We start from the raw sequence: 72,089 nt of genomic DNA, 5'->3' as shown, positions 1-72,089 counted from the left end.
AAACTCTTTACAAACTGAGATGTGAGAGGTGAAGAACTCACAGAACGGATGTTGAAATTAATATAAGTTTCCAAGCGCAGAGCTTTTAGTGTTTCACAATCTTGCACTAAATCAAAGCTCCTCATACATCTGCTTGTCTGGTCCTTCAGAAAACCTGTAAAACATCAGGATAATCTATGTTTGGCAATAGACTAGAACATCTAGTCTAGTGCAAGTGGTTCAATGCCAACAGGCAAGGAGCACTAAAACTCTAACCCTACTTAACACACTGCTGCAGATATAAATGTAACCTCAAACCATGAAGCATTGCGGCGACAACTGTTTGGACATGCAGCACTAACATTTTCTTCAGAATAACTTCTGTCTTACCAGCAGGGTTTGCGTCTAAGCAGTGAGCTGTTCCTGCGGAGGCAGGAAAGGTGAAGAATTCCTGCTCTTCAGTCTCATTCACTGTTTGAATGACTTCTCCATACTGAAGACAGAACACAGACAGAAACATTGCTAAACCATATGAAACCTACTGTATCATATTTTGACCTCTAAATTATCAACTTGATAAAAGGTTTACCTGATTATCCATACATCATTTTTTTTTAGAAAAATCATGTTGAAATGTGAGTATCAAATATGATCCATTAGGAAATCTGAGAAAGTTTTTTTTTTTGTTCACATACACAGTTTTGATAATAAAACAGATCATTCAAACATCATATAAATATAAACATCAGCAACTGTATGAAATTGATAATTTTTACACATTTTTAGGCCTCTGAATAAAACTAGGATGTTTTTTCACCTCAAGTTTGAGCTCCATATTCTCATTATAAGCCATAAAAGCCTGAAAACTATTTTTAGATTATGTCTTCAATAAACTGTTCCATGAAAAAAAGTCCATTTTTGGACTACTGTTTCATATGTCATATGTTTCATATGCTTTCGAGGGTTAAACAGTGGTAACAGGGGTGATTCACATAGCGTTTTCAGGGGAAAATGAATACAATACATTGATACAAATGTGATGTTAAATGGGAAATGGATGTACAGTAATCTAATTCTTCGAAAATTAAAAATATGCTTTCCTCTTCTGCAGAAAAACATCCATCCTGACATCTTAGAAATCAATATGTTCTCTGATAAAAGGAAAACATTGACAGAGAGAGCAAAATATTAAATCAGTACAAGCATTGAGGGGTTACAATCACATTAAATCCAACTCAGCGCTGTTTCCTATGAAACCAGATGCTAACATAAGTGTCAGAACAAACTCATCTGGATTATAATTGGACACGGTATGCTATGCCGCAGAAGAAAGAAAGTCACACATCATTTTCATTAACTATCAAATATTCAAAAACTTTACCTGGTATCCTGATGAATTTCCCACATCGGGGCTTTGACGTGCACTGGTCACACTCGAACGCCCAAAGAATCCCAAAAATGGACCAAAAAGGGAGTCAAAATTCTCCTCAGTGGGAACTTTGGGTGTAGCAAATGACAAACCTTGTTCATCTAAAAAGGAACCAATGATGAACTGAAAACATTTGCTTGTAAATACAGCCTGTCTGAATAAGAGTTCACAGCTTGATCATGAATTAATATATATCATAAATGCAGTTTAAAATAAAGAATAAAGGGTGTATAAGAGCTTAATAAGGAAATTAAAAACTCTGCAGTTTTTAGTCTTAACTCTAAAGACTTCAAAAGGCCATAAAAGGATTCCCGTACAGGTAGAAGTCTGAATACAGGAGACATCCGGGTTGACGTCTCCAGATAAACCCTCTTGTGTAGAGCTCAGGGTATACACAGCTGGATCCTGGTTGCACAGTCTGGGTTCATTACTGAATAGACAATGAAAAACAGTAACACATCTGGATTTCATCTGAATCACAATCAGTAGTAGTAGTATACTTTTATTGAATGCCATATCAGCATCTAAGGCCATCACTGTCAGTTACCAAATACAAAATCAAACCAGAGAATGTCCCATCATTAATATTTTAATACAATATCACAAATATTTTGTCTCAAATGATCAGATAATGCAACACTTGAACACTGAATTCAAATTCTGAGACTCAAACTATGTTTTCAATCCATATTAAAATACCAGAAAAAAAGGTTATTTTTAAATGTATACTTATAGATATGCTAACTGGTATATATGAGAGTAAATATCAGGTAAATACTTAAATTATTTTATTTTTTTTATAATATATACTTTATATAAGAAACTATACATAATAATTTCCAAAAAACACCAAAAAAACATCACAAAAAAAATTTCCCATATTCAGCAAAATCACATTTCTAAAAGTAAAATCAAAACTGTGGTTCATATAATGCTGAATAATCGTCAGAACAAAATTTAACAGTGCAAACTTCAAGTATTGAAAAGCACCGAATGTAAACAAAACAATGAAGAGCAAATAATGTTAATATAATCCTTATGTTTTTAATAGAACATGCAACAGGAATAAATTCCATGGATCATATTAAATAAATAGTTAATCCAGAATTTAAATCACATTTTGTCTTCCACCGATGAAAGAAAATAATATAATTATGGAATGAAAATAAATGATGACAGAATTGTCGTTTTTGAGTGAAATATTCTATTGAATGTTACTTTTTTGTTATCTTAGATATGTACATTGTATATGTTAAACCTTCCTTCATAGAATATCATCTACTACAGCAGCTTCTCCTCGAAACAAAGCTGACCTGACTCTTTCTGTGCAGTCAGTGAACAGGGCCAGCTCCTCGGAGCAGTCCGCATCACAGCAGCAGTTTGTGTCGCACTGTCCGTTCTGAAGGTTGCACGGACACAGCTCAGAGACTGAGGGACAGAGGACACGAGTAAACAAGCACACTTTGTAAGGCATCACATACAGATGGCTGTGCATTCTCACCTTCGGTAACCGCGGCGGGAAGGACGCTAGACAGCGGCAGCGCGGCTGTAGCAGCTCGCGGGGACTCGGGGCTCGTGGCGGGGATGGAGCTCTCCGAGGACTCGGTCTGATCCGGGAGCGCCGTCACGGATTCTGGAGTCCAGGCCGGAGTCCAGACTCCCAAATCCGTGAAATCAAGCGATTCGTTTCGATCAGCAGACGTGTCGTTCGCGTCTCTGAGTGTGATATTAACGTTTCCCGTAGCGTTCGAGTCTTCAACGCAAAGCGCGCTATCTAAATATATCAAAACAATAAGACAACGCAACACCGCCATGCTTGGATACAGCGCGTTGTCATTGGTATCCAGGAAGTGACGTGCATTGTGGGATTGCGAGTGAAGGCTGCAGATCCTATTAAACTCCAAACAACAGATTATTTCTGTCAGCTGCAGTACGTAGACGCTTTCAACCATTTTTAGGTTTTAAAATGTATTTTCAAACATTTAAGTCGTTATTGTGGAAAATGTGTAAAATATAAATATTAATGAGCTTCTTGAATAAATTGTACTTTGTATTAAATTCGTATATAGATAGATAATATCTATCGCTAATAATGATAGATAGATAGCTAATAGAAATAAGAAGATATATACAAAAAATACACAAAAATAAAGAAGTCTTTTAAATTAATGCAATAAGAAGATATATATCTGAGATATGCTGAAATACCATGAGAGAGAGAGAGAGAGAGAGAGAGAGAGAGAGTGAGAGAGTAAAAATACAATAACAATAAACTAATAGTATAATTTAACAAATTCATAGGTAAAACTGTCTGGTTACAAACGCACACAAAAGCTATAGTGCCTTTTCAGCTTAACAATTGTGTAAAACCTTACAATAAACTTTAAAATCATTTTAAAGTGAGGGAAATGTGGTTTGTACTTTGGAGTAAGACCATTTTATGTTTTCAGTGTGAACATGTCCCATTAAAATGAACTCTGAAGCAACGCTGTAAAGCAAAGTTTCAGTTGAAATGCTCCACAGCAACACAGAATAGTTTAGTACTGCATGCAATGGAAAAATACACGACAATGGTTTCCTTGTCACGAGAGTAATCGATATTTCAGTTTAAAGTGCTCCAGCACGTGTTCTTCCACTACGCTCTGACGTCACCGCAGCCGGCCACGTGACCCCAGGGCCCGTATGCGCTTGTCTCCGGAACACTGCGCTGGAGTGAGTGAGTACACTAGACCGGAGGATGGAGTGCACCGGAGAAACTTTATCCAAGACATAAAACAGCCGTAACTTCATCCAAGACACAAAACAGCCGTATAGCTCACGCGACCGGCGTTCACTGAAGAAGAAAGGGCGTTTGTGTCACTTTTAAAGCGGCTCGCTTCGGCCGGTGTGCTTCCTGTGCGGCGCGCGGAGCCGAATGTCGGTGCTCAGATCCTAGAGACACGGGACACGCGCTTACCGTACACCGCGGGGGATGTTATCGGTACTCTCCTATGGCAGGATCGTGGCCAGGGCTGTCCTGGGCGGACTCTCGCAGACGGACGGCAGAGATTACAGCCTGGTCACGGCCAGCTGCGGCTTCGGGAAGGACTTTCGGAAGGGGATCCTGAAGAAGGGCATGTGCTACGGCGACGACGCCTGCTTCATTGCCCGGCACAAGTCCGCGGATGTCCTCGGTGAGCGCCACCAAAATTCAATGTGTTATAAATCAGTTGTTTTATGAATATGCACGGTGACCAGCTTGTTAGTAGGGACTTTTAACTGTGAAAGTGACCTTCACGGGTTAATGTGAGCAGCACTCGGCTCGCTCGTGATGGAGGGGTGAGAGGCACTCACCTGAAATAACCTAACGCTACCTGCATTTTTAGGATTTTCCTGACCCCGCATGTAGATTTAACACGCGTTCCTTAAATACGTAGCAGCCGGGCAACCGATTATAAATATTATATCATATTATGCATATAAAATCTACATTTATAGCAGAAGAGCTTGGGTAACACAAGTTGACCTTTCACCCAGAAAGATGCCAGACTGAACCCCAGAAGCGCGACTAGCGGCGGAAACTAGAATGATTTCCCCGTTAAACCTTCCCATCGTGGAAACACGGATATAAATGACAAGTTATTAAAGTCAGGCGTGCTTAACATTAATAGATTTCTCCCATCGCGTGTGCTTTGGTTCTATAAATGTAATTTGCACTGCGAATATTAATGTTTTAAGTAATTCGACCTGTTTAAAGAATGTTATGAGCTGTATGCACGAAACATGTCTGGATTATCTGGACTGTATTATGTAGGAGTATCAAGGGCTCGCTTGTAAGTGTTGCAGGAGCTCTTTGTAAAGGTCAGAATGGTTGAGCATGGAGGCGGCCATGTTGTTTAATCACAGCGACACACACAGGCGGCTTCATTGTCCACTCGTTGACCCGCAGAAATGTTCTCCAGCCTTTCTACAACCTGATATAAAAACCTTAAATAATACTGTATAGTCGTCACTGAGAAAACTAACAAAAACCCAAGAAAACTAAGAGTTCCCTGCTACATGCACGTGCAGCACTGAATGTTCGCAGGCTTTTGTTACAGACCCAGCAGCACGTGAGTAGCAGACCAGCTGTTCTGCATAACTTACCTCAAAATACCAGTTACTAACTACTATAAAACCGTTACAAACGACTTGTACCTTTTGTATTTTTGTCTGATCTTCAAATACTTTTTTTGCTTCAGATCAAAGTTATTTTTTTTTTGCCTCATCTCCCATTACTTAATTTCTTTTTAAATGTTTTTATCTCCGTCCTCCGAGTCTAGTGAACTCCTCTTTTTACTATCACGAGTCTTTAAAGGTCAGTAGATGATCTTCACTTTCCACTCCAATTAGCATAATGAGCTGGTCTTAAAAACAGGAAGAGACAGCTCAAGGGTTTATTTGGTGCCCTTGTTAGTGGAGTGGTCTGTTTTTCTCAGTTCTTCGTGTTGAAGTTTCAGGAGGGTGTGAACCTTTGTAATCATATTCTAATTTGGATGCGAGGTGTTCACTGAAACACTTTTCCAGGAGATCTCAGAGATGTGCTCGGTCACTGACGGACACAGACTTTAATCCAGCAGTCATGACTAGCCAGTCAGACACACGATGTTCCATTTAACAGCCAAAAACTATAAGACTAAATAACTGCTTGCTTAGAGGTTTCAGGTTTATTATTCATAGTGGCCTTTGTTGTGCCAACAGGAAATAATGTGTTAATTTCAATCATGTTCAGATAGGGGTTGATGGTACCTCCAGAGTCTTTATATATGGTAACATGTTATATCTCAAAGTATATAATCATGAATCGATAAAGTTAGGGCTGCTTAATTAATCAAAATAAACCCATAATCACTATACAGCTCATCAGTATGATTATCAAATTGTGAAGGCTGCAATTTAAATAAATATATGCGCTGCATGTTTCAGAGTGAAGTGTGACGCTGTGTTCTTACACCCGAGCAGCTCATCATCCACCAGTTTTTCATCAAAACAAATAAAATACATTTTTTGAATGTTTGACATTTGCAATTAAGCAAAATAAGCTGTAAATATTAGTATTGTGATTGTACAGTTATGTAGAAATGTTTTCTTAAATGCAGTAGTTACGATAGTAATATTTCTTTTTTTTTTTTATTTAGTCATTTTTTACTTTTTTAGTAATAATTATTATTTTATAGCCATATTGATATGAAATCACAACATTTTAACCAAATTATACAGCTCTACAAAAAAGCACAGCAAACCTGTATTTCTTTAATTGCATTTTAAAGTATCAGAAAAATCTCAGATTTTTTTGCCCAAATCGTGCAGTGCATGTTTATAATATGTTGAGGTATTAAGTATATTAAAAATAGCAGTGATACCCATTTTAATTCAGTTCATTAAATACAATGGGTTAAAGAATTAAGAACATGGAAAAACATTTTTTTTTAAAAATCTAATTTAAATGCATCATGTTCTTTCAATTCACAATTGTTTAATTTAGTCTTGCAAATGACTATGCCATTTTCAAGAAAAGTTTCAACTGAAAGACTGTAAAAATATTAAAATACAATATTGTATTTTCCTTCACCTTGTTACTTGTGAGTGTGCACTTCCTAATAATTTTTTATATTTGTATATTATTATACATTAGTTTTTTTTTAAATACAGATATCACATAAAAATGTAATTGTTTTAGGTAGTCACGTAACATGACCACTTTATTAAAAGCCAACACATCTGTCATTTGACACACATCTGCTCTCTGGGTGACTGTTTGTCACAAGGAAGTTGCTCCTTGATACATAAAGTGGACTCGTTGTATGGCAGCGCTGGAATCTGCCTTCACGTGTGTGCGGGTGTAAACAGATGGAGAGCAGTTGTCTTTAGCTCTTTTGCTATGGTAAATATGGTCGTCTCAGGTTAATGTTTATGAAACTAAATCATGGACTCACTTATCAGACCTCACGATGTGGCCTGTATGTTGGTCATCTATGTGGAATTATAATAAACGTTTCTTCCTGTGAAGTGTTTCGATACGGTCTCCTCCAAGTCATATTGTCCCATTCTGAAGTATTTTCTCCTACTCTAACACCACCGTGTTTGCAGCCTTGTGATGAACAGTTGGTCTTATTTGCAAAGCTCCATTGAAATGTTAATGGTAGCTTGATTTGTGCTTGAAATCATGTTTAACTCCGATAAGTCGCCGCTCATTCCTTTTGAGCCTGGATCTCCCGTTGAGCCCATGCAATCTCTGAATTCTTGATGTGTGTGTGTGTGTGTTTACAATGATTAGTCAGAGCAAGATGTCACAGTATTGGTGTTAGGAAGGGACTTACTTAAATTAGAGATGCTACTAACAACATTCTCCAGCATTGTGACAGTAGCTTGCTTGTTTTCAAAATAATGAAACTTTACCAGTAATAAGGAAAGTAGTAGTGTATCGTGTCAAAACACAGCGTCATAGTATTCAGTGCTGTATTATATTGCAGCCTTAAGCTGCTTTCAAAATGGAATAATTCTGTATTTTAAAATCAAGTTTCAACATATAATACATCTAAAATATAAAAATATGAAATCTACAGCAAGTTTGCATTCTTTTAATTAAGCCAAGACATCGTGCCAATCTTTTATTCTTCACATCTCCAATAATAATCAATCATGTAGTAATATATAAAGCACAGCTCACACAGAGATCACCGAACCCATTCCGAAATATTCACTCAAAATTCCGACTTGTGTGAATTCCTTGAAATTACTAGATTTGGCTGTCGAAAATTAGCCAAGCAAGGTGATTCAGTCATTCAAAACAGCGGTTTACAGATTTGAGTCCTTGTGTTGTGTTTTTTCGCTACTTTGATTTTATTTATAATCACCATTATACATAATTTTTCTTGTATTAAGTGCAGTTTTTCAAAGATAACTTTAATGCTGTCACTAATGTTGAAACAAACATACATTTGTTTACAATAAAGAACAACGAAAGCATTTCAAAATCTAGTTTAAAAGTGTCAAGTTCTTAGAAATAGACTCATTCATGTTCGTTTCATATGATTTTGCTGAATGTTTATACCATTTTCTATTGTGTAGCCAACAACTAATAAAAAATGGTAGCAATTTTAAATTCAGCTCCCTTTGTGACAAATTGTTAATCGTTGAATTTAAAGGTAGGGTAGGTGATTTCATAGCAAGCTAGCTTTGAAAGCATAAGATCCCACCCTCCCTGCAAATCATTCTCCAAAGCCACGCCTCCTCAAAACACATGAGCGTGCACAAGCTGAGCAGAGCCTAACCAGCGACACGATGAGGTTTGAATGTGACGCGTCAGATTACCTCAAGTCTCGTTCACCGCTGAGAAAACATTACGATACAAAGCGCATAATATTACAATAATAACGCCTTCCTTTCTTGTTTGGTTTGTAATGAATGTTCTGACTTTCAGCCAGCATAACAAAAAATGTGTTTGAACCAAATCACTTACAATGCCTTTAATTTACAGTGTTTTTTGAGGACGTAATTAAATGTCTTCAGTTCGCACCATTTTTTACATGGGAAACAGGGAGTGCTTGAGTTGTCTGGTTAGATTTAGTAAAGAATAACCAGTAGTTACTAGCTACCTGGAGTTCAAGGGGTTCACAAGATATCCATCTAACATCCTCTTTGTTGAACGAAGGCGTCAGACGTGCTTTAGCAGACGGCTGTTTTGCATTACCATCACAATGCGCAGTCAGTCAGGAGGTCAGGAAGGAGGTTTGTGGCAGCTGCCATCTGTATCTGCGGTGTCAGAAACCGCCATCTCTTCCTTCCTTTTCATCTGATTGTCAGAAGTTAGGTGTTAGAGCTATTAGGGTTGAGGAAGTTAACACACATCCAACTGGTTTTACTCTTAATGATGACAGTATCTTTCCCATTCTGTTTTCCTCTCAGGTGTTGCGGATGGAGTCGGGGGGTGGAGGGATTACGGCGTGGACCCCTCGCAGTTCTCTGCCACCCTGATGAGGACGTGTGAACGGCTCGTGAAGGAGGGCCGCTTCACTCCCAGCAGCCCCGTGGGCATCCTGACCTCTGGCTATTATGAACTCCTGCAGAACAAAGTACCGCTGCTGGGTAAGATCTTATCCACACACACACCAAGCATACGGTGAGTCACACACTCGCTGCTGCTTTTAAAGGATAAAGAAATTAAAGAGCTGCAGGATGACTCACAGTCCTTGCGTCGTGATGTACAGTACTGATTCTTGTCCAAGTTTTTTCCAAATGTATTGTCAAGAATTCATGCTTGACTATTATGAGCAGCAAAATGGCAAGTTTTGATGTCATATATCTCATACAGTGTTATTTTAGTATTGTTTGTATTCTGTTGTAGAATTGATTCATTTTTTACTTTTCTTTTACATTTTTGAGTAACTTTTTTTTTTCCCATTTAGATATTTTTTCAGTAATTTTTATTTAGCTTGTTATTTTAGTAATTATTGTACTTCAACTTAGACATTTTATTAGAGTTAGTTTCTTTTATATATGTTTGTTTGTTTACATTTTTCCTCAATTTTTTAATTTTTAATTTTAGCTTTATTTCAGTTAACTAATTGTTAATTTCAGTTAAAGATAACTTACTAGTGACCGGTTTTGAATGCTGTACATAGGCAACAATTAAACTCCAAATTAGCATGTCGCTAAGGTAAATAATAAATTAATAGGTAACACTTCAGAAGGATTTCATTTGTTCACATTTATGCATTAACTAACCAAACAACGAGGAATGTATTTTTACAGCATTTATTAACCTTTGTTAATGTTAGTTAATAAAAATGTTCATGTTAGTTCACACTGCGTTAACTAATGTTAACACATGCAACTTCTGATCTTAAAAATGTATTAGCAAATGTTAACATTAGTAAAAATTAATAAATGCTGTATTGTTAGTTGTTAGTTCATGTTAACTAATGTAGTTAAATGAAACGTTATTGTAAGATGTTAACAATTAATTAATAATTAATATATTTTTATCAGTATTTTTCAGTGGAGAATGGAGTTTATTTATAGATGCAATTTCTGTTGATTTGTCATCAGACATCAGTCTATTAAGCATATTTAGTAGGATTATCTTTTGTTTTTCATATTTTCGAAAAATTTAAATATCTTAAAGTATTGTGACAGTTTGTTCACTGATTATCATTGTATTTTAATCTATGCTAAACAGAGTTTAGCCTAACAAAAGGAAACAATTTTTACTGAGCATTTCTTCATAATCAGCAGATATGTTATTGTTTACTAAGGTTACTTCAAATTTACAAATGGTCCAGGTGCCTTTTTTAACCTCGCAAAGACTGAGAGAGTAAAGTTAGATGCTCAAACAAGGCATTGGTTTACCAAGCACGCAGCCGGTCTTCTTTTTGCTGAAACCTGACATCACGGGCTTTCAGAAATGTCACTCTATGTTCTTCGTCTTGCTGAGTTGTTTGCCGCTTTAAAAAGTGACCTGCTTTTATTTTGGGAAGGCATGTGTAGTGATCAAGACAAGGTCGCATGAACTACAAGGCTTTGGACAGGGACTTTTAAATGTAATTTATTCCTGTGAAGCTGAATTTTCAGTATAATTACTCTTCAGAAATCATTTGAATATGATGATTTGGTATTTTCATAATTGATTTGCTGATTTATTATTATAAATGTTGAAAACAGGTGTGCTGCTTAATGTTTTGTGGAAATTGTGATAGTTTTGTTAGTTCAAAAGTGTAATTTTTAAAATAGAAATATTTTGTAACATTATTAATGTCTTTACTGTCACTTTTTATTTATTTAATGCACCTCGAAGAATAAAAGTATTAATTTACTAAATAAAAATATCTTACGGACCCCAAACATTTGAATGAAAGTATATAATAATAGTAATATTTTTTAACATTTCAAACTGATTAAATTATTGGATATATATGAACAAAATTAAGAATAAACAATGGTATGTTTATATATCAACATTAACCTAGATTGACAAAATCGCTGTAAAAGTATGTTGGCATTAATGTTAACAAACGGAAAATATTACTGATTGTGTTCAACGAAAAGTATGTTACTTTTACGTGACTTTTTGTAAGTAGCTATGTTTCCATCACCTTGTTTTTATGCATATTTCAAAGTATCGCTTCAGAAATTAGTGATGGGAATGCCAAATTTCAGGTTTTAACACTCGCTTGAGGTGGTTTTTGACTTGTGCGAATAATGGGAGATTGAAACGCATTTGCTGAAAAAATTCCCCTATGCACATCAAAAAAAGTCATGTGACTTTGTGCTATGGGATGGCAAAACCTGACTAACAATTGGACCGCTCTTGTTCCACAGCATCTGAAATGTTGATATGGTCACTCTGAAATGCCCGAGCAAAGTCTATCAAAGTATGCGTTCCTGCATTTTGTTTCGTCTGCTCACTCTGAGGTGCAAGTGATTATATGTGAAAATTATTATATTCAGTGGCTTCTTCTATTTTTCTTAGTGATATTTAGTGGCAGTTTATCAGGAAGTGACGATTTTGTTGACTCAAACGGTGCTTATCCGCAAATGTTTTATGCGATTTTCGAATTTTACGATTAAATAAAATTCGCAGCTTTGGATGGAAATCCAGCTACTGTCAGTTATGCTTGCTAACACGTGGTGGTGGTATTTTTTACAATGGACATTGTCCCCCTGACATACTTTACATGCAACAATTTCTCCCTGCATACACGTCATGCCTACTTGCTGTGTAGACAGCTTCTTATATAATAGGAGCCACAATGCATCACGGCACCCGCTTGCTGTGAGGACATGCTGTCATGCACAGTATGTAGGTTACATGACTATGTTATGGGGACAAAGGCTCAACTGTTTTTGTGAGTGAATAAAAAATAAAGTGTAAATTGTTTCATGTGCATATAAAAAGTTCTGCATTATATCTTCAATTAAAAAAAATCTACATGTATATTATTTGTTTAATTTTATTTATTTTTGTCTCTGTCTTTTCTAGGGAGTAGCACAGCCTGCATAGTCGTTCTGGATCGTCGCAGTCACAGGATACACACCTGTAATCTGGGAGACTCGGGCTTCTTGGTGGTTCGGGGTGGAGAGGTGGTTCATCGGTCAGATGAGCAGCAGCACTACTTCAACACACCCTTCCAGCTGTCTATAGCTCCGCCGGGGGCCGAGGGCGTGGTGCTGAGTGACAGGTGGGTCGGTGACACTCGCTGATAGAGGATACACTCACTGCAGTATCACAGATGGTTGTGTTTCACAGATCAGTGTCACAGACGTCTGCACATGGGGCCTTGTAGCTTTTACATCAATTAATAGTGTAAGATGCACTTGTAGGAGGCGACATGTTGATCTGGTGCTTGTGCAGACTATGTGAGTTTGATTTATTACGTTCCCCCCTTACTTCCATCATTCTCTGTCATCTGTTCATTTATAAAAAAAACATTAAATATGCAATTAATACATATATCGACTTAAATACTCCTCGGCTGTAGCAAGTATTTTAACTTTAAAAAGTTTTTGTAGTAAGTTTTTATTGTATTAAAAAAAGCATTAATATTTAATATAGCGTCTAATAGAATTTTTTTTAGTATTTTTAAAACCTATTTAAAGTGGATGTTAATACTTAATCATGGTTACACCATTACACCATACTTTTCTTAAATCGTATGATTTTTCAAAAAACATTTCTGAATTTCTAAGAACATTAAACTTGCATTATTTTTCTTTTTTCTTTATCGTGGACACTTGTATCAAAAGGTTTTCCACTCATTAGATTGAGCAGTATTAGCAGGTATTAGCTGAGATTCTCCTGAACCCTGTAGAAATGAGAACAGCCAAAGAGTTCTGCCTAAAGCACTGTGTTTGAGTGTTGGCCCAATTCTTTAATGTCAAGGCCATGTGATTCTAGTTCCTCACTGCCACGGTCTTGCCAGGGGCACACATCCAAACACGCACACGCAAATACCCACAACCTCCAATCAAAGAGAGAGGGTGGTGAAGCAAACCCACTCCTCTCAGCCAATCAGCATTGTGCTGAACACTTGTTTAATTTTTTTTTTCCTGAGTCCCAGTAGAGGACATGATTATTTTAAGCTCTACATGTCCTGCTAAATTTATGTGGGACCTTTAGTTTATGTTGTCCAGAGTCTGTTATAGCAGACCTCCACTGAAAACTCTCATCTAACTTTCTCATGTGCAGCAGGAAATCTGACCTGAGCTTGACCTGAGTGTTGGGTTCTAAGTGTGCCTCACTGGCACTAAAATATACATTTACAAGTAAAATTACATGCATTTGTCTATTTACTTTGGAGCCTCTCAGGTGCTTTGAATTCTGTGGCAGTGTTTTAGTAAAAAAAATGCAACGGCTTAAATGAATGACTATTAGTCCACTAGAAAAATCTTTAGTCCAGGGTAGCCCTAAAACAAATATGATAGACTGCCATAGAGAGCTGGAAAACACCCAAAGCCATCTAATATAATAGCAGCAAGTTTTGAACCGATAAGCAAATTTCCTCTTTTTTTCTTTCTTAAATGTGACCCATAATCAGAGCACCAATACTTACCCAGTGCACTAAAACAGATTAAACTAAAACTCAAGGGATTTGGAGCTTGAAGAGGCCTGTCTGGTTTCCCAGAAAACAACCTGACTGATTGGATTTGGTCCAGAGGTCATGTTGGGTCTGGACAAGTTCTCTTAATCCCAAGCGTCCATTACCCTCTGTTTAGGTCAGGCTGATCTCTGGCCTGTTACCCTTTTGCGCTACTGCTTGAGTTTCAGCCCTGATCAAGTATCTCAGTCTAATTTATTGGATTAGATCATTGTTTTCCCATTAGCATTTCTACAAAATGATTGGATTTTTGCCTGTAGACATTAATCTGAGAACTGCAGGTCCTTTATGCTTAACATTTTATTTTTTATTTATCTGTGTAATTTATTTTTCAAGACAGTGTTCATAACTTTGCATCAATCATGGGTATGTGGGTGGCATAGTGATTAAAATACACTGGTATTGTAGAGCGTTGGCATATGCTCTACGGAAGTGTAATTCTATATGTTTTTGTTGATCTCTTTCAGTCCTGAGGCAGCAGATAGCTCTTCCTTTGATGTCCAATTAGGGGACATCATTTTGACCGCTACTGACGGCCTCTTTGACAACATGCCAGACTACATGATCCTGCAAGAACTCAAGAAACTCAAGGTACAGACAGTACTTGCATTAAATGTGAGGGTGCTTGTGCGACAGTCAACTGATTTGGTTTTCGGCTTATAGCAATATTATAGAGATTAGTGTGGCTGATATATCACCTATAGAACAATGTTATGATCGCAAATAAGATGCAATTGGACCTGAAGGGACCAGTGTCCAGAATTACACCATCCTGCATCATATTTGCTGAATGAAATCAGCATTCAGCAACAATACTTGTTTCTTACTAATTAAGGGATGCTGATTCCAAAAATAGTGCCTGTTTTGCTCAAGCACGTCACATTTTCTCACAATGGTTTTTGACAATTCTTTGTAAGGTGAAGAAATCTTGTATTATCCCTTCATCACCAAAATACTGCAACAAAGACTTGATTATCTGTCTTCCTCTGGGTTACATCTCTGTTCAATTCTCAGCCAATTTTTGCATATATACATTATTTTATGCCTTATACTTCATTAATTTTTTCCACACCTTTGCAGATTCTAAGTTAAATGATGCATTTGGAGTACTTTTTGTCATTAAAACCAGCTTTTGGTAACTCATCATTATCAAATTTGGTAATATTAGTTTTTTTTTTCCAAGATGCAGGGCTGTATTATCGGTTGATACCGATAAACTTAGAATCAAAATGGCTGATATATCAGTCTAACACTATACTTGGTTATTAGTAGGATTTCCACCTTTTTCAGGTTATCTTCAGGTCATCTTCTTATACCGATAATGTCAAAATAGCCATATAATGGCCGATATATCAGTATAATATCGGTGGGTACTTTCCATGTTTTTATTTTATTTATCTCTAATTTTTATTTTACCTTAGAACACCAACTATGATAGTATCCAGCAGACTGCCCGCAGCATTGCTGAACAGGCCCACGAGTTGGCCTACGACCCCAACTACATGTCCCCTTTCGCCCAGTTTGCCTGTGACAATGGGTTGAATGTAAGAGGTGAGTCTTCAAAAAGAGGTTCTTGACTTCCATTACCTTTCTCATCCCAAAACCTCTTTGAATATCCATAATCAGCGATACTGACCCTGTAATTGGTCTGTTTTCATTTCAGGGGGGAAGCCTGATGACATCACAGTGCTTCTGTCCATCGTGGCAGAATACACAGACTGAGCGCGCTCAGTGAAGCTTGCTCTTCTCTTACACCTGTGTCTTCCACGCCTCCCTTATTGCACTGCTCCCCATCTCACTTCTCCCAGCACCCCTTTCCATTCTTCCACTTCTCGAGTAGATCTCCAGTCAACGCAGGGAGGAGGTTAACATGAACTCGCTGGTGTGGGTGGTGATGCAAGCGGTACAAACAGTCCACAGTTGATGACCTCATTTGTGTCCAAAAGGATTTTGGGAATCTTCGTGTTGAATTTGAGTCATTGCTATTTTTCCAAGGGGCAAAGAGAGCCTTGCATTACCCACAAAAAGTGGGTTCTAATGGGAGAAGCTGTCGTATTAAGTTGTGTGGCTTGTGCAAATGAAAAGCTGTTGTTAAATGGTTGGTTGTCTATGTCTTGAGAGAGAAGTTAAGCATCTCTAAAGCCTCTATGTGCTGGAGTGCCTCTGTGTTTTTTGTGTGTATGTGTATAACTTGTCCCGTTTGGTTAAGCTGTAATGGAATGGTAGGTAAAAGTTCGCAATGAGGCTTGGCTAGATTTAAACCTGTTGGGAATAGCAAGTGCTTTAGGATGTGCTGGTTAGTTCTGTTCAGCCAGCATATCTCGCTCTAGTTAGACAACCTTCATCTACACCATCACTTTGTGAGGTCTTGGATGATGGATTGCAAGTTCAAAGGCTTGAAAGGAGATGGGTTAAATGTACAGTTTGTGTTTGATTATGAAAGATGCACAGACATCGTAGACCTTAGTCAGTGTAGTGCCATAATTAAATTTGAACAGAAATGAAACTGAGGCTGTGAGGGTTAGAAGTACAGTGCGTTCAATGGATTGTACTGTTTAACATAAAACCGATTGTTCAGCTGACAAAACGTCTTTCTGAATAACGTTACGTAGACAAAAACTCAAAACTTTTGAAAGTTGGGAACTTTATACAGTTCGTAAAGACTGTAAGTATATCCCTGGCATCCTTATTTTCAATATGGCATCAAACCTGACTAAGGTCTGTACCAGAGAATGTCACAATCCGCTGATAGACACATACACCCGGTCACGGGGATGGTGGATGTTGACTGTGAATGCGTGTTGGATGTATATTTACATGACTTCACCTCTCGACCCTTGAGTGTGAAAGTCTGCACGCACAAATGGCTAGCATCTGGCAAAGCTTTTCATGAATTGAAAGGTCAGGTATATAAATAAATGTTTTATTTTTATAAATATTTAGCTTTTAGTGGACAAGATTCAACAGAATGCAGAAGTCAGGGAACGCTGGTCTTTACGGATCGACCATAAGGCCTTTCGGCGTTTTCTGTGCTCCCAAGCGAGGCTTGAGTTATTTTTTTAATTGATTGAAGGGTATCTAACTTTTTTTCTTTTTTTTCCTGTGTCGCTCTAGATTGGTTCTAGAGAACTTTCACATTCATGTGCTGCTTTAATTTTGTAAATTATAAATGTGTGAGTGACTACATTGTTTATATGAATGTTTTTACCTGTAAAATAAAAAAATTGGTGCGCTGATGGCGATTTTATTTCACGAAAGCTGAGTGTGATTGGCTTGCAGTCTTTGGATAAAATGGAACACTGATTCTATGAGAAGCATTAACTATACATTATTGTTATATTTTTGTCCAATTTATTGAGATTGGCAAAACAAAGCAATACAGATTTTTAAAATGTCTTTTTAGTTTTGTTTCTCCAGTATCTGTGAAATATTGTACATGCCCAGGATGGCAAACCAGAAGGTCAAAAATTATTGATATATGTATAGCCCATGAGTATTCTTTTAAGCTTTCATATTTGAAATCCTATATAACTAAACATGGAATTCAATGTTTTGTGAGGTTTGCCATCCTGATATGTCCCACAAAGGCATGGCTATTCATCTACAGACAGAGGGCTATAATCAAGTCCTCAGTTGTGCCTGCAACACAATTCGACCAGAACTGTGGTCTCTTATTATGTGTAACGTCTTGTGGGTTGTGGTCATGTTGAAATCAACATCTCAATCTACATTGTGTAATTGGTAAAGAAAACCAAAGCAGGGAAGTCATAAGACCAGCATGACCAAGATATTCTCATCCAATGTCTCACTGTCACCTAAAAGACCACGTTAAATGTTGAGAGTATCTGCCAGAATTAACATAGTGTCCCAAATCTGCTTTTCTTTCTAGATAAATGAAATGGAAATTAACTAAACAGCCAGTCAAATGTAATGGTTATTCAGTTGTGTACTTGTCAATTACAAAATGTGTGATCTAGGTCGAAAATGTTTTAGCTGTCTTCTTATTTTAGTCAAAGGTGATGTGTGTGATATCAGCGCCTCTAGAGGCAGCAAACAGAATTGCCATGTTTTTTTAACAACTCAACCAATGGCATTAGTTTAAGGTGGAGCTAACAGTTTGCTAGAGTAATGACCTTTTTTGGTTTGGTCAGACCATATGGTGTTTTGATATGGTGTTTTTCACCCCTCAACATATGGTGGTTTGAAATCCAATCACACCCAAACATATGGTGGTTTGAAATCCAATTATAGTCATTTTTCCATTTATTAAAAAAAAATGATCTATACAACATATGGTGGTTTGAAATCCAATTATAGTCATTTTTCCATTTGTTGGAATATATCTTAGTGTAACAAAATACAAAAAACAAGTGTTATGTCATATAAATTGCATATTGGTCAGTCTGTGTCCGAATATAGCTTACTAATTTTTGATCACTTTTTCCCCAAGAGGCAAATGTTCAAATTGGTCTTCTCTTTATAGACAGCTATTCTTTATTACTCTTAAAAAAGGTATTTTGGTATTGCAACCTATGTACTGTAACAATGGATATTGACTGTTTGATTTTTTACTTGTTAAATGAAGAAATCAGTCCCAGAGATACAGTTTGAAAAACAAACCAATTAGTGTGCAACTGAAGAAAACGTTATTTTTGCAATTCTGTTTTGTGTCTCTGACGATGCGTAAATGTCACGTTTCGCCATTAGTGAGTGTCATTGCATGAGATGGTGTTGTTACTGAACCTTCTTGTGTCTGGATTTTGGCCACTTTGTTTGCCACACACAACACACATTTTTCCGAATTATGGCTTGCTTTTATCAATTCTTTTCCTACATCATCCTTTCAAAACAGTTACGTTGCCTCCCTGAGTTGGGCTGATAGTGAGTGAGAGGCAGGAGTGGCTCCCATCATAGAAATCAACATGCCATTTGCGCCTTAAAATCTCATACTGTCCCATCCAGAGGCCTTTGTGTGGCAAAGCTTGTGTGTCTCGTCTGAGTGTCGCTTACCGCAGTGTTCTCAGTTCTGGGTGTATCATCTGTACTTCTCTCATTTGATGGTTTCTATGGTGCTTCTGCAGTCAAGATGAGTCTGCCAGTCTCTGAAGCAGACTATGTGTGAATGAGAACTACACTTTTTGTGTACAGTGTAACAATGCAAGAAAAGTTCCTGTAAATATGTTTTCCAAGTTGTAAAATATTTAAATAAAAATATAGTATTTATACTAAAATATGAACACTTAGTAATAAAGTCACACTCCACCAAAAAAATAAAACACCCCAAAAAAAAAATTACCCCCATTCAATAACAAACCACCAAAATGGTCCCAAACCATCAAAAAGCTCTGTTCGTCTTCGGAACACAATTTAAGATATTTTGGAAGAAAACCGGGAGGCCTGTGACTGTCCCATAGACTGCCAAGTAAATAACAGTCTCAAGGTCCAGAAAACTATGAAAGTCATCATCAGAATACTCCATCTGCCATCAGTGATTCAACCGTAACGTTATGAAGCGACGACAATACTTTTTATAAATAAAAATTATTTTATCAATAATTCGTCTCCTCTGTGTCTCTCCACATCACCGTAGAGCCATTTTGGAGAATATCTGCTGGACGCAAGCAGCTTATGCTCTTCTGTGTCAGCCGCGCCGCATGGATGCGCTGTTTTCGTTCAAATCAAAGCGTAAATACACGTAGAAAATTTATCTTTTTGTCACTGCTGACACAGAACAGCTTATGCAGTTTGCTTATGATTTGATTATTCTCCATCGCACATACATCTGCACTTTGTTGATTATGATGAGAGATTTCACAAGAGAGCAGAAGCAGTCAGTGAGCGCATACACTGAACAAACTTCTGGCATTTCATTGATTATTAATCTGAATGCCTCTAACTGGCCTATTTTACACTATTTTTCTTATTATTGTATTGTATAAAGCACTGTATAATTAAAGGTGACTTGACATATCTGCCACAGTAGGAAAATTAGTTTGGCAATCAGTAATGTAATTAAATTTAAGATTTTTATGTTGGTATACTTGTATTAGGTTTCCCAGATCTGGCCCAGACTTTGTTAGTAACCCCAAACCTCAAAACACTGAAACGCTGGCAACATTTGGACTTAAATCAACTGCAGAAAAACAAATCTCTTTACTCAATATTATAAAACAACTTTATATCGAAAAAAAATGTCACTCTCAATAAAGTTCTGAAAATGACTCGGATGAGTGCTGCAACTTACCAGTTAATAAATAAAAGGAACTGGAAAACATGTATTATAACCTCAGAAAAACAACAAAGTCACGCACATATGTCACAAGATCATTTGCTTCACATCTTATGCCCTGCAAATTGTATACTGCTATATAATCTCAACTTATCCATAAAAAGCAGAACTGAAGAGCAGAGCAGTGCAGCCTAAACAAACTACTACATTAATACAGGGTTATAATGTTAGACAGTGAGAGATCAGAGATACCTGAAGCTATTTATAACAATGTAGATCCTGTAAGACGTCTTGATCTGAAGATCACAGAGAAACAGCAGCCACTTCAACACACAGGTACTAACATTATTTATCTGATACATTACAACAGTCAGACAAAACTATTTCAGTATATTTTAAGAATAAAACTAAGTTCTTGACAGTATTGGGGGTGAAGCATTACAAGTAACGCAACTTTTTTTTAACTTGTTAAGTTAACGCATTACTTTTTAATTTACAAGTCATATCGGAGTTACCGTATTACGGAGCCCGGGAAGTGACCTGTAGGAGGAAAAAAAAAAAATCGGTCCCCTCAGTTTATAAACCGTACTCACAAATTCTTAAACTGTTCCTTCGGTTTAACAAATCGTGCCCACGGATTAATAAACCGTACTCACAAATTCATAATCCGTGCGCACGCTTTGGCGATCCACTCCCTCGGGTTTGTAAACTGTACTCACAGATTCATGCAGCAAGCTCCAGGTAGCCTGTTAACGAATCATATTTTATATTGTTTTATTGGATATTATTATGTGGAATAGGCCTACAGCAAAGTGTCTTAAAGGATTCTCTATCAATTGTAACGGGTCCGAGGTGGAATACAACGATTTAATAACAAATCTTGTTTAATTTGTGATCATTTTAGCACTTGATTATTATTGTATAATAAACTTGTCATTGTGACTGACTTTGGAGTCATTTGTTCCTCTTTTAGTAATAGTTATTATTATTATTATTTAAATTTATAAGCTAAATAAATGAGTGCACTTAAGAAAGTAAAATGTTTTTCATAAAATAATTCATGAATGCTTTATTTTTAAATAACCTTTTACAGTTTTGGAAATGTGTTTGCGTACTATTCATTCTTAACATGAAGACTTATTTTTGTGATTTTATTATACTAAGCTTTTTGCCCCAGAGTTAGATGCAAGCTTCACTGTTAATGTTATTATTAAATAACTAGGCCTGTTATAACATTGCATGCAGTTAGAGAGCAAAGGAATGACAACATAACCGGTACATTATTTGTTATGTATTGCTTTTTACCTTCTTCTCTCGAAACACTTTTTTTTTTCTTTTTTTTTTTATAGATAATTCAGGAAATGTTCTATTCTTCTTTTTACGGTTTATTTTAGGCTATAAAACACAGGTGGCGGTGTTTTATCCGATTGGTGATTAATGTAAAATAAACGCTAAAAAGAATACTCATAGGCTTCTATGAAAAATAGTGTTTAATAAACACAATACAATGCATCCCACACCTTAACAGGAGGCGTGGTTGAATCTGCCGGTGGGGCGGGGCCACAAATCCATGAGTTTACAAACCCGAGGGAACAGATTGCGAAAGCGTGCGCACCGTTTTTTAATTGGTGGGTACGGATTCAAAAACCGAAGGTACGGTTTACAAAATCTGAGCACAAGGATTGGAAATTCATGGGTAATAGTTACAGTTTATTCATCTGTGGGCACGATTTGTTAAACCGAGGGAACAGTTTAAGAATTTGTGAGTATGGTTTTATAAACTGAGACGGATTGCAAAAACTCGGGCTCCGTACTACGTCGACATGTCACTCGTATAGTTTTGAATGGGGAAAAATGCAATGCTAAATATGGCTGCTCAATCGCAGGAAGCCCCGCCTTCTGAATGAAGGAGCCAATCGCTAATCAGTAAAGTCAGGGCATCACTGCAGCTGCCGTTATTTTTATAAAGTCTATGCGTTAGAAGCACCCCAGCTGCTATAGAAACAGTCAGCGTTCTGAGACGCTCAGGACTGCGCATGCGCACTACATGATCAAGCCTAAATAATAAGCTTTTTATAATGCTGTTTGAGCAAAATAAACAACATTTATGACACCGATTTCTTTGGTGATTTCAAAGCCTAGTGAACAGTTTTGTACAATTTAACATTCCCCAATAAAATAAATATGACCCACACAAAGATATAATATTTTCACTTTCATTCCCGAGAGGCGTTTCAATCGTTAATAAACATTTAATTTTGTGTCTGTCATCCACAGGAAGTGTCTCGGTGATGAACAGAAAGCACAGAGCAGCTGAAGTGTGTTTGTGTCTGCTGTGTGTTCTTCTGCTGACTGCTGTAATAGTGCTGTGTGTGTGTTTCACCTCCGAGAGAAAGCAGTTTCTAACTCAGATCAGTAACCTGACTGAAGAAAGAGAGAAGATAATGGAATACAACAATAACTTTACTAATGAAAGAGTGCAGATAATGAATGACCAGAGCCGACTGCAAAGATGGCTTTATGCACAAGGTAATTTTCTTTTTAATTACCCTCAAGTATTAAAAAAATACTTAATAACCAGTTGTATTAACAGATCAGCAAGGGGAACCCTTCAAATGGATTTACTACAACTCAAGTTTTTATTATATTTCATCTGAGAATAAGAGCTGGAGTGACAGCAGCAAAGATTGTCAAAAGAGAGGAGCAGATCTGGTGATCATAAAAAAAGACAGTGAAAAAGTAAGCAACAATAAAATTTTGGGTGTTTGTTCATATAATATACAGTGCCGCTTGAAAGTTTGTGAACCCTTTAGAAGTTTCTACTGTATATTTCTGCATAAATAAGGCCCAAAACATAATTTTAATAACCCAAGACATAATGTCCTGAAAGTAGACAAAGAGAATCCATTCAAAAAAGGAGATAAAAAATATATACTTTGTCATTTATTTACTGAGAAAAAATGATCCCGGTGTTAAATATTTGTGAGTGGCAAAAGTATGTGAATCTTTGCTTTCAGTATCTGGTGTGACCCCATTTTGCAGCAATAACTGCATGTAAAGTATCTTGTAACTGCTGATCAGTCCTGCACAAATGTTTGTAGGAGTTTTAGCCCATCCCTCAGAACCACTGCAACTCTGTGATGATGCTGGGTTTCCTGCTATGAAATGCTTGCTTCAGGTCCTTCCACAAAGGTTCGTAATTTGACTCAGTCATTCCAAAACATTAACTTTGTTCTTCTTTAAGCATTCTTTGGTAGAACGTCTTGTGTGCTTGGGGTTGTTGTCTTGCTGCATGACCCACTTTCACTTGAGGTTCAGTTATTGGACACATGTCCAGACATTTTCCTTCAGAATTTGCTGGTATAATTCAGAATTCATTGTTCCATCAATAATGGCAAGCCGTCCTGGACCAGATGCAGCAAAACCGGCCCAAACCATGCTACTACCACCACCACCATGTTTCACAGATGAGATGAGGTTGTTATGCTGGAATGCAGTGTTTTCTTTCTCCAAACGTAACGCAGCTCATTTAAACCAAAATGTTCTATTTCGGTCTCATCCATCCACAAAACATTTCTCCAGTATTCCTCTGGCTTGTCCACATGATCTTTAGCAAACTGCAGATGGGTAGCAATGTTCTTTTTGGAGAGCTGTGGCTTTCTCCTTGCGACTCTGCCATGCACATCATGGTTGTTCAATGTTCTCCTGATGATGGACTCTTGAACATTAACATTAGCCAATGTGAGAAAGGCTTTTAGTTGCCTATAAGTTAGTCTGCAGTCCTTTGAAACCTAGTGGTCTTTTACATGTCTTGCTTTTAGAGTGATCTTTGTTGGTGGAGCACTCCTGGGGAGGGTAACAGTGGTCTTGAATTTCCTCCATTTGTACACAATCTGTCGGACCGTGGATTGGTGGAGTCCAAACTCTTTAGAGATGGCTTTGAAACCTTTTAGCCTAATGAACAACAACAACACTTTTTCTGAGGTCCTCAGAGATCTCCTTTGTTCATGCCAAGATACACTTCCACAAACATGACCAAACTTTGATAGATCCCTGTTCTTTAAATATAACAGGGCACACACTGACACCTGATAGTAATTTTAATGATTGAAAACAACTCTGAAAAACAGATGGACTCCAATTTCACCTTCAAATTAACAGCTAATCCTAGAGATTCACATACTTTTGTAGCTCACAGCTATGTAATATGGGATCATTTTCCAGGATAAATAAATGACAAAGTATATATCTTCATCTCATTTTTTTGATTGGGTTCTCTTTGTCAAGTTTCAGGACTTGTGTGAAATTTTGATTATGTTTTGTGTCATATTTATGCAGAAATATAGAAAATTCTAAAGGGTTCACAAACTTTCAAAGCGGCACTATATATATGTATATATATATATATATACAGTGTGTATATATATATATATGCGTGTGTGTATATATGTATATATATATATATATATATATATATATATATATATATATATATATTTGCTATATAAATATACATATGCATATACTGAACATATTCTGTATAATATGTAAGCCTGTTTCCACCACTGAATAAAAAATTAAAAAGGGCAAATGTGACTTTTTATCTAACAATTCTGACTTTTTTTCACGATTGTGAGTTTACATCTCACAATTCTGACTTTTTTCCTCAGAATTATGAGATATAAACTTGCAATTGTGAGAAAAAGTCAGAATTGCTAGATGCAAACCACAAATTCTGACTTTATAACTCACAATTGTGTTTATATCTTAGAATTCTCAGGAAAAAAAAAAACAGTCAGAATTGTGAGATGTAAATTTAAAGTTTCGAGAAAAAAAGTTGCAATTACCTTTTTATTATTATAATTTTTTATTCAGTGTTGGAAACGGACCTACATAGTATAGACATGAAGCATCATATGCCTTTATTTTGTTATTTCAGGAGTTTCTGCAGAAGGTTGTTATTAAGAACAATTTATTTTGGGTTGAGCTGATGAAAAGGTAAATCTTCAGCAAATTCTCATTTTTCAGTGAAATATTCTTTAACTGATCATTAGCCTGAAATCTACAATTAGTATCATACATATCATAAACCGAGTAAATTATTTAAAATATAAATACTGGTGTAAAAATCAATGTTTTAGCCCTTGGAATGACTACTGTGTTCTAATGGGAGCATCAAAGACTCTGCGTTCTGGTTGTGGTGCTACACACCGATGGATCTGTGAGAGAACTTTGGATAATTATTAAATCACTCATTATGAAACAAATGTGTAAATACAGTAAACTAAATGCATAAAGGATTTTAAGCTGCACTTATGCTTAGTATTTGTTAGTCATTATGAAAATTGTGCTTAAGTAACTTCTCTTTTCATGTTTTACCATCAATTTTAATTTAGCAATTTGGTGTCCTTACCAACATAGTTACTATTGAAAAATGTAAAATATTTCATTTATTTTGATTTTATAAATTGTAAATAAATTTACTGTGAGCACCTTGTGCCAAGTTTCTGAGGCTTCTACAGTTTTTGTCTATTTTTTTTTTTTTTCACACACACAGAGGTGTCATGCCCATTCAAAGTGAGGGGCACGTGCCCCCTAAGATTTTTGAGCCACTGGGATTTTGAATGCAGCTTCCAAAAGACAAAAAAGAAAAAAAAAATTGCTGATTAATATTTTCTATATTTAATACAATCACACCGGCTTGACTATAACGTTCAGTGCGTCATATCATCAGCTGCTAAATTCAAATTTAAAACCTTTTAACACATTAATAGGTGAGTTCTGGGACGTTTTTTTTGTTTTGTTAATTTTTACTCATTCATTGTGTTGATGATTTTGACACAGTAAATGTGTCAGAAAGGTTATCACAAAGATGTGTAAACGTATAATTTAACACATTATGTGTTGTCCTTCACTACAAAATGAATTGAAAAATCATTGGTTGTTTAGCTTATTGTCAAAATATTTATTATGATGAAATCAAGAATTACATTCATAGAACTGCAGAATATATATACAATTTTAAGCAGTCAAAAGGGAAATGTCCAACACAGGCCAAAACAGTTCTTTTCATCTCATTAGATAACATGACACATTACCCCACCTTCGTAATCATTTCACTTTCCAAACTTTGCTGGATTGATGTACACTGGTGGCCGAAAGTATTTTGAAAGAAGTCTCTTTGATGCTCAAAAAACATTTCTTATTATCATTGTCTGTACTCCTCCATCGTTTTCACAGCACAGGAGTAAAAGTCATTATCAAAGTAGCCTTTTAAAAGCCAACACAATGTTTTTGTCCACCTTTGGGAATAAATGAACTTCTCCGAAGACTGGATCCTGCTCAGAACATGACTGACAACATCAGAATGTTCCCTGGTCTGTATGCGTGTCCACAAACACAAATGCACTCAGTCCTTCAGTGGAGATCCCGGGTTCCAACACTATGTTAAAACGGAAAAAAGAGAAAATTCCAAATTAGTGTCAATTTATTTTTTAACCTACATTTTTAAACCTTTTTTCTCTAACATAATAATACATAATTGTAAGTAACAGTTTGTCAATAACATATACAAACATTTCAGCTGAACTGTAAACTAAATTATGCCAGATTTAATTTTAATACTTATCCTAAATTCTGTCCAAAGATGCTGAGATCCATAGAGAGAAAGACTCCAATTGGGGATTTAGCCTTCAGTTTGTAGCTATTTGAGACCAAAACATACAAAGACACATGGGAGAAACCACTATGTGATGATCTTTCTCCATCTTACAGAAGTTAACCCACCTGTGAGCTGATATTAGGTACCTTCCTGGTCATGTGGGACTGCAATGACAGAGAGTCTTCTGCCTAATGAAAGATCAAAATAATGCTAAAATATAAACTAAAGAATGCTTGATTTGGTAATGAATTAATGATTTAGTGTGAGTTTTATTGCAGTGCTTACCTGAATGGTGAACACAGAAGTGGGCGGAGCAAACGTTATCTTACTAAGCATAGCGCCACGTAGTGTTTTGGATCATTTCAAAGTTTTGATCTATGTTGATGTCAAGTCAGCATTTTTTTAATAACGATTTAATCAGATAGTATATAGATTAGGTAGATGATCAAAAACAAGGAGAGATTTATAAGGCTTTTCATAAACCAAAGCTACTAATACAAACAATGTGTTGTCATATTCTTATTCCAGGAGTAACTGAATGATATTCTATTATTTTAAAATGTTCCACAACAACTGGCTGGCTCCATTGACTGCTGGATCTTCATGTTGATGGTGAGGAAAAGGAAGAGAAATTAATGTGTGTGTGTGTGTGTGTGTGTAATGATCAAATATGATCAAAGACTATAATAAGGGACTTTGATATGATGCAGGGCAACAACTCCATAAATGCAGTTATGCCCTGAAATTTAAGATATTGGGGCAAAAAATGCTCCTGTATGAGTTATTTTCTATCTCATATTTATATAAGCGATATCAAACGAGCAGCAAGAGCAATCACATGAGTGCTGTTTGTCCCAAATGTGATTTTACACAAGAGTTCAGTAAATAAGAAGTCAATATTATGTTATATTTTACAATATAACACAATTATATATACAATTATACAAACCCGATTCCAAAAAAGTTGGGACACTGTACAAATTGTGAATAAAAAAGAGAATGCAATGATGTGGAAGTTTCAAATTTCAATATTTTATTCAGAATACAACATAGATGACACATCAAAAGTTTAAACTGAGAAAATGTATCATTTTAAGGAAAAAATAAGTTGATTTAAAATTTCATGGCATCAAAAAAGTTGGGACAAGGCCATGTTTACCACTGTGTGGCATCCTCTCTTCTTTTTATAACAGTCTGCAAATGTCTGGGGACTGAGGAGACAAGTTGCTCAAGTTTAGGAATATGAATGTTGTCCCATTCTTGTCTAATACAGGCTTCTAGTTGCTCAACTGTCTTAGGTCTTATTTGTCGCATCTTCCTCTTTATGATGCACCAAATGTTTTCTATGGGTGAAAGATCTGGACTGCAGGCTGGCTATCTCAGTACCCGGATCCTTCTTCTACGCAGCCATGATGTTGTAATTGATGCAGTATGTGGTCTGGCATTGTCATGTTGGAAAATGCAAGGTCTTCCCTGAAAGAGACGACATCTGGATGGGAGCATATGTTGTTCTAGAACTTGGATATACCTTTCAGCATTGATGGTGCCTTTCCAGATGTGTAAGCTGCCCATGCCACACGCACTCATACAACCCCACACCATCAGAGATGCAGGCTTCTGAACTGAGCGCTGATAACAACTTGGGTTGTCCTTGTCCTCTTTAGTCCGGATGACATGGCGTCCCAGTTTTCCAAAAAGAACTTCAAATTTTGATTCGTCTGACCACAGAACAGTTTTCCACTTTGCCACAGTCCATTTTAAATGAGCCTTGGCCCAGAGAAAAACACCTGCGCTTCTGGATCATGTTTAGATATGGCTTCTTTTTTGACCTATAGAGTTTTAGCCGACAACGGTGAATGGCACGGTGGATTGTGTTCACTGACAATGTTTTCTAGAAGTATTCCTGAGCCCATGTTGTGATTTCCATTACAGTAGCATTCCTGTATGTCATGCAGTGTCGTCTAAGGGCCCGAAGATCATGGGCATCCAGTATGGTTTTCCGCCCTTGACCCTTACGCACAGAGATTGTTCCAGATTCTCTGAATCTTTGGATGAAATTATGCACTGTAAACGATGATAACTTCAAACTCTTTGCAATTTTTCTCTGAGAAACTCCTTTCTGATATTGGTGATCCTCTGCCCATCTTGATTTCTGAGAGACACTGCCACTCTGAGAGGCTCTTTTTATACCCAATCATGTTGCCAATTGACCTAATAAGTAGCAAATTGGTCCTCCAGCTGTTCCTTATATGTACATTTAACTTTTCCGGCCTCTTATTGCTACCTCTCCCAACTTTTTTGGAATGTGTAGCTCTCATGAAATCCAAAATGAGCCAATATTTGGCATGACATTTCAAAATTTGATATGTTATCTATATTCTATTGTGAATAAAATATAAGTTTATTAGATTTGCAAATTATTCCATTCCTTTTTTACTCACAATTTGTACAGTGTCCCAACTTTTTTGGAATCGGGTTTGTATTATTGGGTATTATATATTATATATGACAGTGTGTAATTATATTATTGTGTTATACACAATTTTACACAGTATTGTCTGTTTTTGATCTGTTTTGCCAACAAAAATATTATCTATAAAGCCACAGCAGAATTGTTGTGAATCTCAGAGCAACACAGCCTTGTTTAGTTTTTTGAATGAATCCGCGTTTTGAAAAAAATCAGCTGTTTTAACAAATCAAATTAATGAATGACTCACAAAGACTTTTAACACCACCTGCCAAAATTTAAACTTTCATATATTAAAAAAAAACTCACAAAGACATTTACCTCCACCTGCTGGCAGTTTTAGTTTCTTATTTAGAGTATTATTTCATTTAAAGAAACGGGGAAAAACAACTTTAAAGGGATTGTTAACCCATAACATATAATTATGTCATCATTTACTCAAACCTGAATGACTAACTTTCTTTTGTGAAACACAAAAGAAGGTATTTTGAAGACTGTTGGTAACAAAGCTCTTCTGGTTACCAACGACTTCCATTACATGAATGAAAATACTGAGATGTTTCTCAAATTATCTTCTTTTATGTTGAATAGGACTTTGTAGTCTAAACATGTAATACATTTTATGTTGAATCAAATAAATTATTTCTTTCTTTTTGGAGTATTTTCACAGCCAAATGTAGTTTGTGATTAATTAGATCAAATAGATTATATAACTTCGTTTCCAATAGAATGGATAAACTAAAGTGCTTTCCTTGACCTCTGTATTAAATAGTTTTTTCAGTATTCTCTGTACATGGTCCTTGAGATGCCCTTTGATTTCACAGCTGTAAGCTGTTGTTTAAAAAGATAGTTGAGACCTAATTCAATTTGATGATATATTAATATTTGCTTTTCCTTATTTGCCAGTTTGATTTTCCTCTAATACTAAAATGGTGGTGCCTCATTCTCTTGGAAAATTTTGCTCTTGAAAGGTATCCTTTTCTCGCTAACTTTTTATTCTGTCCAGCAGACTACAAATTACCATAATTTTTTTCACAGGAAACATCTCCTCACTGTGTGCAAGTGCTGGGAGAGCAGGAGACTGAAATCTGCAGCAGGGTATGTTTTTATATCTCAAATAGGGGTACAGAAACAGTCAAAACTTGATAATGCCTGCTACATCCTGACTAAAGCTCACGACTTTTTAGTATTATGTGTTACTGAATGCACAGTATTATTGAAGGTATTTCCAACACCTCATTACATTTGTTTGTACACCTTACATTCAGGAGCCAATGATAAAAAAGATCTCCACACTGCAGTTGGATGGCTGCAGAAAAAACTCTGTGTCTTCAGAGGTTTGGTGAAAGAACTGAGGTTCCTCCAACTGAAAGAGGAAGACCAGAAGCTCTTCTTCAGCTTTCGCAGGCCGAAATGGCTAATGACCAGCAACTGGCCAAATAACATGTTCTTTTTCAATTCTATTATAAGGATAATATGGACATATTTCTTGATGAGTGCATGGACAAAAGGGGCCTCAAAATAAATTGCATGTTTCTCGAGTTTTGATTTTTTTTTTTTTTTTATCAGTTTTGATAATTATTGTTAAATGTGTGCCTGCTTTGCTTTAACATTTGTTTGTTTTATTTTCTTTAGTTATTTTCTGTAGCTACAAAACCTACACATAAAGTGTTAAGCACATTGGTTTACACATACTGTGTTAAATGCTGTGAATACACAAGTTGTGTTGATTTTTAAACTACACATAAATATGTGTAAAAAAAGTTATAAAATACAATACATTTGTGAACAAAAAAAAAATTCAGTTACACAAAGTGTGTAATTTTTTAACACATCTTTTCTAAGAGTGTAAGAATACAATGCAGTTGTGAACATTGACAACATTCATTGTTCTGAAAAAAAAAAAAAAAAAAAAAAAAAAAAAAAATATATATATATATATATATATATATATAGATATATATATATATATATATATATATTTTTATTTGTCTATATATATAATATATGGTTCCATAAAGAACCTTTAACATCGGCAGAACCTTTCTGTTTCACAAAAGGATTTTTTTTTGTGGCAAAAGAAGGTTCTTCAGATTATAAAAAGGTAAGAAAGAGATTGTTCTTTAAATAACCTCTGACTGAATGGTTCTTTGTGGAACCAAAAATGGTTCTTCTATGGCATCGCTGTGAAGAACCTTTTGAAGCACCTTTATTTTAAAGGGTGTAGGGGCTCTGATCCATGCTAAAGCGCGATTGACCCCCAAAGTCCAGTTCATTTCACAAGTGTGACTGCTCTGTACCGTGTCCAGTGCGGTTTGTTTAACCATGCACTGGGCCGCTTGAAGAGGTGGCTCTGGTGTGGTACACATGTAGTGTGACCGCTAACTGTGCCGGAGCATGGAAAAGTTAATTTATTATTTTTTTGTATGCACTATTTGTATGTGCTATGCATTATGACAGCAAAAACTTTATTACTGCTTGGACACTTTCCAATTAATTTAATTTTGAGTACATTTAGATTTATAATCGGTCTGGTTCTCATCTTATTGATGAACAGGTATTGTAGTTTGTGAGTAAAGCTGCAAATTCCACCATTAACCTCAGCTGCCTCTGTAATAAACCTCTGATATCTGTTACCGAAAGGACAATCGCACTTGGGCTTTACTACAAGGCAACTGTGCCTAGTGTGAGTATGCCCCTTTTTGAACTTTATATCTTTATTATTAGCATTATCGTTATCTTTGTCTTGGGATACACACAAAACAGAAAGCTGCTTATTACTCATTTATTTTTTATTGCTCTGATGTGTCAATAGCTCCTGCCCACTAAAAGCGCCACAGATATATTTGCATACCACAATGATATAGAAATGAAAAAGTTCAATTGATTTACACTTTATATCATCGCTGACATATATATTGTCATATCGCCATAGCAAGCAGTAATGAAGAAACATTACTAACAATACTGACTAGTGCTAATGTTCCCCTTGCTAGTGCTCTTTTTTCCCTTCATGCTATTGCTAACTAAATGCAAATCTGAATGGCGTTCCATTTGAACCTTTATCAAAAAGTACAACTGACCATGGCATCCTCACCTTATCTCATGCTGCCTTCACAGGCTCCCCCAGTTTATTTTTATTTATTTATTTATTTATTGTAAATATGACTTTTGGAAATTGGACATGAATGCCTTTGTCATATTTTCTACTTTCTACTATCATTTTTATACCCAAGTTTCTGAGTTGTGCAGACCATAAACTTTAAATATGGAGAAGGGGAAACATTTGCTGCTGGGACAGGATCACCTTGTTTTGATGTTGAAGTCATGCACACAATAACCATTTCATGCATTTTGTTTTATACACAGCAGAACAGCATGTATTTGACTGAAAATCAAGAATCATCAACAAGCTATAAAGATCTGATGATTATATAGTTGTCAATGAATGGGATATTTTATTCAAAATTAAATATCTTAAATATCTATGCAGGATTTTGCAGGAAACCTGGCATCCTCCACGATTCCTATTCTTTTTCCAACAGCAAAGCACTTGACAACTTTTTTCAACTGGCTTACCCAATTTTTTACAGCTGAGCCAGGGGCAGGGGCTCAAATGTAAAATAGGGGCATTTAAAATAGGATTTGATTGAATGTAAAACACTTAATATATATATATATATATATATATTTTATATATATATACTTTAAACTACATTTTATGCAATGCTGATTTATTATCAGTGTTGTTTTTTTTTTCTCGTCATATATACTTAAGATAAAGAGAGGTGCAGAGAGTTCATCAGGGGCATCACATTTTATGCAATGCTGATTTATTATCAGTGTTACGGAAACCTGTGATACTTTTTTTATATAGGATTATTTGATGAAGAAAAAGTTAAAAAAGAAAAGTTAACAGCATTTATTTAACATATAACTTTTGTAACAATACAAAATACCATTCAAAATCCTTATTTTTTTTTATAAATTCATATTTTTTTTATTCAGCAAGGAGTTGTTAAATTGAGAGAAACAGTGATAGCAAAGGTTGATATTGTTAGAAAACATCTCTATTTTGAATAAATGCTGTTCTTTTTAACTTTTAATTTATCAGTGAACCCCAAAAAAGTATCACAGGTTCCAATTTTTTTTTATAATAATACAATTAAAATAAAAATAATAATAATAATAATAAAAAAAATTAAGCAGCAAAAGTGTTTTCAACATTGACAATAAATTAGCATATGATTTCTGATGGATCATGCACTGGAGATTGGATTAATGATGCTGAAAATTCAGCTTTGCATCACAGAAATAAATGATATTTTTAAAGTATATTAAAATATAAAACATTATTTTAAATTGTAATAACGTTTCACAATATTACATTTTTTTCTTTATTATGGATCAAATAAATACAGGCCTAATGAGCATAAGACATTTTCATAATGCTGCATAATTATCAAAACTGATAATACAATAAAGTCCTTTGACGTCACCATTTCGCCAGCCCAGACGTCACATATTAGGCCTGTAGGTGGCACTTGGGCTTCATAAACTAAGATACGCCTGTACTGCGCATAATCAGCCACGCCTCCTTAAAGCTCGCGGCTGCCACTTTAGCACGAGCCAGTCAGTCAGTCACAAACAAACGCTCGTAAACACAGATTATATCAAATAAGATTAAAACGATGGCGTCAGAAACATGACACAAATGCTGACTTTACAACACAGCGAGTCCGAGTTTTATTCGTGAATACGGAGAGCTGTCAAGCTGCGCTTTTCACGTCGGGTTAGCGTGCTAGCTTATAACTCTTCAAACTGTGGTTTGTTTGACAGAATCTGTCAGAAGACAAACAGTAAGTCGAGTTTCATTCACTTTGATCCGTAATAAATTACCAGTCAAGCGCTAACGTTATTTTTTTTTTCCAGATAGAGTGGTATTATTAACGTTACTTGGCTAAGCTAATTTAATGCATTCATTTATATTATGTCTTTATATAAATGTGTCTTCTGTCAAACTGTCGTTTGTAAATGTAACGTTAGCTAGTAAACATCCACAATGGCCTATCAGGGTCATCTAAACCTGAGTTTTACTTCACGTTAATGTCGTTTCCATCAGATATGGCGCATCGTTAGTATGCCTGGAGGCTGCGAGGCTCAAATCTCAGTGTGTTGATAGTTTGAGGCGGTCGGCAGGAGGAAATCCCCCATCTGTGTGTCAAACCACACACTTTATTCTTGCTTGGGCCACAAGCAAGTGAGTTTATCGCGTTTGGGGCTCATGTTCAGCATGTCTAAGCTTCAGTCGGGTAACGGAGTGCAGTGGAAGGACAGCAGGAGTCAGCGGGGCACGGTGGAGAGTCTGGCCGAGCACGAGAGCTCTTCCCTGGGCTCGGACCCTGAGCTCAACGGCGTCACCAACACGGAGATCCAGACCGACAAATACGGATTCATAGGAGGAGCTCAACAAAGCGCAGGAGAAAAGTAAGTGGCAGTTACATTCATGGAGGTAAAATAATGACACCAAACCACTTAAACTGTTTATACTATAGAAACAGGTGATATGGAGTAGATATGAATGTATTAGTAACTCTTTCATTCATAACATTAACAGATATTATTGCATTATATAATACTCATCATGAACAACAGTTATAAATGTGAAACTTTTGCAAACACATTCAAAAGCCCTTGAGCTAGTGATTAAGCATTATATAATGACATACTCATGAAAGTTACTGTGAAGCATACTGTTTTATGCTATGCTTTATTGGAGTTTGTCACATTTTCACACCGTCATGAGTGTTTTCATGGAGTGGACTCTGAATTGTTTTTGAGGACAGTGTCCTGCGGGACTTCGTTCTTGTCCATGTGAGCACAGATGAGTTGACAGGTCTATAACACCACTGAAGTCCCCAGTGTTTGTTCTTGCTGAGTATTTCTAATCTGACTAGCTTTGAGAAGTGCTTGGTCAGCTCTCATTCCTCCATCCACGTAAGACCGAACAGATGTTGTTATATAATATTATTAGCTCTGTCTGTTTGGCATCATTTGCTCTCCTTTTCCTGCCATTTGTTGAAATGCAGTTAAATCAAATTTTAGTAACTCAGAAAAAAATAAGGCCTGAATAAATTAAAAAAAAAAAAGCTAAAGTATACTTCATTATTTCTCCCTACAATTTTTTAACATAATATAATAATAACCTACAATTTTTAAAAAATATTTTAAAATATTTATCTTATTCTAACAAAACCTTCATTATGTTTTTGACAAGATTTCAGGACATGATTTCAATATAGAAAAAAACTGTAATATTGTGAAATAATATTATGAAATAAAGTAATTGTTTTCTAAATAAATATAAATAATACATTAAAGTAATTGTTTTTTATGTGAATATACAGTGCCCTCCATAAGTATTGGAACAAGACAAAATTGCTTTCCCTGCTGTGGAGTTAAGACATTTGCAAATATGATTAAAAGATGAATATGCGACAAAACTACAGAATGTCACATTTTATTATTAGGTCTTTTGACACATACGTGTTTTACCAAATTAAAAGGACAGCACTTTTAGAGTTCATCCCACTATTTGATGTGAGTATAAGTATTGGAACAGTTGAATTTAAGGCAAATGTAAAAGATTAAAAGTTAATATTTAGTTGCAGATCCCTTGCATGCAATCAGAGCAGTGAGTCTGCAACCCATAGACATCACCAGACTCTTAGTCTTATGCTTTAAAATGCTTTTCTCCAGCCTTTAATGCAGCCAATACAAACTGTTGCTTGTTTTGGGGAGTTTTTATCTTTAGTCTCCTCTACAGCTGGTGAAATAAATGTTCAACCGGATTTAAATCTGGAGATTGATATTGGCAATCTAAGATTTTACATTTCTTTGCCCTGATAAAGTCCTTGACTGAACTGGCAGGGTGTTTTGGGTCAATGTCCTGATCCAATATGAAGTGCTTTCTGAGTTTGGTGGCATCTTGAATATTGGTAGCCAAGATGGTTTTGTACCCTTCCAAATTCATTCTGCTACTGCCATCATACATCAAGTCATCATTAAAATGAAAAGGTCCTGTTCTAGAGACAGCCATGCATGCTCATGCCATGACACCACCTCCACCAGGCTTTACAGATGAGGTTGTGTGCTTAGGATCATTTGCAGTTCCCTTTTTTCTCCACACTTTTGCTTTCCAATCACTTAGATAAAGGTAAATCTTTGTCTCATCGGTCCATCAACTCAGTTCCAAAACTCTACTGGCTCACATTTGTGAAGAATCTTGCCTTTCTATTTTTGGTGCTTATCAGAGGTTTGCATCTTGCTGTGTAGCTTCTGTAATTCTGTGTCAAATTCTCTAGTTGAAAAGCATCAGCCCAGCTTTCGGAGGTTGTAGATTTTACAGACGTGTATTTTACCTTTTCACAGCTTTTTCGATGGTCGTCGTTGGTTGCTGATGGCCTGTAGTTTTAAACTCTTGATTTCTCTATGCCCTTTGTTTTTCCTATAGTTCTATTTTCCTCTTTTCTTTTAGCATGAAATTGCTTGCTTTTCTGTCAGAGTCGGCTTCCTCGTCTTCATCCTGGTTTGTGTGTGTCATCATCGAATGCAAGACTTAGAATGCAGAAGCAATGAATATAAATGTCGCCACATTCCCTGCTTTTAATATCTGGAGAATTAATGTAACAGGTCACAGCTGATCACTTAGAAAGACCTTAGAGGCAGCTGTTCCAATACTTATGCTCACATCAGATAGGGAGATGAAACTCTAAAAGTGCTGATCTTCTTAGCTGGTAAAAAAATCTTTGTGTTGAATCCCCAATAATAAAATTGACATTCTGTAGTTTTGTCTCATATTCATCTTTTAAGTTATTTAAATTTCTTGAACAGCAAACAGAACAATTTTGTTTTAATGTTCCAATACTTATGGAGGGCAACAAAATGTAATTGATTTCTGTTTCATTACTCATCTTCAGTGTCACATGATCCTTCATTTTTGTAAAAATACTTTTTTCAGGATTCTTTATAGAAATTTTCTGTTGCATTTTAATAAAGTTGAAAACAGTTGTGCTGCTTAACATTTTTGTAAAAATACTTTTTTCAGGATTCTTTATAGAAATTTTCTGTTGCATTTTAATTAAATAATTTATTAGAAATAGAAGAAATATCTTTTTACGTGATCAATTTCTTGTCACTTTTGAACAATGTAAAGCATCCTTGCTGAATAAAAGTATGAATTTATTTTGGCATGTAGTGTATTAGTCTTATGCCTGCATATATTGTACAAACTAATGTTCATGCCAAATTCTTATTTTTTCGCTAGATGATCCTGTAAATTGCCTGCATCCTCCTCTTCTGCAGCATTTACAAACACATGTCTGTTTTGTGTTGACTTACATGAGTGTCTCTAATGACTCTGGACAATGTGGTTCTGTTTGGCCAAGCAACCAGGCACTGATCAGATTAATCTGCTGTTGAATTAATCGCAGAAAGGAACATCTGTCCTCTATGGTTCACATGAAAAATATCTCTTATTCCCTGTACAACAGTGTGTTTCTTTCCAGTCTCTCATTGAGACTCATGCAGGAGTTCCCCCTCATGCTGTGAACTCCCTTTAGCACTCAGAATTGCTCATTGATTTGTTTTGGCAGAACCTCCCTGCAAGTGTTTTCAGTTTTGAAATGAAACCTCTCAGTGACTCATTCAGTTCATTCAACAAGCAACAGTGTGGCGGGCAGGCATCTAAATAGTTTTAATTGCTGATAAAATAAAAAACAAATCAAATCATCTTTCTAAGCCATGCAGTCTGTTTTAAACTCTGATGAATATTAGCAGGCCCACACAGAAACTCCAAAGCTTATGCACATCTGCTGATCCTTGTGTCTTCACTTATGTAATTTTTTGGCATGTAACACATCTTGTATAATACAATGAAATACTTGCAATTTACATATTACTTGGCAAAAAATATTTTATCAGAATACACATCTACTTAAGAAAGGCTCAGTTATGTTATTTTTTTTTAAATTATTTTTCATTAAAGTCATTTCAGTTCTATTCTTTCTGTTTTGTCTATTCATCCTGAAAAAATTCCTCAGCACAATTGTTTTCAGCGTTGATAATAATCAGAAATATTTCTTTAGCAGCAAATCAGCATATTAGAATGATTTCTGAAGGATCTTGGGACACTGAAGGCTGGAGTAATGATGCTGACATGAAAAACATGAAAAAAAAATCACTTTTTAAACACATTTAAGTGTAGTACTTTTAAAAATTCATTTTTCAGAAATCTGCTGATGCTCCATCTCAGCTATAAGAAATGGATTTCATTAGTTTTGGCTTTGTCTCTTGGAAAAATTCTGTGCATTTTTATTAGAAAATACCATTTTCTTCTCTCTTTTCCATCCGATATTGTATAAAAGAGGTCTTTGAGGATTCTGTGACTACTGTGAACCATCATGACAAAAAATATCATTCATACTTAATGACATTAAAGGCTGCTGGAGAAAGAGGGCTGTGCGCATGCTGCAAGGACAGTTTGTCTGCACAATTGACAATGACAATTCTCTATAGAGAGTTATTGACTTTCTTATGACATTTCACTGTTTGCTTTTGTTTCCCTCCATTTGTTTACTACTGCCATGGAGATGAAACCAAGCGCCAAGCCTCGGGGGAGCGTTTTAGTGCACCAGTTCATGTTTGGAACGCACATAACAGAGTTTTATCTGTGTTTGGATCTTCTGATGTGCTCTGAGAGGAGCTTTTTCTTTCAAACTGACTGGAATCTGTGGCCATAAATTGTTTTCGGATGGTTTTTCGCTCTGTATGTGACTCATCCAATCAGAATATTATAGTCTGGTCTGAACTATCTGTGTAATGTATTAACATTGACAGTTTCAGTTCTTATTTTGCCAATCAGAGTTTGTCTGTCTGGTTAGCCTTAGCTATGTGTTGGTGAGCACCAGGAAGGGAACAGTCAAGGAAAGAGAGCAAAGGGATTTTTTGGCAGTCATGTGCTTCCTGTTTTCCTCTTCTACTAACTGGTCTGAAGAACGTTTCTATAGGGTGAAAGGAAACACTTTTTGAGTACTTATGATACTTGTAGGGTCAAAGGGCCCTCAACCCTTTCTATGAGACAATTCCTCTTGTACTTCATGAGCCCATCCTCCAGTCTCCATTCAACTGTATCTGTGTTTTCAGCATAACATAATTTGCTCACCTTGTGTACACAGGAAAAGTAAACAGGCGAATGGCAGGCCTTGCTTCTGTTCCATAGATCTAAACCACCGCAATCATCTGTAATCTGATCGCTGACGATAATCCAATCTGGACTGCGTAATCTGTGTACACACTGCACGCGTGCGAGTATATTTGCTTTCCATTTCAAGACCGCGTGTCTGCGTGAGCCATCAGGGTTTACGCAGCCTGTCCTGTCACTGACCTTTTGCAAGGGGATTATTGGATCGCTTGGTATCTCAGGGATGGACTTTCATAACATGCTTTTCATCCATAATCATCAAACATTTCCTCCATCACAAGCAACAAGTGTCTGCAATACAGAAAAGGAAAAAGTGTTTCAAAATCTGTTCCACATTCTTAATAAATATAGTCTTTTTTATTTGTTAATTCCATATGATTTTGAAAAACTTCTATACCATTTTTAAGAAAAGTTTAAATTGAATGACTTCAGAAATGTGACCCCGCACCACAAAACCAGTCATAAGGGTTAATTTTTTTGAAATTTAGATATATACAACATCTGAATGCTAAATAAATCAGCTTTCCATTGATGTATGGTTTGTTAGGATAGGACAATATTTGGCCGGGATACAACTATTTGAAAATCTGGAATCTGAGGGTACAAAAAAAAAAAAAAAAAAAAAATCTAAATTTTGAGAAAATCGCCTTTAAAGTTGTCCAAATGAAGTTCTTAGCAATGCATATTACTAATAAAAAATTAAGTTTTAATATATTCACGTTAGGAAATTTACAAAATATCTTCATGGAACATGATCTTTACTTAATATCCTAATGATTTTGGCATAAAAGAAAAATTGATAGTTTTGACCCATACAATGTATTGTTTGCTTGTTACAAATATACCCATACTACTTATGACTGGTTTTGTGGTCCAGCGTCACAAATATCAGTTGGTGTAACCATTAAATAAAAAGTAATAACATATTTCCCTTAAACATTAAATCCATGTGTACACATTTTAAGTATTTTTAAAAACAATTTTTAAGGTAAAAGGTAGTTTTTATAAATATCTTGATTTATTAATTTATAAGCTTTTGGAGAGTTGCACCACATGATGTTTTGTAACTGAACCTTGCCATAAAAAGATCAAATTATCTTGATTAAAAGACAGAATGGCACAGTCATAATGGTCTGCATGGGTCCTCTCTATGATATAATTTTTTTGTGTGTGTGTTTTTTTTTTTTACATATTGCTCACCTTTGATGTGGCTGACAAAAGCATTTTTGTTTAGCCTATATATTAATAAGTAGTTAATGTTTTTCTAAGAAATAACAAAAAGTGCCAAAATACCCTTTATTTTTGAATAAAATAACAGACCCAAGAAAAATTCAGCATCATGCCACTGAGTTGTGTAATCTGTGTTCATTATATTCTTATCTTGTCCCATTTGATGAAGAAAGGGACTGTTCAAATATTCTTCAGTGTGTAATATGTTGTAACTTCTCTGACATGAGTCAGTCCACCTCCCACTGACCACTACAGTTATAAAGCACAGAAGCAGGACCAGAGCCAGTAGAAGTGCTGTTGCTAATGCTCTTTTTGAGATTGAGGTATTTAACAGGCTCCAACCCTATGGCAGGTGATGCATCTCTGTAATCTCTTTTATTTTATTTTTTTAATTTCATTTTTTTTCTCTCTAATCTGATATAAATGCACTCAATTAAATATTAAGGGTGTGTCTGTCAGCTGGATGTAATAAAAAGCCTTTCAGGCCCAGGCGCTGGAGTCACTTAATCAGACAGGACACAAGTTCAGAAAGATTCCCAGAAACACTGCTTACCCCAGTGATCTCCCCCACTGTCCAAAACGGTCATCCCACATTAACATCTCTTCTTATGGTTGTGCAACCAAGTAATAAATTTGAAGGCGCTGTTACTAAGTTGCTGAACATGACGGTAGTAGGCTAGTTGAAAACAGGTGATATTTGTTCTACAGTGGGAAGCAGCTTGTGTTTTGGATTTCCCTCTGAAGAACCTGCTGTGAACATATGATGACACCTACAGTACTCAGATTCAAGTGAGATCATTTGACACCCACGCTATTCTTTTCAAACAGTGCTGTACTGCTGGCGTGGACATATCAGGTCAAGAGCTTCTCCATGAATCGGGATGAGTTTCTAAACATATAGGTTTGAGTTTGTAAATCTATTATTTATATATAATTATATAAGGATTAGGGCTGCAACAACTAATCGATAAAATCATTGACAACGATTCTCATTATTGATTAGTTGGGTCTGCCCACAGTGCACGTCCAACTTCAGCCTGTCGCATCAAATTACAGCACTGAATAACGCATTTCTATGGACAAAAAATGCATCTAAAAATAGTGGAGAAAACAGAATGAGCTCCTGCAGGAAAAGTACATGATCCAGGCTGCCCAAAACATGAGAAATCCAAGCTGATGCATTAGTGTAATGGCTTGGCCTGTCAGTCGCTTTGACAGATACTTTCAGTTAACAGTCATATCCTTATCTGTAAATGTCACAAATTCATGCAAGCCTTTCCATTTTTGCATAAAGGCCCGTCCTGACAGTCATCATTAAGTTGAAATCTTTACTGAAAGAGCACCGGTGTGGCAGGCACACACGTTAAACAGATGGAACACACATTTTGGATGCAAAAGTTTGGATTTTCAGGCCCCCAAAATGGCTTTGTTGTGTAAATGAACAGCCAAAATGCATAAGTTTTCATTTTTAGTTGAAAATGGTGATGCGTAAACACCTTAATAAACCCCCATTTTTGTTAATATGGGGATGAGTTTATACATATATAAGGATGAGCTTCTAAATGTATAGGGATGAGAAGCTAAAGAAAATGACAAGTTTTGATCCAGATTCACTGATTCCCATATTGTTATATTTGAATCTGTTTCCAGGTATTTTCTGTACATCTTTGAGGTATGAATATTTGACTACTACACATAACACGGTAACAGGTTTCTCGTTTCAAATCAAGTGGGGCACGATGAAAGCAACCAAGCCCTCTGGTCAGCTCAGTGAGGTAGTGAGTTATTAAGTAACAGCCATGCTCTGTTGCTGGATTGTGTTCCAGAAAACACTTTCAGAGTATTTTTTTAAAAGTGCAGATGAGCCATTACTGCTAAGAGAACAGAATGTCATGAACATCTGTTCTGAACAAGAACTAGTTCTCGGTTCCCAACCTTATATTTGCTAACGTGTGATTTGTATGCGTGGGTGTGCTTGCATGCATATTATATCAGATAAATGATCTAATCTCTCTCTGTTCTCTCTCAATGCAGTGCTGATATTCCTCCAGACGTGCTCCGGCAGAGAGAAGCCAAATGGCTGGATATGCTCAACAGTTGGGACAAGTGGATGGCCAAAAAACACAAGAAGGTTGGTATCTGACAAACAGACCTGTGTTTATCCACAGGTTTTATTTTTGTTCTTGAATAGTTAAAATTCTTTAGCGAATGCTTTAATGTTCATAAAACGCTCAACAACATGATGTTATCTTAGGAATTTGACTGCACATCTCACATCGTGTGCTTCCAAAGTCACAAACTTTTTAATAGAATCAGATAAAGATATGACCAGACCCACACAAAATATCCACCAACAGAACTCAATATTAAATTATTTATGTTGACCTTTGGCCACCCATGTCATAAATGTTGTCTCTACAAGAATGTTAAATGTCCTTTTACCATTTGCTTTTATGATTCTAGTTTATGATTCTCTTGATTCTGAATTTCTCTCCAATGACAAACCTTGCAGACAAAGCACAGAGTTAGTCATTTCTCAAGTTAACAGCAGCTAGATGCCACATCAGCAGCTCATGCATAATTTCTGTAATTCTGCTCAACACGGCCTGTCATGATTATTTGCGATAGCCATAATTATTCCAGTCACATTTTACCATCCGATTAAGCAAAAATAGAAATGAAATACACTTTTATGCCTTATTTATTGAGAAGTAGTGAATTATGCAAGCACTCTAAATGATCTCTAGAGTCCTTTAGTGTTGGTGGCCGTTTGCGTCTCTCTCACAAAAAAGTATAAACTTGGTTGGTGAATGCAGGTGCTTAGTTTCATTTAATATTTACATTAAGACAAAAGGTCTTAGTTCATCCTAATATGCAAGTGTATGAGCTCAGTGTCTCTCTCTGTCACTCTGAAGTGAAGTTGCGCTGTCAGAAGGGCATCCCTCCATCACTCAGAGGTCGTGCGTGGCTTTATCTCTCTGGTGGGAAAGTGAAGAAAGAACAGAATCAGGGAAAATTTCAGGTTTGTCCATTTGAACCTTGAATAGCACCACTGCTCTGTACCAAAACAATTACGCCACCTTCTAAGACACTGCATTTTTAGTTAAATTTTAAGGCAGTCTGACATGTACACTTTTTCTAAAATTTAGTTTAAAAACCTAAAATTCAATAAAAATGTAATTGTATTGTGTTTATTCAAATTCCTCTTTTAAAGAACACTGCTCTTTTAGACTGTCTTTACATCAATGAAAAAAAATTGCATCATGGTTTCTTCCAAAACATGTAGCAGAATAGCTGTTTTCAACACTAATACTGATAAGAAATGGTTCAAATCAGCATATAAGAATGATTTCTGAAGGATCATGTGACGCTGAAGACTGGAGTAATGATGCTGAAAATTCAGCTTTATAGCAAAGGAATAAATAACATTTTACGATATATTGCAATACAAAACAGTTATTTTAATTTGTAATAATATTTCACAATATTATTGTTTTCATTTTAAAAGTCTTCTTTCATGAACCTTCAAAAAAACAAAACTTTTTTTTGCAGTGATTGAAATCCCATGATGCACTGTGCACAACCACATTGAAAGCATCTATTCAAGATGGTGGACAAAGAATAGAAATGTTTTTATCAATATACATTTAATTCAATATTTAACATTTACAAACTAAAAATCGACACTTACCCAGTATTGTGTGTGCGTTATGTATTTTTATGCCAACTCAGATCCTTTAATCATTTATCATTTTGTTTTAGGGTTTAAAAGGCTATAATATTCAGTACTGTTATTCATTTAACTGCACTGACACAATCTAATGAGAACAACATTTGAACTGAATTGCGCTGAATAATGACACCAACTTTGTAACATTGACATTGTTATTGATCTGAATAGAATCAGCACTGAACTGATATGAGCTGAATAATCACACTGTGGCCTTCTATAGAGCTGCTTTACAGCTGAAATTGAATTAAATGTTTTATTAGCTGCTTTGTAACAGTCTGTATTGTATAAAGTGCTATATAAATAAGCCTGACTTGTCTTTATGTGTCAGGAGTTGGACAGTCAGCCTGGAGATCCTAAATGGCTGGATGTGATAGAGAAAGACCTCCACAGACAGTTTCCATTCCATGAGATGTTCGTAGCTCGAGGAGGCCACGGGTAAGTCGGCCCTCTCTTCACCTGCAGGCCTCTCCATTTGAACCCCATTGCTTCTCTAACATAATTTAGTCATGTGCGTGTGCACTGTGCAGGCAGCAGGATTTGTTCCGGGTGCTGAAGGCCTACACGCTGCACAGACCAGAGGAGGGTTACTGTCAGGCTCAAGCTCCTATAGCCGCAGTGCTGCTCATGCACATGCCTGCTGAGGTCAGCCATTATTGTGCTCGTCTTTTGGCAGATGGTCCTTGTTGTAGTTTTGAATGCATCTCATAAATTATTTATTGATTTATTTGTTGATTTATTATCTATTACACCCTTTTATGTCTCAGAATAAAACACTAGAATTATTGGTAACACTTTATTTGAAGCCTTTATATATAATGCATTGTAAATATATTCATAATGCATGTTGTAATACAATGTTTTCATAAATAATTTCAACCAAAGTTAAAATGCATTACAATATTTGCAGATTATTTGTTGCATCTGAATTTGGTTGTTTTTCATGTGTTTTAATGTAATATATTTAGGGCTGTCAGATTAACGCGTTAACTTAATTAGTTATGAAAAAATAAGGTGATTAAAATATTTTAATGGCCCCGCCCCCAGACCTGTACATCATCTTACATTTCATACAGTTGACTGTTGACAAATATAATGCAGGGCCACAATTCCATAAATGCAGGTATGCCCCAAAATTCAGGATATTGGGGCAAAAATACTGCTGTTTTTCCTCATATTTTTAACCATAAGCTATATAGCACGAGTGCTGTTTTTACTCGAATACGAGTGTAAATGTGATTTTAATGGAATTTAATATTGTTATCATTTAAACACAATATTGTCTGTTTTTGTCTCAGTTTTGTAGACAAAATATTACCTATAAAGCCACAGTAGAATTGTTGTGCGTCTCCGAGCAACACAGCGGTGATTCGTTTCTGAATGAATCTGCATTTTGAACGAATCGTGTGAATCAGTGATTCAAAGGCCCATTCATAAAGAGAGCCATTTACTTCATTCCTAAATGATTCAGCCGCTTGAAAGAATCAAATGAATAGAAGACTGATTACCGCCACCTGCAAAATTTTTTAGTTTCTTTAGAGGGGATAGTCCACTCTGAATGACTAAAAAAAACTTTAAAGGGATAGTCCACCCAAAAAGTTTAAATTATGTAACCATTTACTCAAATCTGAATGACTTGCTTTCTTTTGTGGAACATAAAAGAAGGTATTTTAAAGACTGTATCAAAGCTGTTTTGGTTACCAATGACTTCCATCGCATGAATGAAAAAAAAAGTTAGTTAAATTATCTTCTTTTAAGTTTTTAGCTTAAACGTTTATGTGTAACAAATTTTGTTGAATTAAAATATTACTTTCTACAGTTACTATTTGTAATGTCTACTTAATACTTCCTCATTTAAAACAAAAATAGCTTTAAATAATCTTTTCGGGGTATTTTCAGTTTTAATCGACTGACAGCCCTGCTTTACTATAAATATTTATTAGTTTCAGTGGTGTTAATTATTTGAGTACAGAAGCAATTTAAACTCGTACCCTGTTCTGGTCTTTTGCTCTTTTATGGTCATGCTCTTGTAGGATGCATTCTGGGGTCTGGTCCAGATCTGTGAGAAGTACCTGCCTGGATACTACAGCGCGGGCCTGGTGAGTGGAGACAATACACAGTCCTCCTCCATTCAGTCAACCCTCAGATTCACACGAGAGCAATCAATCACCCTGATAAAACACACGATCGATCCCTGACCATCTGCTGATGCTCTCGTGTTGTTGTGGGATGTCTGAGGCATTTGTAATCACATTCACCTACACTGTTCTGCCGAGGGAAATGTGCTGATGTAGAGAGCTGTTGTTCAGAGGGCTCACAGTTCAAGGGTTGCTCCTCTTGTACATCACATCCTGTCTAACTCAGCAGAACTGATTAACCAGGCTCATCAGTTAAACTGTGCCTAAAGTGCCCTGTGTCTCAACAAGACTCATACAGCACAATAGTTACCTCATTTGGGATTTTATGGCTTCTGTTTGTTAGATGCAAAAAGCAGTTTGAGAGTCTAAATCTACTAAGAGGTAAAAAATGTATAAAATGACAATAAAAATGTTTTTCATGTATCATCTTTTATTGGAAAATGAAACAAGGCTTTATTGAACTTTGATAGTTGCCTCAGTCTTTTGAACAACTGAGAAGGTAGTGATTAAACTACATTTTATAAAAATCACATTTCCTGTTCAGTAATATATTAAATCAGCATATGAGAGTCAGACCGAAGTACAGGGACTCATCCCCAGATCACTCATTTAACAGTTCATCTATTGCCAAAATTATGACAAATCGATACAAATTATTTAAAAACTATTCAAATTGGGAACGTCAGAATCACAGTGTTTAGTTTGCATAGAAAATATCCGTCAAAACCGCACAGCTTCCTGTTTCTGTCAGGAACCCACACGTTGAACGCTATGGAAGCCCATTTCTGCCACTGAATAAAACATTTTAAAAGGTAATTTTGACTACATCTTAAAATTCGGACTTTTTGTCTCGTAATTGCAAGTTTACATCTCTCAGTTCTGACTTTTTTTTATAAAACAACATCACACAAATTAGCAGTTCTTAATAATTTCTAAAAATAAACAGATATAAACACGCATATGCAAGAAAAAGAGTCTGAATTGTGAGAATTTATCTTGCAATTCTGACTTTATTTCTCTTAATTGCGAGTTTATATCACGAAATTCTAAATCAGAATCAGATCAGAGTTGCGAGATGTAAATGTCAGAAAAAAGTCAGTATCGTGAGATAAAGTCACAGTTACCTTTTTTTTTTTTTATTGGGGGAAACTTGCTTCCATAGAACGCTGTTTACCATTCAAGTTTTTCAGCTGGATCGCATTTATTTTCTTTAGTTTGTGTGAAATATTTCCCTCAGTTCCCTGATCGTTCTGATTCAGTTTAAACGAGTGAAGAACAAATTTACACTTGACTGTGTGTCGTGTGTTATGTATGTTATTATCTCTGACAGACAGCCTGTTTAAAGCTACTCAGGCCATCGTTTTCTCCTTGGAAAGTGATGATGTAGTCAAAACATCCACTAGTTTGGGTTTTCAGGAAATGTGTGTACTTGCTGGACCTTTGCTTCTTTATTTTTTGACAGACATCGAAGTTGTGATATTCAAATGATATGGATTTGAAAATGGATTGTAAGGTAATTATTTCTTAACTTGCAAGTATTCAGTGAAGTGACTGATACCCATGAATCTCCACAGTGTACAGAATCAAACTAAACTAGTTGTTAACAGTTGACTCATTAACAACATTTTGATATTAGTCCATTTAGAATTTTTTTTTGTTTTGTTTTTACTGTGTAGTTAACGATGCACCATGTATTGGTACATGGCTTACTATTTTTTTGTTTATCAGTATCGGTTGCTATTGTCTGGATTGGCTAATGATTAATATTTAATTATGCACGCTTTTTTCTGTTTATGATTATAATTAATTCCCTATTTTTTTACTTTTGAATAACCTTTGTAGTTATCTAACGTTCACTTAAAATTCATCTTTAAAAACGCTACCTCATAAAATCTAATCTATAATGGTTGTAGCAAATATGAAAATATCAATTTTTCATATAGTAACTTATGATGTTGTGATGCCTAAATTCACTTGTAGCATTTAAAAAAATTAAAATGTAAAATAACAACAAAAATGGAATATATTGCAGCATATTTGATTTGTAATGTCCAGTCATGTGGAGATTTTATTGTGTGCAGGGTTACCGGTCGCTTTCATTAGGATGTGTATTAGGGTGCTAATTACGCTCTCAAAGAACCAGTGTAGTCTCAAGTATTACTAAACCCGCTGTTGTCCTAAACAGTAGTTTTTTTTATCTTTCTCTCATATATATATATAGTGCATAATACGCTGTTCCATTACCAGAAATCCAGTGCAATGCCAGCTTTATGTGAGGTCTTTTGTGTCTGACCTTCAGGAGCAGAGTGGGCAGCAGATAAGGAGTGAATTAGATTAAACCAACATCGGGGTTTCCTTTTACCGCTTCGGTTTTAAACATGTTAATCGTCTCTGTCACAAAATTTGTTTATCACATTTATGTAAATAAGTTGTATTTGCAAGAGCGTCAGACCATAGGAACTTATCAGCAAAATAATTCATTCACCACATATAATTTACATTTTGTGTATCTCTTTAAAATGAAAAGCTGTTATAGGGAAATGGATCCACTGTGTTAGATCCCAGATTTCACTTTGTCATCGTGTTTCCTCCTCATCTCTGTCTTCACAGGAGGCCATCCAGTTAGACGGTGAGATCCTGTTCGCTCTGCTCAAGCGCGTGTCGCCGGTGGCCCACAGGCATCTGAAGAAATACAAGATTGACCCTATCCTCTACATGACCGAGTGGTTCATGTGTGCCTTCTCCAGGACGCTGCCCTGGGCGTCTGTCCTGCGCGTGTGGGACATGTTCTTCTGTGAGGGTGAGACTTGCTCTGAAGGCAAATTAGATACTGCTTGCACTTTGTCCTTTCTTGACACCGCACCCCTCCACAGATGAACAACTGTACAGCTCACTGGATTCACACCTTGCTACTTGTGACTTTTACTTGCAGGGTGCAACAACTTTATGCCTAAGCGGAAGTGTAAATGTTTAACATGCTTACTTTTGGACGTTAAGATGTCCTAGTAAAGTTCAGGGTTTTTTAATTTACATTTTTTATTTATTTATTTGTATTTATTTATTTTTGCTTCTTTCTTTTTGTCGTTTATTTATTGTTGCTTTCCTTTTTAAACATCACATATATAATTTTATTATTGCTATTTGCCATATAGTTAAACCTATTCAGAAATTAAGAAAATGCCAATACACCTAATTAAAAAAAATAAATAAATAAATCTAAAAATAATATTAAACATTTACTTCTTTATTTCCTTTTATATATTTTTTTTTATCAATGTACTTAAATAAATATACTTGCTCTTGGACATCAATATGACCTGCTAAAGAATGTTATTTTCCTTTTTTTTTTTTTTTGGCTTTGCTTTGTTTTATATGTACTGCAAGTCTAACATACTTACTTTTTATTATATATATATATACTGCCACATGTACTGCCAGTGAAACTTGTTAATTTTTATTTTTAACAGTGATGAATGATAAATTAAGCTAATTCAGTCAGTTTTGTATTAAATTACTTATTGAAAATTAAATAAGAAAATTAAAAAAATAAGTGTTAAATTAAGAAAAAAAAAACCTTTTTGATTCTTGCATTCTTCCATTTTTTCTTTTTGTAAATAAAAAGTAGGAGACGTGTTTTGCAGTATTGCCAATCAATTATATAAGTAGTGCAAACATTTCTAACTTAGATACACTTCAACTTTGTTTAATGGAGATGCTTGTCTGTGTGCACTGCAGGAGTGAAGATCATCTTCCGTGTGGGCCTGGTGCTGCTGAAGTGCATGCTGGGATCTCAGGAGAAACTGAAAGCGTGTCAGGGCCAGTATGAGACCATGGAGCTGCTCCGGTCTATTGAGCCACAATACATGCAGGAGGCTTTCCTAGTGCAAGAGGTATCGTCCACACATACACTTATGTGCTGTACTCCAGTTTCAACTCAAAACATTTTTAAACATGGATTAATAATGAAACATATCCATATTTATTTCCTGAAAGAAACTACACACTGAATAATAATGTAGCACTATTACCACCACTGCAATTGTTTATTTCATACTATTTCACATGCTTATCAACATAAATAGTAGGCAGCATACATTATATACTGTGCATTATGTAGTCAGCAGTAGCCAAACATAGTATGTGTCTCCCCCTGCTGGTTACTTTTGGCAAATGCATGCTTTTATCAGTACAATTTGATTTGCCATGTACTAATCCTCACTTGAAGTAAATTAAATATACTTTTTACAGGTTTATTATTGTTACTGACCTTAAAAAAACCATATATCCCCACCATTTCAGGTCATTGAACTGGCCGTGTCTGAGCGTGACATAGAGAAGGAGCATCTCTCTCAGCTCAGGCGCTGGAAGGAGACCCACGGAGAGCTGCACTGTAAATCCCCTCCCAGAATGCATGGTGCCAAAGCCATCATGGCCGCTGAGCCGCCCAGTCGCCAGGACCTCAAACAGAACCCCACAATCATCGTCGAAGTACCACAGACCACCGAGAGCAAGACGGAGAAAGGGAAAAAAACTAAGAAGATAAAAGACACGAAAAACACATCGCCACCTCCTAATCCGTACCTGCTACCCAGTGACCCACCATTACCGAGCGACAACCTCTCACCCAGCGAATCACAGCACCTGCAGAAAGACACGCCCCTGCAGGGCTCCAATCAGAGTCTCAGTAGCGTCGAACACGACACCTACCTGTAAAGCACTGGAAGAGGGACGCCAGTGCTGACCGCTGAATGTTTACTGTCCAGAAACATCTGCCTCCCCTCTCTCAGGACTTGGCATCAAAGGGGAGATCACATGACACCACTGGACCAAAACATACTTCTGGGAGTCACAATCACATAAGAGAACTACATCATGAGGTTTTTAACTTTTTACATGATTAGATGTATGTGTATGTACATGTTTGGAAATGAAATGAAGGACAAATAGTCAAAAGCAACTCTCAGATCTCCAAATGAAGATGTTCTCATGCTGTTTAAACTAGTGAGCGAGTGATCTGCCACAGGAGACTACATATGTCTGTTTTTGTATTTTAAATTCAAATAATGAGAAAGTATTTAGGTCTAAATTTAAGATGTTGCTTTTCAAATTTCCATCCATTTGGATTGCACAGTTTAAAAACGAACCAAATAATAGACATATGCATATTTATCAGATAAATGAATGATATATATATATATATATATATATATATATATATTATATATATATATATATATATATATATATATATATATTTATGCTGATTCTAAGCTATTTGAATCCATGCATTTTGAATATAATTATAAAAAAAAAATTAACTGATGTTTTTTTTTTTTTTGTTTTAAGTGCAGAAATCTGACCTGTTTCATTTATGTTTAACTGACAAATATGAATCACATTGAGTTAGTTTATGATAAGACCATGTGATCCAAATGGGTGGAAGTTATATATGCATTTCAAATACATATTGTATGCCTACATTTTTTTTGAGTGAATAGTTAATGAAAAAAAAATCACCCTTGTCTCGTTCCAAAACCTTTGTTGTTATTTTTAGTGTAACCAAAAAGCAGCAATTTTGAAAAATCTTTCCACTGCACATTTCCATAGAGACTCGTCTGTCAATCTCCAAAAAGCATTAAATTGCATTTTATGTATTTATATGACATCACATGCTCATATAGACAGCTTTTATGGTGTTCCCTTAACCTTTTTTAATATTAATATTTTTCAGAAAAATGAGAGTAAGTAAATAATAACTAACTGAACTGCTGGTATTACATCCAGATGATTTTTCATCTGACTGGCAGCAAGTTTTTTTACAAGATGAATGCAGTCCTGGTCTTGACCACTAAGGGGCTCTATTGAGCTGTTTTTAAATCCCAGATTCAATTGCATTTCACCTTGAGCACTAGAAGGCGCTGAGATGAATCCCAGAGTTCTGCATTATATCACGAGACCAAACATTTCTGTTCTGTCAGATCTTCATTTCAAGCTTTGGGCTCTCTGACGTAATTGAAAACATTAAATATATAAACCTATTTATCCGAGTGCCAAAATGAACATGTATAAAACAGAATCTAGCTCTTTTGCTAATTAGATTTGAATTTCTGCAAAAGTCAATTGGAATCAGTCCTTTTGGGAGAAATATTTGTGAGAGGTCTCCGTTCAGAGCAGTCATGCCAGATTCTCCGTGCATCCCATAAGTTTCAGTTCTTGTCATGATTTCTGTAGTGGTCCAGTGTGATCTTGAGTGTTGTGTATATATGTGCTGGACAGTGATCTACATGACTTTGACTGTCAAATTCTTGACTAAGAGATTGTTTTGCACATTTCCGTCTTGATTCACTGAAACTGAAGGGCACAATCCTCTGACCTTTTGCAGGGTGCAGAAAATTATATTTTGAAATATCTATGGATTTATTTTCTCTGATGTAAATAGCATACCCAAGACAAGTTTAACACTATTTTATTTCTCTGCTTGCTATGGCTTCTTGTAAGTATGAAAGATATGTATATTCATGAGCATTTATGGCCAGATTTTCCATGTAAGCACTCATTGATCGAGCTATGTACATATTTTTCTTTGGGAGGGAGTTATCATTTTTGAGCTAAAAAAATGAAGCTATTTAATTGAACTGACACTGTTTGCAGAATATTTCACTATGAGGAACCACAAACAGATACTTAGTATGCATGCTTGATCTTTATTTGATTGCTAAATTTCATGCTCTGATGATCCAGGTGTCATATTTATCAACCTTTTAGAGTTAGGTTAAGTTTTCTTGTGGGATATTACATGCATTAAGGTTGAGAAGGTATATTTATAAAGATTTAATTCCAAAAAATGCTGTAATAAAGCTATGTTACATTTTTATTGTGAGAAGTAAAAAATCTTAATTATATCAATCACATTTTATGGTAATTAATTGGAGTGGTTCAAAGATTTACTTTATGAAAGAACATTGCAGTGCGATTTGGGAGAATTCTAGTTTTTAATTAATTTTAATACAGGCCAAAACATGTCACTTTGATAAGAAATGAAGTTACTTGAGATTTTATTTCGCTTTTTTATTCACATTAAAATTGTTACATCCTCTTGTATGTAAATGAAAATTTGAGCAAAAACCACTGAAAAAAAAAAAAGTTTTCATGATAAAATAAATTTGATAGTCTCAGATTCTGTGTTGGCTGGTTCTTTGCGGCTGTCATTAGTGAGTCAGGCAGGGTCCGGAGGGACGGCTGAGATGGAATTAGGGATGAGGAGAGGTGAAAGAAGCTACTGTGGCCGTGTGGACGGGACACCTGTTGTCCTCGCTTCTTCAGCTCTGAGCTCTGAGATTTGCATGTCAAAGGTGCTGGCGCGCTCCTCATCGCTCCCCAGTGTTTCCCAGACCCCCTCCCATCAGCGGATGTACCAGAGTCATACAGACGCAGAGTCAAACCTCAAATGAAGCCAATAGCGGATCTAAAAATTCTGTCAAAAATCTTATTTTACGACTGTTTGTAACCTAAATGCTCAAGGTTTTTCTGATGTTTATCCAATTCCAGTTATTTTAGCTGTACAAAAACTGGCTTTTCTTAATCGTATTAATGTATCATTTTTTTTTTTTTTTTTTTTTTTTTATAAAAACAAAGAGATTGCTAGTCAGATACTGAATTAAATCCAGACTGGAGAAGCTCCAAATACATTTTATTACATAAACTAAACACTGCAAAAAAGTGCACAATGTAAGTGAATTAAAAACTAGACCAACATGAGCAAACAACAGGTTGCTTTCTTCAGTTCTCACGTTACAGATACCATTAACCCTGTTTCTGGATTAGTAAATAGAGATAATCAGCTGCATTCAGTTAGCAAGTGGGACTCGAAAAAGTGTGGCAAATGTACGAAACCATTACAAATATTCAAGATAAGGACAAATATTATAAATACACAAATGATACAAATAATGCAAACAGCCACACACACACACACACACACACATACACACACAAAGGCAGTAAAGTACAAATGCTTCTTTCATATGTTTAGCGTATAAAGATTTAGATTCCAAAATCCAAAAAGCCTCTATAATAATCTCTGGTCTCTATCTACACCTCTCCTTCTTCTTATTCCGTTTCTTCCGCTCTTGAGTCTATGGCAGCCCATAGAACCGCTTGTGGGAAAGTTATGAAATTTGGCACACAGATAGAGCACAGTCTCAACATTAACCATAGCAAATTTGGTGTCTCTATCTCAAACTCTCTAGCGCCACCACTTCACCAAAATGTCACTGTTTATTATAATAACTTTTGACCCGTAAGGCCAAGAAGAATCCTTGGTTCATGGCGAGTCGAATGAACACCAAAGGTAAAAAAAATCGTAAGGTCTATTTTTTCCCCGCTATTTTTAATATTTTGAAAAAGCTACTTTTTTTTAAACATGTCCTAGATGGTTTGTCTGATTTTCACCAAATTTGGCTCAGATCATCTTCAGACCATGCTGGCAAAAGTTGTGGAAAGAAAGTTGATTCATCCAACCGTTCTCAAATAACGCATTAACGAATTCGACGAAAAGCACGCAAAAATAGATGTGAGGCTATATCTCCACAAGGGTTTGGCGTATTGAGACCAAACTTGGTGTGTGTTATAAATATAGACTGTATGGTTATAACAAGCATGACCTGAGGCTACCTGCTCAGTTTCGGAGCAGCGCCACCTAGTGGTCAGGAGTTATGAAAAAATGGTTATTTTTGCTTATAACTTTTGAATATTTTGGTCAAAAATCATAAAACTAGTCTCTTTAGTTTCGGTGGAGCATGCCGAGTCGAACCATGCCCAATTTTTTCATGTCAGCTCTTTTGGGCATCGGCCATTCTCAATTTTGTGTAAATACATTTTGCCACGTCATTATGAAACTCGGTATGTGTCTTCAGCACATGCTCTGACCATACTTAAAAACATTGGGGGCAGCGCCACCTTGTGACCAAAAGTTATAACGAAATATACACAAATGTTAATAACTGAGATGAGTAAAGAGCATCTGTTGCAGAAATCAGCATCTTTCTAGAGTCTTTATTTAAGCAACACATACCTGTACTATATAAGTATAATCCAAAAGAATAGTTGAGCTCAATTTTTACAAATATTTGTTTTTATCTTGAAAGAAAACTGTATGTTAACACATAATGCATAAATAAAACACTAAATTATTTGTTGTTATTTTAATCTTTTGACATTCCCTGTTCTCTACTTTTTGTTGCATCATTGTTCACTCACTTGTTCCCTATGTAGTGCCCTTCGGACTGAATATAAATGCTCACTATTATTTGCAATCTCACTTAAATTGGCAGAATGAACCTTGGGTTTCACAAATGACAGACATGAAATACACGTTACATTGAGACATTCCTCTGGAAATCAATCTGGGGACTTGAGAACGGCGGGGAAAACTCATAAACCATCCCGTAGGAAATGCTGTGATTATTTATGAGCACTTAAGACAAAATTCCCGTCTCCTGCATGAGGTGTAGCGGATGTCAGATCGTACGGAACGACTGTGTGGCTTTCCCATTTCTTCCTCCTTTTGTACCCCTTACTTTTGTTGCTCTTTTCTCCTCTGCTCAGTCACTGGCCCTCATTTCCTGTCATGCTTACTGTCATTTTACAAGAAACCATCTTGTCAAAAGATTACTTCACTAAAAATAAACAATTCTGTCATTTATTTCTGGCACGGAGGGCATAAAATCTGAGACAGGTGACCCAGACATCACCCATACAGCCCATAAAAAAACATAACAACTGTGCTTTACATGAGTATCACAAAACTTGCAAAGGATAATGACCAGATGGACATCCGAAGTTGTTTAGTTTTTAAGCTGTGTTGTTGTGTGTATTTGCAGATGATATCATAGGAGACATATGCATGGGCGATTAAACATGCAGTGAGTTAGAACAGTCCTCTAAAGCGCTTTAGTCAGGGTCATTGAAAGCTATTTGTATCATTTTTTAAACATTCACATTATCAGAATGAGTAGCATTTTATAAGCCACAAGACAGCTCCCATGCACATTACTCTGATACATGGAGGGTGATAACCCTAAATTCTTGTTATTATTGACAAACTCCATATGTGTTTTTGACATGAACTGAAATATCATGCAAAAGTAAACCCTGATGAAGTGTGACGTTCGGCCCCTACATACACATGCATTTTAACAGACAATCTTTCCATTCAATAAAACAAAAGAGAATTTGTCTTTTCCCGCCATTATTACTCTGTGCTTGTAATGCCATAAAGATACAATCATTAGAATCACATTTAACAGTGGAAAGTAAAGATGATTCATGTTTGTTTAAATGCAGCAGTATTCACATTCCTCTGCTCTTCTTCTGTACTGTACACTGAGCTTGTGTGTTGGCTGTGTGTAGCAGTGTTTGTTAGTCCAGATGATGGCTGTTGGCATGGACACATCCAGTAGTCCGTGCGGGTCAGGAAGCTGGTTCTGTCAGGTCAGGGTCAGAGGTCAAACAGATGCTTTAACTGTGTAGAGAGGGCAGGAAGAGGAATTGGGCTGTTTACTCCTGCTACAGGATGACTCAGGGATCAACAACCCGCTCGCTCGACCTCGCTGCTCACTGTTTATTATTTACAGCTCTACAGGCACGTCTTTGGCTGCGTGTCTGCAGACTTTATCATTTTGTTTGTCTAAATAATGCTCTAGTTTAGTCTCCGCAGGAGGTTGTGCAAAAATGTTATCTGTGTAAGTATCCTATTTTTGGCCTCGCTGTCACAGTTCGCTTAATTGAATTAGTTCTGGCCAGAATGATAGTCTAGTTATAAACAAATGTGAAATTGAAACATATTTAGTGAAAGTGACGTGACATACAGCCAAGTATGGTGACCCATACTCAGAATTCGTGCTCTGCATTTAACCCATCCAAAGTGCGCACACACACACCGTGAACACACACCCGGAGCAGTGGGCAGCCATTTATGCTGCAGCGCCCGGGGAGCAGTTGGGGGTTCGGTGCCTTGCTCAAGGGCATCTCAGTCGTGGTATTGCCAGCCCAAGACTCAAACCCACAACCTTAGGGTAAGGAGTAAAACTCTCCAACCACTAGGCCACAACTTCCCTTTTAGTGACAATTAGTGTGCTGTCTGCTCTCTGTGAGAACATAAGCATTGCCTGTATTAGCTGTGCTGAATGCAGACTTGCAAAACCTGCTTTAAACGGGCCATTTAAAGCAGTTTTATTCCATTTTTAATTTCTGAATTTATTGTAGTAAGTTAATGTTACTTAAGTCTTTTATGATCTCTCACACAAACATTCTTTGCCCAAAAGACCTCCAAATCTCCATTCAAATGAGAAGGCATGTGGAGGGACTCTTCCCAGCCGTTTGAGCGTGTTAAAGGAGTGTGTTTAGTGTTTATTTGAGGAATGTTTTTTGCCTTTATCTCTGTTTGATCTGGACGCTCTTCCTGCCATTGTTGCTTCATGTCTCTACGTCTCCTATCTTCCCGTCCCTGAAACCCTCTCTCCTTAGTGAGGAAGCCATGGATGCAGATACAGGATACACACACATACACACTCATAAGTGGGGCTGATTGGGGTGATTGTGGCAAAACATGGTGTTTAAATGGGTATAAGTGGGTAAAAGCTTAGAAACAGACAGACATGCACACAATGAAGATGATATGAGAAAAGCTGACACGGCAGCTGTGATAAGAGTTTCCTCCGAACAGCTCGTCTGAACAGACTGCATGTCTGCATCTTCTCACAATCCCTGGGCCTTTTTTTAAAATAGCTGACTTTTTCCCCAACTAACACACAACATAAATGCTAAAAATGTAATTATTGTAAACTGAAATACTGGATATAAGATTTTATGAAAAGTCAATATATTCTATTTGATCATTGAATTGAATTGTGGAAAATATATCCCAGTTTCTACAAAAATATGAAGCACAACAACTGTTTTCAACATTGATAATAATAATGAATGTTTCCTGAACAGCAAATCATCATTTAAGAATAGATTTCTGAAGGATCATGTGACTGAAGACTGGAGTAATGATGCTGAAAATTCAGCTTTGCATCACAGGAATAAATTACATTTTAAGTTATATTACAATAGAGAATAGTTATTTAATAATATTTAACAGAGAAAATCTGTTATTATTTACTTCATATTGTTTGAAACCCTTAATGTGAGGAACAGGTTGAAACTAGAATACTATTAACTGATAATCTTTCCTCTGCTCCAGTTTTCAAATCAAACACGGCATCGTTAATGTGGATAATATTGATGTTTGAATCAAATTTTGACATCAGATTGTCACAAGAACTAATGATTGTAGATGTAGAGACTATATTTGATCTGAGAACCACAAAGAAATAAGAATTTAAAGTTGGCATAAAATGAAAAATCTATTTTCTAAATGCATTTTATTAATCTTAATTAGATTCATTCGTTTATGAATACGTTTAAATTTTTAATCTTCTGGTGAAAACTACAGTCTTCTCTCTGATGATGCCAGACTTCTCCAACCATTTGATCAGTTTAAACCCCGCCCCTCCACAATCGACCGCAAGTGCCCCGCCCACATCTCCAAATCCAATCCTAGATTGAACCAAGACCCCGTTCTACATTTTTTGCTTTTTTATAATCTGTTTCACTCTAATGTTCTTCACAATGAAAGAAAAGATTGGTTTCTACTTCTGTGTTATCAAAGTTTGAAATTCTTCACATCACAAAAAAAAAAAAAAAAAAACAATCTTCATATTTGTATGTTTTTGTTCCATAAATGAACATGAAGGTGAGTGAATAATGATGTTATTTTCATTTCTGGGTGAGTTACCCCATTGAATGCTACTTAGGAACTTGTAAATGAAAAACCCTTTGAAATGCAAAGACCTTGCAGAGTTTGAGTTTGGAGAGTTTGGAAGTGAACAATAGGTCCTAATGAGGCAATCATACAAACAAAACAAATTCATCCCTGACAGTGAGTAGGATGGATGAGAAGACACTGTGTGTCCTGACAGTGAGTAGGATGGATGAGAAGACACTAATGTTGTGCACAATGGGCAGCCACTTAAGAGCACATTTTGGTGTAGATTGATTACAAAACCATATGGCAAGCAAGAGTCTGATTTTTGTGGACAATGGTTTATTGTGTTCCAGCTGCTGTGAACCCCACCTTCAGTATGTGAACCGTTTGAACGCTATATGGCATATGTGTAAGGGTACGTGCAGTACAATGATAATTTTCTTTGGCAAAGATAAATTAAGCTGATTTGAACATCTATTTGTGGTCTTTGATCAACACCATAAATGGCTACAGGCTCAATGGCTACTAGTTGAATTATGAGACTCATGAACTAGATCAATGTAGGATATGTAAGCTCAATACATTATGTTAGAGCTTTTAATATTATGTTAGATGATACATTCAATCCAGGAGCATTATTCCCAGCATTGCTGACCTAATTCATAATTTATAATTCTGCACAGATTTCTTAAAAAAAAAAAAAAAAAAAAAAAGTTAGTGCCACCATCCATCTGCAAAGATAATGTGATTAAAGGAATACTGTAGGTTCAGTTCAAGTTAAGCTCAATCAGCAGTATTTGTGGCTTATCACAAAAGTTCATTTTAACTTGTCCAAACTTTTCTTTAGAACAAAAGGCAAAAAATTAGGTTAGATTGGAACTAAAATAGACAATTTGTAAATGTTAAAATGCTCTGTTTCAATAGCAACAATATGTGAACAATATGTTAACATGATTTTAGTGTGGAAAGATTGTTTACTTACCTTTTCTGTGAGATGTTTTATCCCATTTTAGACATAAATGGCAGTTAAAATGTAAAGACCTTTATAGACAAAATTTTTAACAGACAAAAACTACTGAAAAAAAAAAAAAATTTACTAAACTAGTCCTTTTATAAAATGACAGACTTTTAAATCCTCATTTCACTTTTGTCCTCCAAATATTTACCCTATTCACTTCTATTGTGCCTTATCATTAATTAGTTTTTTGGTTTTGTTTTAAAAGAAAGAAAGAAAGAAAATTAGATCTTTTTTGTAATAGTTATGCCACAAATGCTGTCAACTGAGATTAAATGAATCTGAACAGATATGGAGAAATTTATCGTTACATCACTTCCACACCAATGGATCCTCTGCAGTGAATGGGTGCCGTCAGAATGAGAGTCCAAACACAAAGCTTTTCACTTCACAAGACTAACTGATGGACTGCAGTGGTGTGGATTACTTGTGGATTATTGTGATGTTTTTATCAGCTGTTTGGACTCTCATTCTGGCGGCACCCATTCACTGCAGAGGATCCACTGGTGAACAAGTGATGTAACGCTACAAATCTCTTCCCATAAAGAAACAATCTAACATTCTTTGGTTCTGTTTATTTTAAAGGACACTTTTTAAGGCACATATGGTGTTCCAAAGAAAGTAATGCTTCAAGAAACCTTTTAGTCCAATACTACATGTATCCTTTGCAGAGAAGCCAATCCCATAATGCACTGCAATGAGCTCAGTGAAAAAATGAATCCAAGATTACAGCAAAGCTGTAGAAATCTCAATGACAAAAAGAGTTTAGAAAATAAAAATAAATAGTTTATCAATATGCTGAAAACATACTCTATTGAAGTAAATGGTGAGAATCTTCTTAATTCTACTCTTCCCCACTCGTTCAGTCCAACCCATTTTCTCTTTCCACATTTACTGGTTGAGGAAGAGCTTTATCAATAATCTGAAGACTTGCAGCTTACAAAACAAGACTGTCCTCCAGTCTCAGAGGGCCAACACAAACGCTGTCCACATCCTGACAGGCCCTTTCCTGTGACAGCCCATAAGTCACTGAGTCTGTTTTGTGCCACTGTGATCGCCAGCGTAACCTGCACTGGTCAGACTTATTCTCGTAAGTGTCTTGGGAGCCATTGTGATGTGCTGTCTAAATGAGGATTACTGCTGTGGAAATTTGTGCCCCTGTTTTCGTGTGCCCAAGCATCTTGTATAAACAAGAGCTATTTCAGGGGTCATTTTCCAGAGACAGTGGCATTTGTTTGCTATGTGTGTCCTGATACAAGAAACAGGATGATCTTAATCAGAAGAAACATTAATTCAAATTGTGAATGTTTGTTGTAATATGAACATAATATGACATTAAATCACCAATACAATCAAAATTGACATTTAAAATAAATATTTAGTTGGTATATAAATATTTTGTTCATTCCATTTATTTTGGGACATTCCCTAAACATATTTTACCACATTTTCAAAAACACAAATATAAAAATCATATTAATAAAAAATACTACATACATAAATCATATTTATTAAAGATAAATGTCACAGGTTTTTAATATATATACAGTACAGGTCAAAAGTTTGGAAACATTACTATTTTTAATGTTTTTGAAAGAAGTTTCTTCTGCTCATCAAGCCTGCATTTATTTGATCAAAAATACAGAAAAAACAGTAATATTGTGAAATATTATTATAACTTAAAAAAATAGTTTTCTATTTGAATATACTTTAAAAAATAATTTATTCCTGTGATGCAAAGCTGAATTTTCAGCTTCATTCCTCCAGCCTTCAGTGTCACATGTAAACATCCAGTCTATCAATGATCATTTAGAAATCATTCTAATATTCTGATTGATTATGAGTGTTGGAGAAACAGTTCTGCTGTCTAATATATTTGATGAATAAAAGGTTAAAAAAAACTGCATTTATTCAAAATAAAAAAAAAATTATAATAATATATATTCTAATATATTTTCTTTACTATCACTTTTTATCAATTTAACACATCCTTGCTGAATAAAAGTATTGATTTTATTTAAAAAAAAGAAAAAAAAAATTACTGACCAGTAGTGTATATTCTTATTACAAAATATTTATATTTTAAAAACAGCTTCTTTTTTTTTTTTTTTTTTACTTTTTTTCATCAAAGTATCCTAAAAAAAGTATAACATGTTCTGAAAAAATATTTAAGCAGCAGAACTGTTTTCCAACTTTGATATGAATCATCATATTAGAATATTTTCTAAAGGATCATGTGATAATGATCCTAAAAATATGATAATTTATATAATAAATTTAAAAACAATTATTTTAAATTGTAATAATATATCACAAAATTATTTTTTTTTTTTTTCCTGTATTTTGATCAATAAATGCAGGCTTGATGAGCAGAAGAAACTTCTTTCAAAACATTAAAAATAGTAATGTTTCCAAACTTTGACCTGTACTGTACATACACACACACACACACACACACACACACACACACACACACACACACACACACATATTATTTATACTGTAAACATGCACACACACACACACACACACACACACACACACACACAACACACACACACACATTATTTATTTAAATAATGTGCTTAATTTCTAAACTGAATGAGATTACTACATTTAAATTATTTACATTATCCCCTATAACATTGAAAAGTTTATTTGATCAAAAATACAGTAAAATGGTAATATTGTGAAATATTTTTTAACTTATCAAAATCAACCAACATATTTGTTTAAAACTGTTTTCACTTGTAAACAGTGCTTGATTCATGCATATTTCTCTCCTGCAGACGAGATTACTTTTTCACTGGAGAAAGCAATTTTATGGACAGAGGACTCATACTTTAGCTTTTCACTTCACAAGATGATCTGGAGGGGTGTGAATTACTTGTGAATTACTGTGATGTTTTTATCAGCTGTTTGGACTCTCATTCTCAGGTCACCCATACACTGCAGAGGATCCACTGGTGAGCAAGTGACGTAATGCTACATTTCTCCAAATCTGTTCTGATGAAGCAAACTCCTGATTCTTCAGAAATCATTTAAATATGCTGATTTGCTGCTTAAGAAACATTTCTTATTATTATTAATGTTGAAAACAGTTTTGCTGATTAATTTTTTTGTGGAAACCATAATACATTTTTTTCCAGGATTCTCTGATGAATAATGAAAGAGTTCAATAGAACAGCATTTATTAAAAATAGGAATCTAATGTGTCAAAAAAAAACAAAAAAATAAAAAAATAAAAGAAAAAAAATTAACATAATATAGAAGTCATAAATATAGAACAAATATACAAATGATAAATAATTACTGGTACATTGCATGGCTGTTTGCCGGAATGACCCTCAAATTTAGCGTAGTAACAATAGATGAGGACATCCCTGCTGATATGTGCCAGATATTTACATCATAAGCAACCTTTCCTCTTCCAAACAATGGCCATCACAAAAGAGCAATAAAAGAGTGATTTCTAAGGTCAAATGACCCTATTAGGAGTCGCCCACAAACACAGGCCGGACACGTTTGCAGCAGTCAGAGAGGCCACATGTACTACTCAGTATGGCTTTTCCTGTCAAAGCCTGTGTTCGGCCTTTGAGCGTTTCACTTGAGCCATTAAGAGGGCAAAAATTGAGACGCCACACGTTTGGACGCACTTCAATGCATATGTCTAATTTTAAAACAGGCTGTGATTAAATCAAAGCTCAAGACTGAGTGCTAACTTCCTACACTTTAATGTGGTGCGGCACTTTTGAACATAGAAATATATAACTGCATAAAAAGAGGAGGAAACCAAGCCACGGAGGGACACCGCAGGGACAAAAGACACTCGGCTTTCTTGAGAGATCCGTGACACCGCTGCTCTCTGGGGGCAGGAGATAAGAGAGAGTTAAGTAAACACAGCCAATTGCTAGCCACTAACTACTAACAACACCAGTGGCTTCCATGCGGATCTCATCTTTCAGCTCATTTAATTGGGCCGGACAATAGCGTGTCCTGGCTGCTCTGTAAATCAGCACTGCTGGGGAACATGTGGAAAGAAGGCCAGCCGTCTCGAACATCTAAACGTGTTGGTGTTACGTCTGCCTGATTAGCATCCGATGTTTTCAACAGGTCGTTAAATACAAACTCACAGAGCGGCGGGGCAAATGCTTATCTAGATTTTCGATCCCAAGCACGGTGAGGAAGCTCTCACCAGATAAAACACACACAAACGGAGCTCCTTAGGAGAGAAAATACTGAACTGCATTAACTCCCTGTAGGGAAGTCTGACTCCATGAACTCAACGACTTCTGGGATCAGGGAGCTTGTATGGTTGAAAAACTCAAAGTTGTCACACTACTAAATTTTCCAGTAGCATGATATTGTTTTCAGAAATAAGCAGGTTTTCTAGTAACAAACTACTTTTTCCCACAAGTAGCTAACACGGCAAAATGCTACTTTGTGATGGTTTGTTTATTTTGCGCACTCTACAGTCGTGCAAGTCAATAATCAAATGCTAGAATGACCTCTTTCTCGCTCTATGATTCATTTAGTGAATTGTTTTTTTCAAACCGTTCCAGAAATGACTTACTAAATCTTTCAAGTCCTTGTTCTTCCATAGTATTCCATAATAGTAAATGGCTGTAACTGTTTACCAACATTTTTCACAGGAGCTTATATATTGGTTTTGAACCAAACCGACCAGGGGTGCGTTTCCCAAAACCATAGTTGCTAACTAAGTTAGCAGCTTTGTTGGTTGCAATGCAATTTCCCATTGCCAACCAACTAAGTTGCTAACAGGTTAGCAACTATGGTTTTGGGAGACGCACCCAAGGTGAGGTGAATCACAACAATACAAAGTATGGTTTGAAACAAAAAGTATTTGAAATTCAGACAAAAAGTCAAAGGTACAAGATAGATAAATAATATATAACAAATATAGGTGCTTATACACACACACACAAATATTTAAATCGCCATTTGCAATGCTTCATGGGAGTGAGTGGAGCTAATTAACTGTTTTGTTGTGATTTGCACGTTGCATTTCTCTGATTGATGGAGATTTATCTGCAGAATCACGGGTATTGTAGTTTTTTGGGATTGGTGCTGTTACACACAATTATTTAAAAAAAAAAAATTTAAATAATGTGGGCTGATGGCTTCAACAAAAGCATATACCACTGATTAACAATTTTGCAGTTCACAGTACATTTGTCTGGTAACAGTTTATAAGTTATTGTTTAAAAATCAATTCCCATATAGAGAAAATGAAAGGAATTGTTTCTTTTGAGACCCTACTGTTGCACTCTGTTTCTGTACTAGATAAACTCTGATAGTATGAATCTTCTAATCGTGATTTTAAAAGATATTGCCCATTTAAATAGCAATTAGCTTCTTAAGTAGCTTTCACTGCATTTTAAAATGGTTAGATTGACTGACAACTTTCAAACTGGCTTCCCACTCATAATTGAAAGTAGCTTCTCAAACGCTTTTGATAATTAGAGGACCTTAACTTGTGACAGAGAACAGATATGGATCGAGTGTCTTGTTTGTATGATTGTTGTTTTGGGTCATGGCAGGACAAGAGAGACGGGAAGGGGCTTTGAGTAACCTGGGATGTTTGGCCATATAATTAGCTTCCTTGCTGTCTCCAGGAAGAGCATACGGATGTTGTCCGCACTCTTGATCCTGTTTTCAAAGCATCCCGAGTCCTTGCTAATCGCATTTCCATGCATTTTAGGTTCTGATTAAAAACTGTAGCTGAAACTTATTTAAAACAAACATCCACACCTTCAATACACTGCCAGGCAGAAGGTAGTGTGCTCAAGGGGTGAAAAGAAGTGGCCATGCGACGGCTCTGAGGTGTGAACTCGTTCATTGTCCCGTCCCTGGTGCTCAGCGACTTGGTGTCAATGAGTCGGAAACTCTTGTTAGAATCGGTCAATGAAGCAAGGGTGGGGTGCTGTAAAAGACTGCCACACCTTTCCATGTGAAGAGGAAGAGCTTACGCATTTACAAATGCCTCTATGTGCTATCACTCAACATTTAAGATTCAGAATCAACAGGCAAATCAATGAAGCTCTTTTCTGAGCCTAATCTTTGTGTGTGATGCCAGTCAGAGCGTATCAACACCTGAGAGATGCAACTGTCACATGACACGAGGGGCTGTAGATTATCAGACATCAAACAGTCCGGAGACCCTCCTCACACTTGGTTTATCATGCCAGTCACATGGCGAGCAAGACAGTGGGAAAAACACAAGAAATGCACGAACACAAATTTTTGGCACATTTATCATGGATTATAGATGGATTATCAAACTAGATGCACTTTGCTGATTCCATCCTGTCTTGTTAGAGAGATGGAAGGATTGTATTTCTTTAATGGTTAAGACTTAGACCAAGGGTTAAAAGTGATTTTTTTTTTTTTTTTTTTTTTTTTTTTGCATATTCAGAAAAATTATGATGCCATTTACTTTGGATTTTGGTTAAAAGTTAACATGGTCAACACTGTTGCTGGTGGCACCCATACAGTATTTTATCATGTTTGTTACATGCATTTGCTTTCCACTGATGTTTGTTTGTAAGGATAAAACAATATTTGGCCAAGATACAACTATTTGAAAATTTGGAATCTGAAGGTGCAAAAAAAATCAAAATATTGAGAAAATAGCCTTTAAAGTTGTCCAAATGAGGCTCTTAGCAATGCATATTACTAACCAAAAATTAAGTTTTAATATATTACAGCAGGAAATTTACAAAATATTTTCATTGGACATGATCTTTACTTAATATCCTAATGATTTTTGGCATAAAAGAATTACACACACACACACGCACGCACACACACACACACACACACACACACACACACACACACACACACACACACAAGATTATTGGAGTATGTTTTACAAGAAAATACTATTTCAGTGTTCCTACTTCATGTTTTCTACTTACTTATTTGTAATTATTTGTGAAATGTATTTCTTTGTAAAAATAAATAAATAAATAAAAAATATGGGGGTAATTGTAACACCGTTAAAAACAAATTGTGTAACAAAACGAATTAATTAACTAATTAAATAGAAAGTTAAATAGAAGAGAACATATATCTAACAAAAAAATCTAAAAAAAATGATTTATAATCAACACAAAAAAAAAAAAAAACAAACAAAAAATTCTTATTAAATTTATATAAAATATATTTTTGCTATTTATGTAATTTTAGACAAATTGTATAACTTTGAAGTTATTTCCTTAGAATATGTAAGAAACTTATATCTATAGCATCTAATCATTTTTTTATTTTTTATTTATTTATTGAATTAATTATATTTCAAATAAATGTAAAGCACCACTTTTATGTTTTGCTTTAAATATATCATTTGTGGCAGCTAAAATTATTATATGAACAAGAAAATGATTCACTTATGTTATTAAGCATTAAAGCAATGATATTTTTATGACAGAGTGTCTATTTTGAGACACAACAACTTAATATTCTATTGTTACAATAGTAAAACTCAGACGTCTTGTACTATATGTATTAATATGATACATTTTTTATGTAGTATTGTTATTAGTAAAGTGGTAAGTTTTGTGTGTGTATAATAAATAAATAAAAATAATAATAATTTAAATAATTTACAAACAAATACGCACTGTAACTTAAAAGCAATTGATTAAGAAATAAAATAAAATGGCACCCTGTTAACATATACGGTAACTTGCAGTGTAATAGTTTTATCCATTTCATTCATTCATTCATTCATTTAAACAAATTGATTTCATGGGAAAAACAATTCTATAATCGTTGATGGTCGACAACTGCTGTTTTGTTAAGATTTAATTTGGCTGAAAAGTAAATAAGCACAATTGTTCTGCTTTGTCAGGAGGTCTATGTGTTTTCTCAGTTGTCTAAAACATGTACATATACACCTAAATCTGTGCAGCTCTCAAACAGATGCCTTGTACACATTTGTTCTTATTAAGCAGTCCATTTGCAGTGCACATTGAGTCCGTTAACGTCTTAAAACACAGCCACTTATTATCCATGGCCAAGGTTAGGCTCAGCGGATCAAAGAGGCTGCGCTGAATCCAGCTGCTCAGGGAGCTCTGTCACTTTGCCTGTGTGTGTGTGTGTGGTCTAACACTGTGCTTGCCATTCATTCCATCTATGGTTTGTGCATGCAAATACCACATCAAACTCTGTCACGTGTCAACAGTGAAACCCTCAGATCCTAATAGCAGGTTCAGTCCCATCATTTAACATTTAAACAACACTGCAGCATTTAGAAACAGATATGAGATACTTTATTTTGGATAGAGCACACTTGAGACTTACGGAAATAAATTTAATTGCTGTGGGATAAACAGTTTGGCAGTTGTTGGACCCCCGATTGCTTTTGTCAGGCATTTGCATATCTATCTATACCATTTGTCCCATTATCATATCTATCCTGTTAAAATCAAGGGGAGATAAGTCCAGTGCCACCTGTGATGTGTGTATTTGGTGGGGGAGCGCATGATCTGTGATTTAGCTTGAGATAACACTAGTTTTAGCAATGCAATCTTTTTAATTTCTTAACTTTAAGGAACTTCACTGAAAGGTTCTAATGGGAACCAAAAATGGTTCATCTATGTGAAAAAAAAACTATTTGGAGCCTTTATATTGAAAAGTGTCTGGCGTTTCTGTAATGGGAGGCACAATAAATCTAAATTTAATTCTTGCTCAGAAACTACCAACAATAGCTTGAGCACAATGTTTAAAGGGAGTTTTAGAGATTTCGACATCCAGCAACCATGATGAGTCATTTTAACGAACTTATAAATGCTACAGCCTCCAGTCCCATGCCTGACCAGTGCACGTGTGTGTGTGTCTGTGTGTGTGTGTGTAGGATCGGGTCAGGGAGGGATAGTTGTGTCTGAGTGGGTCAGGTCCTCGGCGCCACTGACGCCTCATCGCTGAGAGATGAGGAAGGGTGCCGAGTGAAACCTCCGGTCTGCTAGCTCACTCTGAGACAGTAATGCTGCTGAGCCGTATGCTCTGGCTGATACTGCGTTTACAGTGGGGTTTCCTCCATGAAATAAACCTCACCTCTCTGCTGTTGTTTTGTTGTTGCCATTTACTGGATTTTAAGCGAATATTCTAGCTGATCTCTTTCTCTTGGTGGTCTCTGATTATAAATTTAAATCATTATTCCCCTGCAGTATTTTTAAAAAAACGTTTTCATGCAATAGGCTACTTATAAACTTTTAGATATGATGCAGTTAAATTTGGACTGCATCTTGCATGAGGACTTGAAGTGGGTAGGATGCTATTTTAGTTTGTGCAGCAATTATCTGACTGATTTTCTGGAAATGGGTACTTTTCAAGTTCCATGTTGGTGTTATGAGTAATGTTCTAATAAATGCTGACTAAGTTTTTGCGTGCATGTGTGTGTGCATGTGTCTTTACTAAACTGAAAAATGTCTAATAAAAAAAAAAATAAGTAAAAAACTAAGTTAACCATTTACAAATAATATGGATTGTGATTTAAATGAAAGCAATTGGATAAGAAGTAGAATTAAATTAAAATGCCTTTGTTGAAGATAAATAGCCTACTAATACTATATCATCCTAATATTTATTTACAAATAAATAAATAAATCAATGCTAGATAGATAGATAGATAGATAGATAGATAGATATTGTTCTCATTGTTCACTATTTATTTATTTATTGTTTAAAAGATAAATTGTATAACCTTTGAATATTTAAAATATGCAATGAACTTAAAGTAGTCTAAGACTTGATTTTGATGTTTTTAATTCTATAAAATAATTATATTTAAAATAATTATAAGGTATCAACTAATTATAAGTTAGGCTATTTATTTATTTATTATTTTGGGTTATAGGCTATTATAAGACACTGTTTGTTCAGCACAACATATGTATAAGTTACTTTCAGTAGGCTATTCTGTCTACATTAGCTTTATTATTTGATCATTTGATACTCTGTCAGTGTAGTAGTTCTTTCTGAATGTTTCTTTATTTTTTTAAGCATTTTTGTAAAATAAATCAAGGGAAAACGCGGAGGTTGAGCATTTTGTTAAAATTATTATGTAGTAATCCTACAATAAGTTATGGGCTACGGCGCATAATTTTCAGAATGAACACTGCATTAAGCACGTAAGAGTTCTTCAACTTGAACGTTTATGACATGCATTGTTGATGCTGCATAATCATTTTACGAAATAAACTTGGACATATGTGATCTTGCTCGGGCAAGTCCGTGGGTGCAGCATGTCAAACGCATTGGGATGGAGATTAGAGCCCTCGAATCGTCCAACTAATGGACAGTTGTTCACACCTTCGCATCCGACCATTAAAATATCAATTTATCCGTACAGGGCAAAAACAGGTCCTGACATGTCAGATCGAGACGTTTCATGTTTAATTTTAAAAGTAGTAAAACCCCGAAAAGTTAAACCTATATCCTCGTGTATTTAGTAGTATAGTTTATTCGCGATAAATAAATAGTCTAAATAAATAAATAATACTGTAAAGCTGAGCTCTATCAAGATAATCCTCTATTCTCTTTCTGCAGCATTATTTACAGCAGTGATTTGCGACTGTGATGCCCGTTCTGAATGTACGTGCTGTTTATCAGCAGTTCTGTTTGTAAAATATTTGTTTACTTGTTATTTTTATATTTCGTTCTGTAATCCGCTGTGTTTTTCCTGAGGAGCTGAAATGCTGAGAACGATTTAAAGGGGCGGGGTCTCCGGGACCGAGGGGCGTGGTCAGGGGCGAAGGGAGGGGAGTGTGAGATCCTGAGGGTTTAAAAGCCACAGTTTGTCCAGCTGAAAGCACATTCTGACCTGAACACATCACAAGCTGACTTCTCTGTGATCATTTAGATCACCAATACTTTAAACACAAAGATCCTCGGAGGAATGAATGCCATGGACAACATGACTGCTGACCTCAGCCAAGATGACTACGACGAGACATTAAACAACTCAATGTGTGATTTTGACGAGTGGGAACCGTCATATTCGCTGATTCCTGTGCTCTACATGCTCATCTTCATCCTGGGTCTCACTGGGAATGGTGTGGTCATCTTCACTGTATGGCGGGCTCAGTCCAAGCGGAGAGCTGCGGACGTCTACATTGGAAACCTGGCTCTTGCTGACCTGACCTTTGTGGTGACCCTGCCACTGTGGGCTGTCTACACCGGCCTGGGATACCACTGGCCCTTTGGCGTGGCCCTCTGCAAGATCAGCAGCTATGTGGTGTTGCTCAACATGTATGCCAGTGTCTTCTGCCTCACCTGCCTGAGCCTGGACCGCTACATGGCCATCGTTCACTCTCTCACCAGCACTCAGCTGCGGACCAGAGGACACATGCAGGCCTCGCTGGCCACCATCTGGATCCTCTCAGGTGTGCTGGCTGCACCAACGCTGCTGTTTCGCACCACAGTGTACGACTCCGAGACCAACCACACCGCCTGCGCCATGGACTTCAGCCTGGTGGTAAGCAAACCAGGCCAGGAGA

General features: G+C 35.9%; 5 protein-coding genes across 5 annotated transcripts in view; 4 read left to right on the top strand and 1 right to left on the bottom strand.

Annotated features, from left to right (window-relative positions):
* Positions 1-3,344, bottom strand: part of tctn1 (tectonic family member 1) — a 6,089-nt gene extending 2,745 nt beyond the window's left edge. The window contains exons 1-6 of the mRNA XM_042732292.1: positions 2,910-3,344; positions 2,722-2,836; positions 1,726-1,838; positions 1,361-1,509; positions 370-472; positions 42-154 (exon numbers count right to left, since the gene is read on the bottom strand). Of these exons, the coding sequence (XP_042588226.1) occupies positions 42-154; positions 370-472; positions 1,361-1,509; positions 1,726-1,838; positions 2,722-2,836; positions 2,910-3,222 (906 nt within the window). The 5' untranslated portion in view covers positions 3,223-3,344. The remainder of the gene's footprint in view (positions 1-41; positions 155-369; positions 473-1,360; positions 1,510-1,725; positions 1,839-2,721; positions 2,837-2,909) is intronic.
* Positions 3,345-4,064: 720 nt separating this feature from the next.
* pptc7b (protein phosphatase targeting COQ7 b) lies at positions 4,065-17,279 on the top strand. Its single transcript, XM_019111422.2, has 6 exons — positions 4,065-4,581; positions 9,335-9,514; positions 12,408-12,606; positions 14,490-14,613; positions 15,444-15,573; positions 15,686-17,279. Exons 1-6 carry the CDS (start codon positions 4,380-4,382, stop codon positions 15,742-15,744), a joined length of 894 nt encoding a protein of 297 aa, XP_018966967.2. The 5' UTR covers positions 4,065-4,379; the 3' UTR covers positions 15,745-17,279.
* A 2,698-nt stretch (positions 17,280-19,977) lies between these two features.
* Positions 19,978-25,747, top strand: LOC109098168 (CD209 antigen-like protein E). The gene is made up of 5 exons (XM_019111783.2): positions 19,978-20,587; positions 22,529-22,780; positions 22,845-22,990; positions 25,191-25,249; positions 25,393-25,747. Exons 1-5 carry the CDS (start codon positions 20,476-20,478, stop codon positions 25,496-25,498), a joined length of 675 nt encoding a protein of 224 aa, XP_018967328.1. The 5' UTR covers positions 19,978-20,475; the 3' UTR covers positions 25,499-25,747.
* An 8,206-nt stretch (positions 25,748-33,953) lies between these two features.
* tbc1d10ab (TBC1 domain family, member 10Ab) lies at positions 33,954-51,914 on the top strand. The gene is made up of 10 exons (XM_042732290.1): positions 33,954-34,238; positions 34,502-34,866; positions 42,905-43,002; positions 43,786-43,892; positions 44,932-45,038; positions 45,131-45,245; positions 46,634-46,699; positions 49,349-49,538; positions 50,474-50,628; positions 51,038-51,914. The coding sequence occupies exons 2-10, from the start codon at positions 34,664-34,666 to the stop codon at positions 51,449-51,451; spliced, it is 1,455 nt and encodes a 484-aa protein (XP_042588224.1). The 5' UTR covers positions 33,954-34,238; positions 34,502-34,663; the 3' UTR covers positions 51,452-51,914.
* Positions 51,915-71,395: 19,481 nt separating this feature from the next.
* The window catches only part of aplnrb (apelin receptor b), a 2,050-nt gene continuing 1,356 nt past the window's right edge, over positions 71,396-72,089 (top strand). The window contains exon 1 of the mRNA XM_019102722.2: positions 71,396-72,089. This exon is cut by the window's right edge and continues 1,356 nt beyond it. Coding sequence (XP_018958267.1) covers positions 71,489-72,089 — 601 coding nt within the window. The 5' untranslated portion in view covers positions 71,396-71,488.

The sequence above is a fragment of the Cyprinus carpio genome, chromosome B10, assembly GCF_018340385.1.
Source record: "Cyprinus carpio isolate SPL01 chromosome B10, ASM1834038v1, whole genome shotgun sequence".
NCBI lineage: Eukaryota > Metazoa > Chordata > Actinopteri > Cypriniformes > Cyprinidae > Cyprinus > Cyprinus carpio.
Note: the sequence above shows the minus strand (reverse complement) of the source record. Positions and strands in the feature narration are given on the sequence as shown.

What these genes read in the sequence shown, in the direction of transcription:
- pptc7b (XM_019111422.2), top strand. Translation starts at nt 4,380, where the DNA reads ATGTTATCGGTACTCTCCTATGGCAGGATCGTGGCCAGGGCTGTCCTG. An exon ending in CAAGTCCGCGGATGTCCTCG is followed by an intron (nt 4,582 to 9,334) that starts GTGAGCGCCACC and finishes TTTTCCTCTCAG; the next exon opens with GTGTTGCGGATGGAGTCGGG. An exon ending in GAACAAAGTACCGCTGCTGG is followed by an intron (nt 9,515 to 12,407) that starts GTAAGATCTTAT and finishes TGTCTTTTCTAG; the next exon opens with GGAGTAGCACAGCCTGCATA.
- LOC109098168 (XM_019111783.2), top strand. Translation starts at nt 20,476, where the DNA reads ATGTTAGACAGTGAGAGATCAGAGATACCTGAAGCTATTTATAACAAT. An exon ending in AAGATGGCTTTATGCACAAG is followed by an intron (nt 22,781 to 22,844) that starts GTAATTTTCTTT and finishes TTGTATTAACAG; the next exon opens with ATCAGCAAGGGGAACCCTTC. An exon ending in TAAAAAAAGACAGTGAAAAA is followed by an intron (nt 22,991 to 25,190) that starts GTAAGCAACAAT and finishes TTGTTATTTCAG; the next exon opens with GAGTTTCTGCAGAAGGTTGT.
- tbc1d10ab (XM_042732290.1), top strand. Translation starts at nt 34,664, where the DNA reads ATGTTCAGCATGTCTAAGCTTCAGTCGGGTAACGGAGTGCAGTGGAAG. An exon ending in AGAATCAGGGAAAATTTCAG is followed by an intron (nt 43,893 to 44,931) that starts GTTTGTCCATTT and finishes TTTATGTGTCAG; the next exon opens with GAGTTGGACAGTCAGCCTGG. An exon ending in AGGCTTTCCTAGTGCAAGAG is followed by an intron (nt 50,629 to 51,037) that starts GTATCGTCCACA and finishes CCACCATTTCAG; the next exon opens with GTCATTGAACTGGCCGTGTC.